General features: G+C 46.6%; 3 protein-coding genes across 3 annotated transcripts; 2 read left to right on the top strand and 1 right to left on the bottom strand.

Annotated features, from left to right (window-relative positions):
- Positions 1–26,939: 26,939 nt before the first annotated feature.
- LOC125535560 (uncharacterized) lies at positions 26,940–31,710 on the top strand. Its single transcript, XM_048698625.2, has 2 exons — positions 26,940–27,452; positions 30,836–31,710. Exons 1-2 carry the CDS (start codon positions 27,027–27,029, stop codon positions 31,439–31,441), a joined length of 1,032 nt encoding a protein of 343 aa, XP_048554582.1. The 5' UTR covers positions 26,940–27,026; the 3' UTR covers positions 31,442–31,710.
- A 5,696-nt stretch (positions 31,711–37,406) lies between these two features.
- On the top strand, positions 37,407–43,141 carry LOC125535559 (nuclear poly(A) polymerase 3). Its single transcript, XM_048698624.2, has 10 exons — positions 37,407–37,754; positions 37,850–37,927; positions 38,031–38,129; positions 38,608–38,670; positions 38,748–38,909; positions 40,299–40,412; positions 40,727–40,789; positions 40,874–41,170; positions 41,852–42,016; positions 42,127–43,141. The coding sequence occupies exons 1-10, from the start codon at positions 37,530–37,532 to the stop codon at positions 42,454–42,456; spliced, it is 1,596 nt and encodes a 531-aa protein (XP_048554581.1). The 5' UTR covers positions 37,407–37,529; the 3' UTR covers positions 42,457–43,141.
- A 19,976-nt stretch (positions 43,142–63,117) lies between these two features.
- Positions 63,118–64,323, bottom strand: LOC125540944 (transcription factor bHLH149). Its single transcript, XM_048704462.2, has one exon. The coding sequence runs from the start codon at positions 64,128–64,130 to the stop codon at positions 63,546–63,548; it is 585 nt and encodes a 194-aa protein (XP_048560419.2). The 5' UTR covers positions 64,131–64,323; the 3' UTR covers positions 63,118–63,545.
- Positions 64,324–72,089: the final 7,766 nt, after the last annotated feature.

Raw genomic sequence — 72,089 nt, 5'->3', positions numbered from 1 at the left:
GTGATACCGGCACAGGAGATAATAATACTCCGGACAGTGCCGAAGACAACAACAATCCCCTCCAAGAGTTAGAGCAGGAGGATGAAGGAGCCAGCTCTCCTGAGAGAGCGGCAGATGGAGAGGAGGAGGATGACAATTACATCCCCCCCTCCGAAGACGAGGCAAGCCTCGGCGACGATGAATTCGCCGTCCCAGAGGATCCCGTCGAACAAGAGCGCTTCAAGCGCCGGCTTATGGCCACGGCAAATAGCCTGAAGAAAAAGCAGCATCAGCTTCAAGCTGATCAAGATCTGCTAGCTGACAAATGGACTGAAGTCCTCGCGGCTGAGGAATATAAACTCGAGCGCCCCTCCAAGAGTTACCCAAGGCGCAGGTTACTACCCCGACTGGAGGAAGAAGCGTATGCCACGGCTGATCGGCCACCTCGTGGCCGCGATAGAGAGGCATTCTAGCCAAAAGCTCAGCCTCCACCCCAATGCCATTCAAATAAAAAGGCATGTGGAGATACGCTAGACCTGCGAGACATGTTGGAGGACAAGGCAAAACATTCAAGATCGATCTACGGATCACGAGGGCGCACCACCCTGCGAGATGACAAACGTCACGCCGGATACATTAAAAGCAAACCCGGTCGGGCCAAACACAGCGGGCAAGACCCATTCGAGCTGCGTCGAGATATAGCCCAATACAGAGGCGCCGCACACCCCTTATGCTTCACAGACGAAGTAATGAAACATCAATTCCCAGAAGGTTTCAAACCTGTAAACATTGAATCATACGACGGCACAACAGATCCCACAGTATGGATTGAGGACTTCCTCCTCCACATCCACATGGCCCGTGGTGATGACTTACACGCCATCAAATACCTCCCACTAAAGCTTAAAGGACCAACGCGGCATTGGCTTAACAGCTTGCCAGCGGACTCCATTAGCTGTTGGGAAGATCTGGAAGCCGCATTCCTCGACAACTTTCAAGGCACTTATGTGCGACCACCAGACGCCGATGATTTGAGCCACATAATTCAGCAGCCAGAAGAGTCGGCCAGGCAGTTCTGGACTCGGTTCCTTACAAAGAAAAATCAAATCGTCGACTGTCCGGATGCGGAGGCCTTAGCGGCTTTCAAGCACAACATCCAAGATGAGTGGCTAGCCCGGCACCTTGGTCAGGAAAAGCCGAAATCTATGGAAGCTCTCACGACACTCATGACCCGCTTTTGTGCGGGAGAAGACAGCTGGTTGGCTCGCAGTAATAACATATCAAAAAAACATGGTACCTTAGATACCAAGGACGGCAATAGTAGGCCGCATCGCAACAAGCATAAGCGCCGCATTAACAGCGAAAATACTGAGGATACGGCAGTCAATGCCGGATTCAAAGGCTCTAAACCCGGTCAGCGGAAAAAGCCATTCAAACAAAGTACGCCGGGTCCGTCCAGCTTGGACCATATACTCGATCGCTCGTGTCAAATACACGGCACCCCAGGCAAGCCAGCCAATCACACCAACAGGGATTGTTGGGTGTTCAAGCAGGCTGGCAAGTTAATTGCCGAAAACAAGGACAAGGGGCCGCATAGCGATGACGAGGAGGAACCCCGGCAGCCGCACACTGGAGGACAGAAAAGGTTTCCCCCGCAAGTGCGGACGGTGAACATGATATACACAACCCACATCCCCAAGAGGGAGCGGAAGCGTGCGCTCAGGGACGTATATGCGTTGGAGCCAGTCGCCCCAAAGTTCAACCCTTGGTCCTCCTGCCCGATCACCTTCAATCGCAGGGACCACCCCACTAGTATCCGTCATGGTGGATTTGCCGCACTAGTCCTAGACCCAATCATCGACGAATTTCACCTCACTCGAGTCCTTATGGACGGCGGCAGCAGCCTGAACCTGCTTTATCAGGACACAGTGCACAAAATGGGTATAGACCCCTCAAGGATCAAACCCACAAAAACGACCTTTAAGGGCGTTATCCAGGCGTAGAGGCCCATTGCACAGGCTCAATTACACTGGAAGTGGTCTTCGGATCCCCGGATAACTTCAGAAGCGAAGAGTTAATCTTCGATATAGTCCCGTTCCGCAGTGGTTATCATGCGCTGCTCGGGCGAACCGCATTTGCTAGATTCAATGCGGTACCGCATTATGATTACCTCAAGCTCAAGATGCCAGGACCCCGCGGGGTTATTACAGTTAATGGAAACACAGAGCGCTCCCTCCGAACAGAGGAGCACACCGCGGCCCTCGCAGCAGAAGCGCAAAGCAGCCTCTCAAGGCAATCAGCCAGTTCGGCGTTTCAAAGCCCGGACACCTTCAAGCGCGCTCGAGGCAATCGGCAAATAGACCGCCTGGCGCGATCTGAGCTCGCGTAGCAATACGGCGGCCACCCCAATCCCATCCCAACGGCGATATTCGTGCCGCGCGTACATAATTACGCATTAAAAATACCATGGGCATAGGGGGGAGGGGGGCACAACTGCGGCACGCCCCAAAACGCGGCCTAAACTGCACTAGGGGCTTCCCATTTGGTTATTTTTTCTTTTTTCAGGACCTTAATCTCTAGAAACACTGTCCGACAGCACTATTGCCGAACACATGATGCAGCAACCAAGAAGGCAGACAACTACGTTATACAACGGAATTCCCAGGTTGATCTCACATTTCATATCATCCCTCAGCTCGCCCTTGGAAGGGACTTAGTCCTACTTTTTGCTTATCGCACTATCTGTATCACTGCTTTAACGCAGCTTTTTAATAAACAATGCATTACATTACGACCATTATTGCATTATATATATATATGTGTGTGTGTGTGTGTTCATTAACGACGCCTTGCAACCGTACACTTTGGTACGGCCAATACACCAGGGGCTCACGTACCCCATAATGCGGTGTGAAAAGTCTGAACACTTTCACAAGTGTGGCACCCCAAACTTATAGCATTATATGCATCAGCTCCGAATCATGTCTTTGGTCAAATGTTGGGTTTGCCCGGCTCCTCTGTTTTGGTACCTTACGTTCCGCTCTATCGGCTAAGGTAGCGCTAGGAGAACTACTGCGATTGTGCCCCGGTTCTTCCGGGCTGAGCACCTCGGTAGAGAAAGCTAAAACTGACTGTCATGATAAGGTGAGAGACTGGTCGCTGTTCGGCGAGGTTTTTCGAGTCCCTAAAGACTTATGCCGCTTAGGGCGAGGGGCCGGTCCTGTCCGGCTTAAAGGCGTGTATCGCGCCCCGAATTCGGCCTTCCGAATACCAGGGGCTTCGCTGAAATTTAAAATTATAGAATTATATGGCTAAGTGAGAGTGATAAAGCAATATTAGTCCGGTTGCCTTGTTCATTGTGCTGAGCACCTCCCTCGAAGTACCCAAATATGGGAACAAGAGTGCTCAGGTTTATCCCGAACACCCCAGCACTAGCGGCATGGGGGCAGAAGCCGAGGACTAGCCATCTCTCAGATTCGATAAACAGCCAAACAGAAGGTAATATTTTAAATTCAAACAAGCGTTGCATAGCGCATATGAAACAAGTTTTCATAAATACAGGATAAAACGAGCAAGTTTACTCAAATATTACATCTTTCGAACACTCATCCGCGATAAGACGGGCACCCGACAGAACACCCTCGTAATACATCTCGGGGTGGCGGTGCTCCTTGCCCTCCGGCGGCCCCTCCTTGATCAGCTTCACGGCGTCTAGCTTGACCCACTGCATTTTTACACGGGCGAAAGCCCGGCGTGCACCTTCAATGCAGACGGATCGCTTGACAACCTCCAGCTGTGGGCAGGCATCCACAAGCCGCCTCACCAGGCCGAAGAAGCTGTTCGGAAGGGCGACGCCAGGCCACAGCCGGACTATAAAGCCCTTCATGGCCTGATCGGCCACCTTATGTAGCTCGACCATCTGCTTCAGCTGGTCGCTCATCGGCACCGGATGTTCAGCCTCAGCATACTAAGACCAGAACAGCTTCTCCGTCGAGCTTCCGTCCTCGGCCTGATAAAATTATGCGGCATCGGACACACTGCGGGGCAAATCTGCGAATGCTCCTGAAGAGCTCCGGATCCGGGTAAGTAATCGGTAATTTACTTTTACATGCTTGCTTTGCATATAGAAAGCCTTACCCGCCGCTATCTTCTTCATCGTCGATCTCCTGGAGGGCCTTCTGGGCCTCGGCCTTGGCACTCTTTGCACTCTCAAGGGCCGCGGCAAGGTCAGACTCCCGCGTCTTCGAGTCAAGCTCCAACGCCTCGTGCTTTGTCACGAGAGCCTGGAGCTCTTGCTGCACCTCGCCCACCCGAGCCTCGTGCTTCTCTCGCTCGGTGCGCTCCTTGGCCGCTGTATCTTCAGCCTTGGTTAGCGCTTGCTTCAGGGTCGCCACCTCGGTCGAGGCCCCTGGCAAACATACAACGATCCTGTCATTTTGCAATCGCGTACTTTTTATACATACATATCTATAGACGGAGTATTACTTACCCTTGTTCTCCTCGAGCTGCCTCTTGGCAAGGCCGAGCTCTTTCTTGGACCCCTCGAGATCCTGCTTCAGTACGGCGACCTCTGCAGTTAGTGCGGCGGACGCCAGCAACGAAGCCTGCATATGCATATTGACATACTTATATTAGACTCATGCGATATTATTTGATCCTTTGTCCGGCTTTTCTTTGTGAACACCAAACAAAGCATCAGGGGCTACTGTCTATGCCGTAATATTTCTACTACATTTTAAACACACTTACCTCAAAGCCTATTAGAAGGCTGGCACAGGCTTCAGTCAATCCGCTCTTGGTGGACTGAACCTTCTGGATCACCGCACTCATGATAGTGCAGTGCTCCTCGTCGATGGAAGCGCTGTGAAGCGCTTCCAGCAGATTATCCGGTGCCTCTGGATGGACAGAGGTCACTGGCACAGGCGTTTTGCCCCTCTTAGAAGGAGGCCGCCTGCTCGAGTCCGGAACCGCTGGAGGGTCCAGCACGGTGTTCGGCTGAGGGCCGAACTCGGAGCTCTCGGGGGCCCCGTCCCCGCGGCTCCCGGAGTCCGGAAGGTCGCCTTGAGGCGCCTCCGGGACTGTCTCCCCTTGATCTGGTGCCTCTTGAGACAACACCTCGGCGTCGTTGGCAGGATGAGGGGAGGTGGCGGTCGGGACTGGATCGCTATCCATGTCCGACGAGCCCAGGGAGCCGTCCGATGATACCTCGATATTGGCTCGGGGCGGCCTGCATAATTGTGTTCGGCGTTAGGGAAAGTAGTGCGACAAAGGAATCCTATGGGTAACTTTGGTATCCGAATACTTACGATCTCCCCGGGGGCTTGGCCCTGGGCAACCACTCGTCTTCACTTTCGTCGGCGGTGGTGGAGCTGTCTGGAAGGAGAGTCCTTCCCTTCTTGGACCCTCCGGCCTCCCCAGTTGGGGTGGCCTTCCTTTTCTTGTCTCCCCCAGTCGGTGGGGGAGCATCTTCTTCCTCTTCCTCGTCTTCAGGGGAAGAGTGCGCCGCAGAGTCATCGGACGGTAAGTCCGACAATGCCTGGCGTCGAGAACTCTTTCGAGTTTCCTCGGCCTTCTTGGTCTTCTCCGGCACCTTATAAGGGGCCGGAGTCAGCATCTTCGCCAGAAGAGCGTCTGTGGGGCCTTCGGGCAAAGGAGCTGGATAGTCGATCTGTCCGGCCATCTTCTGCTAGTCCTGTCAATGGTCCGGGAGTTTAGATCCCGCATAGAGCCAATCTATATAAAAAATAAGTATCCTGTGAAAGGTAAAGCAGCTTACCGCACTAGCTTGGCGCTTCGCGCTGAATCCGCGATCCTCAGTGATAGGGGAGGGACCTCGGCACTTTTAAACAGCACCCTCCAGGCGTCTTCATGAGTTGTGTCGAAGAGCCTGTTCAGAGTCCGGTGCTGCGCCGGATTGAAGTCCCACAAGGTGAACTCCCGTTGTTGGCACGGGAGTATCCGGCGGATGAGCATAACCTGGACTATGTTGACAAGCTTGAGCTTCTTGTCCACCATGTTTTGAATACATGTTTGGAGTCCGGTCAGCTCTTTCGAACTACCCCAGGACATGCCCTTCTCTTTCCAGGAGGTAAGCCGCATGGGGATGCCAGATCGGAACTCGGGGGTCGCTACCCATGCGGGGTCGCGCGGCTCGGTGATATAGAACCACCCCGATTGCCACCCATTTATGGTTTCCACAAAGGAGCCCTCGAGCCATGTTATGTTGGGCATCTTGCCCACCATGGCGCCTCCGCACTCCGCCTGGCGGCCGCCCACCACCTTCGGCTTGACGTTGAAGGTCTTCAGCCATAAGCCAAAGTGGGGCTTGATGCGGAGGAAGGCCTCGCACACGACGATAAACGCCGAGATGTTGAGGATGAAGTTCGGGGCCAGATCCTGGAAATCCAGGCCGTAATAAAACATGAGCCCCCGAACGAAGGGATGGAGAGGGAATCCCAGTCCATGGAGGAAATGGGTGAGGAATACCACCACCTCATGGGGCCTGGGGGTGGGGATGAGCTGCCCCTCATCTGGGAGCCGGTGCGCGATGTCGTTGGACAGGTATCCGGCTCTCCTCAGTTTCTTGATGTCTCCCTCCATGATGGAGGAGACCATCTGTTGGGGAACGTAGCAGAAATTCAAAATTTTCCTACGTGTCACCAAGATCAATCTATGGAGTCATCTAGCAACGAGGGAGGAGTGGATCTACATACCCTTGTAGATCGCACGCGGAAGCGTTCAAGAGAACGGGGTTGATGGAGTCATACTCGTCGTGATCCAAATCACCGATGATCCTAGCGCCGAACGGACGGCACCTCCGCGTTCAACACACGTACGGAGCAGCGACATCTCCTCCTTCTTGATCCAGCAAGGGGGAGGAGAGGTTGATGGAGATCCAGCAGCACGACGGCGTGGTGGTGGAAGTAGCGGGATTCCAACAGGGCTTCGCCAAGCGCTGCAGGAGGAGGGACATGTGTCACGGGAGGGAGAGGGAGGCGTTAGGGCTTAGATGTTGCTGCCCTCCCTTCCCCCACTATATATAGGGCCAAGGGAGAGGGGGGGCGCAGCCTTGGCCCTTCCTCCAAGGAAGGGTGCGGCCAAGGGAGGAGTCCCTCCTCCCCAAGGCACCTAGGAGGTGCCTTCCCCCTTTAGACCTCTTCCTTTCCCTCGACTCTTGGCGCATGGGCCTCTTGGGGCTGGTGCCTGTTGGGTTTCGTAGTAATTTCAAAAAATTTCCTACGCACACGCAAGATCATGTGATGCATAGCAACGAGGGGGAGAGTGTTGTCTACGTACCCAACGCAGACCGACTGCGGAAGCGATGACACGACGTAGAGGAAGTAGTCGTACGTCTTCACGATCCAACCGATCAAGCACCGAATCTATGGCACCTCCGAGTTCGAGCACACGTTCAGCTCGATGACGATCCCCGGACTCCGATCCAGCAAAGTGTCGGGGAAGAGTTCCGTCAGCACGACGGCGTGGTGACGATCTTGATGTACTACAGCAGCAGGGCTTCGCCTAAACTCCGCTACAGTATTATCGAGGTATATGGTGGCAGGGGGCACCGCACACGGCTAAGGAATAGATCACGTGGATCAACTTGTGTGTCTAGAGGTGTCCCCTGCCTCCGTATATAAAGGAGTAGAGGGGGGAGGCTGGCCGGCCAAGGAGGGAGGCGCAGGAGGAGTCCTACTCCTTCCGGGAGTAGGACTCCCCCCCCCCCAATCCTATTCCAAGTAGGATTCCCAAGGGGGGAAAGAGAGAGAGGGGGGCCGGCCACCTTCTCCTAGTCCTAATAGGACTAGGGGAGGGGGAAGTGGCGCAGCCACCTTGGGCTGCCCCTTTCTCCTTTCCACTAAGGCCCATGTAGGCCCATATGGCTCCCGGGGGGTTCCAGTAACCTCCCAGTAACTCGGTAAAATCCCGATTTCACCCGGAACACTTCCGATGTCCAAACATAGGCTTCCAATATATCAATCTTTACGTCTCGACCATTTAGAGACTCCTCGTCATGTCCGTGATCACATCCGGGACTCCGAACAACCTTCGGTACATCAAAATGCATAAACTCATAATGTAACTGTCATCGTAACCTTAAGCGTGCGGACCCTACGGGTTCGAGAACAATGTAGACATGACCGAGACACGTCTCTGGTCAATAACCAATAGCGGGACCTGGATGCCCATATTGGCTCCTACATATTCTACGAAGATCTTTATCGGTCAGACCGCATAACAACATACGTTGTTCCCTTTGTCATCGGTATGTTACTTGCCCGAGATTCGATCGTCGGTATCCAATACCTAGTTCAATCTCGTTATCGGCAAGTCTCTTTACTCGTTCCGTAATACATCATCTCACAACTAACATATTAGTTGTAATGCTTGCAAGGCTTATGTGATGTGTATTACCGAGAGGGCCCAGAGATACCTCTCCGACAATCGGAGTGACAAATCCTAATCTCGATATACGCCAACCCAACATCTACCTTCGGAGACACCTGTAATGCTCCTTTATAATCACCCAGTTACGTTGTGACGTTTGGTAGCACCCAAAGTGTTCCTCCGGCAAACGGGAGTTGCATAATCTCATAGTCATAGGAACATGTATAAGTCATGAAGAAAGCAATAGCAACATACTAAACGATCGTGTGCTAAGCTAATGGAATGGGTCATGTCAATCAGATCATTCAACTAATGATGTGACCTCGTTAATCAAATAACAACTCATTGTTCATGGTTAGGAAACATAACCATCTTTGATTAACGAGCTAGTCAAGTAGAGGCATACTAGTGACACTTTGTTTGTCTATGTATTCACACATGTATTATGTTTTCGGTCAATACAATTCTAGCATGAATAATAAACATTTATCATGATTATAAGGAAATAAATAATAACTTTATTATTGCCTCTAGGGCATATTTCCTTCAGTCTCCCACTTGCACTAGAGTCAATAATCTAGATTACACTGTAATGATTCTAACACCCATGGAGCTTTGGTGCTGATCATGTTTTGCTCGTGGAAGAGGCTTAGTCAACGGGTCTGCAACATTCAGATCCGTATGTATCTTGCAAATCTCTATGTCTCCCACCTGGACTAGATCCCGGATGGAGTTGAAGCATCTCTTGATGTGTTTGGTCCTTTTGTGAAATCTGGATTCCTTTGCCAAGGCAATTGCACCAGTATTGTCACAAAAGATTTTCATTGGACCCAATGCATTAGGTATGACACCTAGATCGGATATGAACTCCTTCATCCAGACTCCTTCGTTTGCTGCTTCCGAAGCAGCTATGTACTCCGCTTCACATGTAGATCCCGCTACGACGCTTTGTTTAGAACTGCACCAACTGACAGCTCCACCGTTTAATGTAAACACGTATCCGGTTTGCGATTTAGAATCGTCCGGATCAGTGTCAAAGCTTGCATCAACGTAACCTTTTACGGTGAGCTCTTTGTCACCTCCATATACGAGAAACATATCCTTAGTCCTTTTCAGGTATTTCAGGATGTTCTTGATCGCTGTCCAGTGATCCATTCCTGGATTACTTTGGTACCTCCCTGCTAAACTTATAGCAAGGCACACATCAGGTCTGGTACACAGCATTGCATACATGATAGATCCTATGGCTGATGCATAGGGAACATCTTTCATATTCTCTCTACCTTCTGCAGTGGTCGGGCATTGAGTCTTACTCAATTTCACACCTTGTAACACAGGCAAGAACCCTTTCTTTGCTTGATCCATTTTGAACTTCTTCAAAATTTTGTCAAGGTTGTGCTTTGTGAAAGTCCAATTAAGCGTCTTGATCTATCCCTATAGATCTTAATGCCTAATATGTAAGCAGCTTCACCGAGGTCTTTCATTGAAAAACTTTTATTCAAGTATCCCTTTATGCTATCCAGAAATTCTATATCATTTCCAATTAGCAATATGTCATCCACATATAATATCAGAAATGCTACAGAGCTCCCACTCACTTTCTTGTAAATACAGGCTTCTCCGAAAGTCTGTATAAAACCAAATGCTTTGATCACACTATCAAAACGTTTATTCCAACTCCGAGAGGCTTGCACCAGTCCATAAATGGATCGCTGGAGCTTGCACACTTTGTTAGCTCCCTTTGGATCGAAAAAACCTTCCGGTTGCATCATATACAACTCTTCTTCCAGAAATCCATTCAGGAATGCAGTTTTGACATCCATCTGTCAAATTTCATAATCATAAAATGCGGCAATCGCTAACATGATTTGGACGGACTTAAGCATCGCTACGGGTGAGAAGGTCTCATCGTAGTCAATCCCTTGAACTTGTCGAAAACCTTTCGCGACAAGTCGAGCTTTGTAGACAGTAACATTACCATCAGCGTCAGTCTTCTTCTTGAAGATCCATTTATTCTCAATTGCTTGCCGATCATTGGGCAAGTCAACCAAAGTCCATACTTTGTTCTCATACATGGATCCCATCTCAGATTTCATGGCTTCAAGCCATTTTGCGGAATCTGGGCTCACCATTGCTTCTTCATAGTTCGTAGGTTCATCATGATCTAGTAGCATGACTTCCAGAACTGGATTACCGTACCACTCTGGTGCGGATCTTACTCTGGTTGATCTACGAGGTTCAGTAGTATCTTGTTCTGAAGTTTCATGATCATTATCATTAACTTTCTCACTTATTGGTGTAGGTGTCACAGAAACAATTTTCTGTGATGTACTACTTTCCAACAAGGGAGCAGGTACAGTTACCTCGTCAAGTTCTACTTTCCTCCCACTCACTTCTTTCGAGAGAAACTCCTTCTCAAGAAAGTTTCCGAATTTAGCAACAAAAGTCTTGCCTTCGGATCTGTGATAGAAGGTGTATCCAATAGTTTCCTTTGGATATCCTATGAAGACACATTTCTCCGATTTGGGTTCGAGCTTATCAGGTTGAAGCTTTTTCACATAAGCATTGCAACCCCAAACTTTAAGAAACAACAACTTTGGTTTCTTGCCAAACCACAGTTCATAAGGCGTCGTCTCAACGGATTTTGATGGTGCCCTATTTAACGTGAATGCGGCCGTCTCTAGAGCATAACCCCAAAATGATAGCGGTAAATCAGTAAGAGACATCATAGATCGCACCATATCTAGTAAAGTACGATTAGGACGTTCGGACACACCATTACGTTGTGGTGTTCCGGGTGGCGTGAGTTGCGAAACTATTCCACAGTTTTTCAAATGTACACCAAACTCGTAGCTCAAATATTCTCCTCCACAATCAGATCGCAGAAACTTTATTTTCTTGTTACGATGATTTTCAACTTCACTCTGAAATTCTTTGAACTTTTCAAATGTTTTAGACTTATGTTTCATTAAGTAGATATACCCATATCTGCTTAAATCATCTATGAAGGTGAGAAAATAACGATATCCGCCACGAGCCTCAATATTCATCGGACCACATACATCGGTATGTATGATTTCCAACAAATCTGTTGCTCTCTCCATAGTACCGGAGAACGGTGTTTTAGTCATCTTGCCCATGAGGCACGGTTCGCAAGTACCAAGTGATTCATAATCAAGTGGTTCCAAAAGTCCATCAGTATGGAGTTTCTTCATGCGCTTTATACCGATATGACCTAAACGACAGTGCCACAAATAAGTTGCACTTTCATTATCAACTCTGCATCTTTTGGCTTCAACATTATGAATATGTGTATTACTACTATCGAGATTCAATAAGAATAGACCACTCTTCAAGGGTGCATGACCATAAAAGATATTACTCATATAAATAGAACAACCATTATTCTCTGATTTAAATGAATAACCGTCTCGCATTAAACAAGATCCAGATATAATGTTCATGCTCAACGCTGGCACCAAATAACAATTATTTAGGTCTAATATTAATCCCGAAGGTAGATGTAGAGGTAGCGTGCCGACTGCGATCACATCGACTTTGGAACCATTTCCCACGCGCATCGTCACCTCGTCCTTAGCCAATCTTCGCTTAATCCGTAGCCCCTGTTTCGAGTTGCAAATATTAGCAACAGAACCAGTATCAAATACCCAGGTGCTACTGCGAGCATTAGTAAGGTACACATCAATAACATGTATATCACATATACCTTTGTTCACTTTGCCATCCTTCTTATCCGCCAAATACTTGGGGCAGTTCCGCTTCCAGTGACCAGTCTGCTTGCAGTAGAAGCACTCAGTTTCAGGCTTAGGTCCAGACTTGGGTTTCTTCTCTTGAGCAGCAACTTGTTTGCTGTTCTTCTTGAAGTTCCCCTTCTTCTTTCCTTTGCCCTTTTTCTTGAAACTAGTGGTCTTGTTGACCATCAACACTTGATGCTCTTTCTTGATTTCTACCTCAGCTTTCAGCATCGCGAAGAGCTCGGGAATAGTCTTGTTCATCCCTTGCATATTATAGTTCATCACGAAGCTCTTGTAGCTTGGTGGCAGTGATTGGAGAATTCTGTCAATGACGCAATCATCTGGAAGATTAACTCCCAATTGAATCAAGTGATTATTATACCCAGACATTTTGAGTATATGCTCACTGACAGAACTGTTCTCCTCCATCTTGCAGCTATAGAATTTATTGGAGACTTCATATCTCTCAATCCGGGCATTTGCTTGAAATATTAACTTCAACTCCTGGAACATCTCATATGCTCCATGACGTTCAAAACGTCGTTGAAGTCCCGATTCTAAGCCGTAAAGCATGGCACACTGAACTATCGAGTAGTCATCAGCTTTGCTCTGCCAGACGTTCATAACATCTGGCGTTGCTCCAGCAGCAGGCCTGGCACCCAGCGGTGCTTCCAGGACATAATTCTTCTGTGCAGCAATGAGGATAATCCTCAAGTTACGGACCCAGTCCGTGTAATTGCTACCATCATCTTTCAACTTTTCTTTCTCAAGGAACGCATTAAAATTCAACGGAACAACAGCACGAGCCATCTATCTACAATCAACATAAACAAGCAAGATACTATCAGGTACTAAGTTCATGATAAATTTAAGTTCAATTAATCATATTACTTAAGAACTCCCACTTAGATAGACATCCCTCTAATCCTCTAAGTGATCACGTGATCCAAATCAACTAAACCATGTCCGATCATCACGTGAGATGGAGTAGTTTCATCGGTGAACATCATTATGTTGATCATATCTACTATATGATTCACGCTCGACCTTTCGGTCTCCGTGTTCCGAGGCCATATCTGTATATGCTTGGCTCGTCAAGTATAACCTGAGTATTCTGCGTGCGCAACTGTTTTGCACCCGTTGTATTTGAACGTAGAGCCTATCACACCCGATCATCACGTGGTGTCTCAGCACGAAGAACTTTCGCAACGGTGCATACTCAGGGAGAACACTTCTTGATAATTAAGTGAGAGATCATCTTATAATGCTACTGTCAATCAAAGCAAGATAAGATGCATAAAAGATAAACATCACATGCAATCAATATAAGTGATATGATATGGCCATCATCATCTTGTGCCTGTGATCTCCATCTCCGAAGCACCATCATGATCACCATCATCACCGGCGCGACACCTTGATCTCCATCGTAGCATCGTTGTCGTCTCGCCAATCTTATGCTTCCACGACTATCACTACCGTTTAGTAATAAGGTAAAGCATTACATCGCGATTGCATTGCATACAATAAAGCGACAACCATATGGCTCCTGCCAGTTGCCGATAACTCGGTTACAAAACATGATCATCTCATACAATAAAATTCAGCATCATGTCTTGACCATATCACATCATAACATGCCCTGCAAAAACAAGTTAGACGTCCTCTACTTTGTTGTTGCATGTTTTACGTGGCTACTACGGGCTTAAGTAAGAACCAATCTCGCCTACGCATCAAAACCACAACGATAGTTTGTCAAATAGACTCCGTTTTAACCTTCGCAAGGACCGGGCGTAGCCACACTCGGTTCAACTAAAGTTGGAGAGACAGTCGCCCGCAAGCCATCTATGTGCAAAGCACGTCGAGGGAACCGGTCTCGCGTAAGCGTACGCGTAAGGTTGGTCCGGGTCGTCTCGTCCAACAATACCGCCGAACCAAAGTATGACATGCTGGTAGGCAGTATGACTTGTATCGTCCACAACTCACTTGTGTTCTACTCGTGCATAACATCAACATCAATAACCTAGGCTCTGATACCACTGTTGGGTTTCGTAGTAATTTCAAAAAAATTCCTACGCACACGCAAGATCATGTGATGCATAGGAACGAGGGGGAGAGTGTTGTCTACGTACCCAACGCAGACCGACTGCGGAAGCGATGACACGACGTAGAGGAAGTAGTCGTACGTCTTCACGATCCAACCGATCAAGCACCGAATCTACGGCACCTCCGAGTTCGAGCACACGTTCAGCTCGATGACGATCCCCGGACTCCGATCCAGCAAAGTGTCGGGGAAGAGTTCCGTCAGCACGACGGCGTGGTGACGATCTTGATGTACTACAGCAGCAGGGCTTCGCCTAAACTCCGCTACAGTATTATCGAGGTATATGGTGGCAGGGGGCACCGCACACGGCTAAGGAATAGATCACGTGGATCAACTTGTGTGTCTAGAGGTGTCCCCTGCCTCCGTATATAAAGGAGTAGAGGGGGGAGGCTGGCCGGCCAAGGAGGGAGGCGCAGGAGGAGTCCTACTCCTTCCGGGAGTAGGACTCCCCCCCCCCAATCCTATTCGAAGTAGGATTCCCAAGGGGGGAAAGAGAGAGAGGGGGGCTGGCCACCTTCTCCTAGTCCTAATAGGACTAGGGGAGGGGGAAGTGGCGCAGCCACCTTGGGCTGCCCCTTTCTCCTTTCCACTAAGGCCCATGTAGGCCCATATGGCTCCCGGGGGGTTCCAGTAACCTCCCAGTAACTCGGTAAAATCCCGATTTCACCCGGAACACTTCCGATGTCCAAACATAGGCTTCCAATATATCAATCTTTATGTCTCGACCATTTCGAGACTCCTCGTCATGTCCGTGATCACATCCGGGACTCCGAACAACCTTCGGTACATCAAAATGCATAAACTCATAATGTAACTGTCATCGTAACCTTAAGCGTGCGGACCCTACGGGTTCGAGAACAATGTAGACATGACCGAGACACGTCTCTGGTCAATAACCAATAGCGGGACCTGGATGCCCATATTGGCTCCTACATATTCTACGAAGATCTTTATCGGTCAGACCGCATAACAACATACGTTGTTCCCTTTGTCATCGGTATGTTACTTGCCCGAGATTCGATCGTCGGTATCCAATACCTAGTTCAATCTCGTTATCGGCAAGTCTCTTTACTCGTCCCGTAATACATCATCTCACAACTAACATATTAGTTGTAATGCTTGCAAGGCTTATGTGATGTGTATTACCGAGAGGGCCCAGAGATACCTCTCCGACAATCGGAGTGACAAATCCTAATCTCGATATACGCCAACCCAACATCTACCTTCGGAGACACCTGTAATGCTCCTTTATAATCACCCAGTTACGTTGTGACGTTTGGTAGCACCCAAAGTGTTCCTCCGGCAAACGGGAGTTGCATAATCTCATAGTCATAGGAACATGTATAAGTCATGAAGAAAGCAATAGCAACATACTAAACGATCGTGTGCTAAGCTAATGGAATGGGTCATGTCAATCAGATCATTCAACTAATGATGTGACCTCGTTAATCAAATAACAACTCATTGTTCATGGTTAGGAAACATAACCATCTTTGATTAACGAGCTAGTCAAGTAGAGGCATACTAGTGACACTTTGTTTGTCTATGTATTCACACATGTATTATGTTTCCGGTCAATACAATTCTAGCATGAATAATAAACATTTATCATGATTATAAGGAAATAAATAATAACTTTATTATTGCCTCTAGGGCATATTTCCTTCAGTGCCCTTGGCCCATATAGGCCAAGGCGCACCCCCTACAGCCCATGTGGCCCCCCGGGGCAGGTGGCCCCACCCGGTGGACCTCCGGGACCCTTCCGGTGGTCCCGGTACAATACCGGTGATCCCGAAACTTGTCCCAATGGCCGAAATAGCACTTCCTATATATAATTCTTTACCTCCGGACCATTCCGGAACTCCTCGTGACGTCTGGGATCTCATCCGGGACTCCGAACAACTTTCGGGTTACCGCATACTAATATCTCTATAACCCTAGCATCACCGAACCTTAAGTGTGTAGACCCTACGGGTTCGGGAGACATGCAGACATGACCGAGATGACTCTCCGGTCAATAACCAACAGCGGGATCTGGATACCCATGTTGGCTCCCACATGTTCCACGATGATCTCATCGGATGAACCACGATGTCAAGGACTTAATCAATCCCGTATACAATTCCCTTTGTCTATCGGTACGATACTTGCACGAGATTCGATCGTCGGTATCCCGATACCTTGTTCAATCTCGTTACCGGCAAGTCTCTTTACTCGTTCCGTAACACATCATCCCGTGATCAACTCCTTGGTCACATTGTGCACATTATGATGTTGTCCTACCGAGTGGGCCCAGAGATACCTCTCCGTTTACACGGAGTGACAAATCCCAGTCTCGATTCGTGCCAACCCAACAGACACTTTCGGAGATACCTGTAATGTACCTTTATAGCCACCCAGTTACGTTGTGACGTTTGGCACACCCAAAGCACTCCTACGGTATCCGGGAGTTGCACAATCTCATGGTCTAAGGAAATGATACTTGACATTAGAAAAGCTTTAGCGAACGAACTACACAATCTTTGTGCTAGGCATCCCTAATGATGTGATCCCGTTATCAACGACATCCAATGTCCATGGTCAGGAAACCGTAACCATCTATTGATCAACGAGCTAGTCAACTAGAGGCTTACTAGGGACATGGTGTTGTTTATGTATCCACACATGTATCTGAGTTTCCTATCAATACAATTCTAGCATGGATAATAAACGATTATCATGAACAAGGAAATATAATAATAATCAATTTATTATTGCCTCTAGGGCATATTTCCAACAGTCTCCCACTTGCACTAGAGTCAATAATCCAATTCACATCGATATGTGATTAACACTCAAGGTCACATCCCCATGTGACTAACACCCAAAGAGTTCTGGGTTTGATCATGTTATGCTTGTGAGAGAGGTTATAGTCAACGGGTCTGAACCTTTCAGATCCGTGTGTGCTTTACAAATCTCTATGTCATCTCCTAGATGCAGCTACCACGTTCTATTTGGAGCTATTCCAAATAACTGTTCTACTTGGAGCTATTCTAAATTGTTGCTCCATTATACATATCCGGTATCTCTACTCAGAGCTATCCGGATAGGTGTTAAGCTTGCATCGATGTAACCCTTTACGACGAACTCTTTTACCACCTCCATAATCGAGAAAATTCCTTAGTCCACTAGTTACTAAGGATAACTTTGACCGTTGTCCTGTGATCCATTCTTGGATCACTCTTGTACCCCTTGACTGACTCATGGCAAGGCACACTTGAGGTGCGGTACACAGCATAGCATACTGTAGAGCCTATGTCTAAGCATAGGGGACGACCTTCGTCCTTTCTCTCTATTCTGTCGTGGTCGAGCTTTAAGTCTTAACTTCATACCTTACAACTCAGGCAAGAACTCCTTCTTTGACTGATCCATCTTGAACACCTTCAAGATCATGTCAAGGTATGTGCTCATTTGAAAGTACCATTAAGCGTTTTGATCTATCCTCATAGATCTTGATGCTCAATGTTCAAGTAGCTTAATCCAGGCTTTCCATTGAAAAATACTTTCCAAATAACCCTATATGCTTTCTAGAAATTCTACGTCATTTCTGATCAACAATATGTCAACAACATATATTCATCAGAAATTCTATAGTGCTCCCACTCACTTCTTTGGAAATACAAGTTTCTCATAAACTTTGTATACACCCAAAATCCTTGATCAACTCATCAAAGCATACATTCCAACTCCGAGATGCTTACTCCAGTCCTTAGAAGGATTGCTGGAGCTTTGCATACTTGTTAGCATCTTTCAGGATTGACAAAACCTTTCGGTTGTATCACATACAACCTTTCCTCAAGAAAATCGTCGAGGAAACAATGGTTTTTTTTTGACATCCTATCTGCAAGATTTCATAAATAATGCAGTAATCGCTAACATAATTCCAACAGACTCTTAGCATCGCTACGAGTGAGAAAGTCTCATCGCAGTCAACTCCTTGAACTTGTCGGAAAACATCTTAACGACAAGTCGAGCTTTCTTAATGGTGATACTTACCATCATTGTCCGTCTTCCTTTTAAAATCCATCTGTACCTAACAGCCTTATGACCATCAAGTAGTTCTTCCAAAGTCTATACTTTGTTTTCATATATGGATCCTCTCTCGGATTATATGGCCCTGAGCCATTTTGGAATACAGGCCCACCATCGCTTCTCCATAGCTCGTAGGTTCATTGTTGTCTAGCAACATGACTTCCAAGACAGGATTACATACCATTCTGAAGTAGTACGCATCCTTGTCATCCCACGAGGTTTGGTAGTGACTTGATCTGAAGTTTCATGATCACTATCATAAGCTTCCACTTCAATTGGTGTAGGTGCCACAGGAACAACTTCCTGTGCCCTGCCACACACTAGTTGAAGAGACGGTTCAATAACCTCATCAAGTCTCCACCATCCTCCCACTCAATTCTTTCGAGAGAAACTTTTCCTCAATAAAGGACCCGATTCTAGAAACAATCCCTTATTGCTTTCGGATCTGAGACAGGAGGTATACCCAACTGTTTTGGGTGTCCTATGAAGATGCATTTATCCACTTTGCGTTCGAGCTTATCAGCCTAAAACTTTTTCACATAAGCGTCGCAGCCCCAAACTTTTAAGAAATGACAGCTTAGGTTTCTCTAAACCATAGTTCATACGGTGTCATCTCATCGGAATTACGTGGTGCCCTATTTAAAGTGAATGTGGTTGTCTCTAATGCCTAACCCATAAACTATCATGGTAATTCGATAAGAGACATCATGATATGCATCATATCCAATAGGGTGCAGTTATGATGTTCGGACACACCATCACACTATGGCGTTCCAGGCTGTATCGGTTGTGAAACAATTTCCACAATGTCTTAATTCTGTGCCAAACTCGTAATTTAGATATTCATCTCTATGATCATATCATAGATATTTTATCCTCTTGTCACGACGATCTTTCAACTTCACCCTGAAATTACTTGAACCTTTCAATAATTCAGACTCGTGATTCATCAAGTAAATATACTCAACATCTACTCAAATCATCTGTGAAGTAAGAACATAACGATATCCACTACACGCCTCAGCACTCATTGGACTGCACACATCAAAAAATGTATTACTTCCAACAAGTTGCTTTCTAGTTCCATTTTACTGAAAACGAGGCTTTCAGTCATCTTGCCCATGTGGTATGATTTGCATGTCTCAAGTGATTCAAAATCAAGTGAGTCCAAACGATCCATCTATATAGAGTTTCTTCATGCATATCTACCAACAAACATGGTTCACATGTCTCAATCCTTTCAAAAATGAGTGAGTCCAAAGATCCATCAACATGGAGCTTCTTCATGCGTTTTATACCGATATGACTTAAGTGGTAGTGCCACAAGTAGGTGGTACTATCATTACTATCTTATATCTTTTTGGCATGAACATGTGTATCACTATGATCGAGATTCAATGAACCATTCATTTTAGGTGCAAGACCATTGAAGGTATTATTCAAATAAACAGTGTAACTATTATTCTCCTTAAATGAATAACCGTATTGCGATAGACATAATCCAGTCATGTCTATGCTCAACGCAAACACCAAATAACAATTATTTAGGTTTTAATACCAATCTCGATGGTAGAGGGAGCGTACGATGCTTGATCATATCAACATTGGAAACACTTCCAACACATATCGTCAGCTCACCTTTAGCTAGTCTCCGTTTATTCCATAGCTTTTATTTCGAGTTACTAAACTTAGCAACCGAACCGGTATCTAATACCCTGGTGCTACTAGGAGTACTAGTAAAGTACACATCAACACAATGTATATCCAATATACTTCTATCGACCTTGCCAGCCTTCTCATCTACCAAGTATCTAGGGTAATTCTGCTCCAGTGGCTGTTCCCCTTATTACAGAAGCACTTAGTCTCGGGTTTGGGTTCAACCTTGGGTTTCTTCACTAGAGCAGCAGCTGAATTGCCGTTTCATGAAGTATCCCTTCGTGCCCTTGCCCTTCTTGAAACTAGTGGTTTCACCAACCATCAACAATTGATGCTCCTTCTTGATTTCTACTTTCGCGGTGTCGCGAATAGCTCAAGGATCATCATATATGTCCCTGATACATTATAGTTCATCATGAAGCTCTAGCAGCTTGGTGGTAATGACTTCGGAGAAACATCACTATCTCATCTGGAAGATCAACTCCCACTTGATTCAAATGATTGTTGTACTCAGACAATCTGAGCACAAGCTCAACAATTGAGCTTTTCTCCCTTAGTTTGCAGGTTAAGAAAATCGTCGGAGGTCTTATACCTCTTGACGTGGGCACAAGCCTAAAATCCCAATTTCAGCCCTCGAAACATCTCATATGTTTCGCGACGTTTCAAAACCGTCTTCGGTGCCTCAACTCTAAACCGTTTAACTGAACTATCACGTAGTTATCAAAATGTGTATGTCAGATGTTCGCAACATCCACAGACAACGTTCGAGGTTCAGCACACTGAGCGGTGCATTAAGGACATAAGCCTTCTATGAAGCAATGAGGATAATCCTCAGTTTACGGACCTAGTCCGCATAATTGCTACTATCAGCTTTCAACTAAATTTTCTCTAGGAACATATCTAAACAGTAGAACTGAAGCACGAGCTACGACATAATTTGCAAAGACCTTTTGACTATGTTCAGGATAATTAAGTTCATCTTTATGAACTCCCACTCAGACAGACATCCCTCTAGTCATCTAATTGATTACATGATCCGAGTCAACTAGGCCGTGTCCGATCATCACGTGAGACGGACTAGTCAACATCGGTGAACATCTTCATGTTGATCGTATCTTCTATACGACTCATGCTCGACCTTTCGGTCTTCTGTGTTCCGAGGCCATGTCTGTACATGCTAGGCTCGTCAAGTCAACCTAAGTGTTTGCATGTGTAAATCTGTCTTACACCCGTTGTATGTGAACGTTGGAATCTATCACACCCGATCATCACGTGGTGCTTAGAAACGAACGAACTGTCGCAACGGTGCACAGTTAGGGGGAACACTTTCTTGAAATTATTATGAGGTATCATCTTATTTACTACCGTCGTTCTAAGTAAACAAGATGCAAAAACATGATAAACATCACATGCAATCAAATAATAGTGACATGATATGGCCAATATCATATAGCTCCTTTGATCTCCATCTTGGAGCTCCATGATCATCTTGTCACCGGCATGACACCATGATCTCCATCATCATGATCTCTATCATCGTGTCTTCATGAAGTTGTCTCGTCAACTATTACTTCTACTACTACAGCTAACAGTTAGCAATAAAGTAAAGTAATTACATGACGTTTATGTTGACACGCAGGTCATAAATAAATTAAGACAACTCCTATGGCTCCTGCCAGTTGTCATACTCATCGACATGCAAGTCATGATTCCTATTACAAGAACATGATCATCTCATACATCACATATATCATTCATCACATCCTTTGGCCATATCACATCACATAGCATACCCTGCAAAAACAAGTTAGACGTCCTCTAATTGTTGTTTGCATGTTTTACGTGGCTGCTATGGGTTTCTAGCAAGAACGTTTCTTACCTACGCAAAGAACACAACGTGATATGCCAATTGCTATTTACCCTTCATAAGGACCCTTTTCATCGAATCCGATCCGACTAAAGTGGGAGAGACAGACACCCGCCAGCCACCTTATGCAACTAGTGCATGTTTGTCGGTGGAACCGGTCTCACGTAAGCGTACGTGTAAGGTTGGTCTGGGCCGCTTCATCCCACAATGCCGCCGAATCAAGATTGGACTAGTAACGGTAAGCAAATTGAACAAAATCAACGCCCACAACTACTTTGTGTTCTACTCATGCATAGAATCTACGCAATAGACCTAGCTCATGATGCCACTGTAGGGGAACGTAGCAGAAATTCAAAATTTTCCTACGTGTCACCAAGATCAATCTATGGAGTCATCTAGCAACGAGGGAGGAGTGGATCTACATACCCTTGTAGATCGCGCGCGGAAGCGTTCAAGAGAACGGGGTTGATGGAGTCGTACTCGTCGTGATCCAAATCACCGATGATCCTAGCGCCGAACGGACGGCACCTCCGCGTTCAACACACGTACGGAGCAGCGACATCTCCTCCTTCTTGATCCAGCAAGGGGAAGGAGAGGTTGATGGAGATCCAGCAGCATGACGGCGTGGTGGTGGAAGTAGCGGGATTCCAACAGGGCTTCGCCAAGCGCTGCGGGAGGAGGGAGATGTGTCACGGGAGGGAGAGGGAGGCGTTAGGGCTTAGATGTTGCTGCCCTCCCTTCCCCCACTATATATAGGGCCAAGGGAGAGGGGGGCAGCCTTGGCCCTTCCTCCAAGGAAGGGTGCGGCCAAGGGAGGAGTCCCTCCTCCCCAAGGCACCTAGGAGGTGCCTTCCCCCTTTAGGACTCTTCCTTTCCCTCGACTCTTGGCGCATGGGCCTCTTGGGGCTGGTGCCCTTGGCCCATATAGGCCAAGGCGCACCCCCTACAGCCCATGTGGCCCCCCGGGGCAGGTGGCCCCACCCGATGGACCTCCGGGACCCTTCCGGTGGTCCCGGTACAATACCGGTGATCCCGAAACTTGTCCCGATGGCCGAAATAGCACTTCCTATATATAATTCTTTACCTCCGGACCATTCCGGAACTCCTCGTGACGTCCGGGATCTCATCCGGGACTCCGAACAACTTTCGGGTTACCGCATACTAATATCTCTATAACCCTAGCATCACCGAACCTTAAGTGTGTAGACCCTACGGGTTCGGGAGACATGCAGACATGACCGAGATGACTCTCCGGTCAATAACCAACAGCGGGATCTGGATACCCATGTTGGCTCCCACATGTTCCACGATGATCTCATCGGATGAACCACGATGTCAAGGACTTAATCAATCCCGTATACAATTCCCTTTGTCTATCGGTACGATACTTGCACGAGATTCGATCGTCGGTATCCCGATACCTTGTTCAATCTCGTTACCGTCAAGTCTCTTTACTCGTTCTGTAACACATCATCCCGTGATCAACTCCTTGGTCACATTGTGCACATTATGATGATGTCCTAGCGAGTGGGCCCAGAGATACCTCTCCGTTTACACGGAGTGACAAATCCCAGTCTCGATTCGTGCCAACCCAACAGACACTTTCGGAGATACCTGTAATGTACCTTTATAGCCACCCAGTTACGTTGTGACGTTTGGCACACCCAAAGCACTCCTACGGTATCCGGGAGTTGCACAATCTCATGGTCTAAGGAAATGATACTTGACATTAGAAAAGCTTTAGCGAACGAACTACACGATCTTTGTGCTAGGCTTAGGATTGGGTCTTGTCCATCACATCATTCCCCTAATGATGTGATCCCGTTATCAACGACATCCAATGTCCATGGTCAGGAAACCGTAACCATCTATTGATCAACGAGCTAGTCAACTAGAGGCTTACTAGGGACATGGTGTTGTTTATGTATCCACACATGTACCTGAGTTTCCTATCAATATAATTCTAGCATGGATAATAAACGATTATCATGAACAAGGAAATATAATAGTAATCAATTTATTATTGCCTCTAGGGCATATTTCCAACACCATCCACTTGCCTCCCGCTCCGGACATGGTTGGAGAAGGTTGAGATGGAAGTGAGGACTTGGGCGCTAGAGCTCGAGTGTGCGGGAGCGGATGAGCAAAGGAGGAAGAAGGCATGGATAGAAAGGTGAATCCTTATCCCTTTATATGGGCGGACGAAACTAAGCGTCCCCACTTGCCTGGTAAAACTCGCTTGTCCCCCAAGCGCCGCAATTGATGGCGCGGTTGGGTTACCCACGCCCGTATTGATGAGAATCCCGTAATAAGGGGACACGATCTCTGCTTTGACAAGACGTGTCAAAAAACTGCCTCGCGTTATGTGCGGGGCTGGTTAAAAGAAACGGTTCGAATAATCACCGGGCCATGACGTAACGTCATGTTGCCGAAACAAGCCAGCGAATTAGATCTGCGAAAATATTATTCTCTCTACGATGGAATGTGGAACTTATTTTGCAGGGTCGGACACTATCCTCGTATTCAAATTCTTCTGTGATGTATTCGGAGAAGGAACCCGCCTTGCAATGTCGAAGACAATATTCGGACAGCCGGACTATCTCCATTGGCCAGACTGATAGACCATGAAGATACAAGATTGAAGACTTCGTCTCATGTCCGGATAGGACTCTACTTGGCGTGGAAGGCAAGCTAGGCGATACGTATATGGATATCTCCTCCTTTGTAACCGACCTTGTGTAACCCTAACCCTCTCCTGTGTCTATATAAACCGAAGGGTTTTAGTCCGTAGGACAACAATCACAACATACAATCATACCATAGGCTAGCTTCTAGGGTTTAGCCTCTCTGATCTCGTGGTAGATCTACTCTTGTACTACTCATATCATCAATATTAATCAAGCAGGACGTAGGGTTTTACCTCCATCAAGAGGACCCGAACCTGGGTAAAACTTCGTGTCCCCTGCCTCCTGTTACCATCCGGCCTAGACGCACAGTTCGGGACCCCCTACTCGAGATCCGCCGGTTTTGACACCGACAGCTTCCCTTCTCTTTCCTTTTCTCTCTCCTCCAATTAAGCAAAACATACTAATTTTTAAACTCTTATAGCTTGTTTAAGTCACCTTATTGTACTTGCTCTAAGAGACTAGAATTAGCAACGTCCTTAGGTGTTATTTCTAAGTATGTTGCATTCAATTGGTTTAGGAATCATATGTGCATCTCAATATCGTGGCCTAGTTGTAGAGAGAAGGGAATGAGAGAAACATTAGAAAGAAACCACATCAGATCAAAACATTAATTGTATTGTGTAGTGAAATGTGCTAAGAGCCACAACTCCCTTCTTTTCTTCTTTTATTGATGTGCCACATCGGTATTGTTTTGAAGAAAAACTTCCCATAAATTCATCAATTATCAAGGTAGTATAAATAACATCAGAAGTAAAAAAATTACATCCAGATTTTTGAAACACCTAGCGACAACTACAAGCACTAGAGTGAGCCGTAGGTGCATTGATGGGGATACCCACAATAGGTAGGCCCGTGAAGGGTCAAAGTATCATAAAGCATGAGATCCGTATGACAGATGGGCCCAAATCAATCTCAACCACCCAAAAAGTTACTCGGGTGACATTTGGATCACCACTACTTGAACGATCTAATGTGTCAGGTACTTGGAAGACACAAATTACTTGGCCAGCCAGTATATTCGGATACAAGAAGCACAATAGTCGTGCATGACATTTGAAGCATCGCCATCGTTGAGTAGGGCGGATAACTACTTGTAACATAGTAGGTGAGAGGGTGGCGCAATCTTTATAAGCGACCCCTCACACTTAGATTTAGGGGATTCTCATTCTCATTCTCTCTCTCTCTTGCAAACTCTTTCACATACACACTAAATTCATACACGGAACAAAGAAAAGCCTCTTCAAAGAACGAGACGTAGGGTTGTTATCTCCACCGTGAGAGGCCCGAACTCGTAAAAATACTTGTGTCACCCGTCTGCTCTAGATAGATCATGCTCCATCTTCCTACCCCTTTCTACTGTCGGAAACATCCCCATGACACGCACCACCGTCATCGCCTGTCTCTCACTAGAGCCGAGCAAACCTTATTTAGTAGACAGTCGGGAAGTCATCGTCATAAGGCCACATGGGACCAACGCACCAGAATCGCAAACATCGCCGACAAAGAAATGTCTAGATCAAAAGGATCCAAACTCTAGACACACGAACGTAGAAAAACGAAGACCGAATCCAACCGGATTTACCGAAGACAAACACCGAATGTATCCCGCTAGATCTGCCAGAGACAAGCCTCCACACGCCCTCTAGCGATGCTAGAAGTACCGTCGGGGCTGGGGTTAGACGAGGAGTCGTGTTCCATATTTACCCAAAAAGGCTTTCGGCCCGCTTTATATACTAAAAAGTATATCTAAAAACGAAGTCATCCCGCAGTAAGGACCATGATCCACCGCGCCTCCATGACTCTAAGGTCACATGAGACGAGGCAGACCACGCCGGCATCGGCAGGGTGCAGGGGAAACCCTATTGCCTTGGTGCCCTTTGCGTCACGAGCGTATTGACCGGGAAACTCCTGTCTCGTGTCGTCGCGTCAGCATTTTACCTATGAACTCCTGCTAAGAGACCAAGAAAAAAAATGCTTTATGCATGTAGCACTAATATATTTTCTACTTCATCCGCCCTATAATATAAGATCATTTTGCATTGGGACGGAGGAGTACTCCTTAATTCAGTCCTCCTTGGTTGTTTTGATTTTGGGGAAGGGGGACACCTCACTAGACAATTTTCTACTATCTCGGTCCTGGGACGAAGGAGTACTCCATAATTGGTCCCTTTTGTATTTCATATGCCAAATTTTGATCATAGATCTGACTAGCAAAATGTTAATGTATGTCAAAAAAATTGTCAATGAATTCGTATTTAAATGTATTTTTCTAATGATATTATTTTTGTTATTATGTAGTATATTTTATTAGTTAAAATTATGTTTAAAATATAACACGAAATACGATGGGAACTAGTAGTAAATCAGTAAAACAGGAGGCCGTACTCCGTAAACTCTTTGGCTAGGCCGAGAGAACCCGATACGGTTCGGTCCCTCGTGCACCCGAACGCCACGGTGATCGCACACACGGTCGCACCCTCACCGCACCCCATCGACCGCATCGCGCCCTCACCGCCACCATGGACTACGCCGCTCACGCCGCCGCCGCGGCGCCGCAGGCCGCCGATCCCCGTGGGGCCTACCCTCCTGGCTACCCCTACGCCTACGCCTACCCGGCGTACCACTACCCCGATCCCGCCGCCGCCGCCGCCCCCTCCGCCCCCGCCCCCGCCCCCGCCTCCGCCGCCTCGTCCTCCTACTACTACTCCAACCCTGCCGCCCAGGCTATCACGGGGGCGCAGTACAACCCGTACACCAGCCAATACCACTACTACGGCGCCCCGGCGACGGACGGGGGGAGTGGCCTCGCGGATTACTACTTCACCGCCAGCGAGGCCTCTCAGGCCCCGTCGGCGGCCCAGACAGCTCCGGCGGCGTCGGCGGCCGCGGCGGCTGGAAGAGAGGCGGTGAAGCACTTCGGGTTCGATCCCCAACGCTACGCCCAGGTCAGTGCGCTCACTGTCTCCGATTTGGTACATCTTTCTCTGTATGCGTTCCGAGTGTGGTGGATTTAGGTGGATTTTTTAGGGGTTCGTCAGATAAGGGAGCATGGTTACAAATCGGGCCTCACTGATTTTCTATTGAATCGATTGTTCTTGGCATATATATATATAGTTGGTGAAGGTAGCCCATAATCCTAGATAACTCGATTGCTGCCTTCTGGCTTTATGGGTTCTAGGTTTTGGAATCCTCGCACTGTAAAAATCACAAAACATTCCAGACTAGCTGGAAAATTGGAATGGTTTGGAAATTGCTCACCCGCATCTTAAACTCGCAGACTGGTTGACATACAAGCAAAAAGGATATCACTCCGGTAGATTTGTTAAATCTTGACCATGAGAAGTTCTTTAGTCAAATCCTTTTGTGCCTGCAAGGAGCCATGCCTAGGCTTTGGTGCTGTCAGATATCAAAGTTGATCAGTTACTAGGGGCTTCATTGAAATGTAAGTCATGATTGGTAATTGCGACCGAAAGATAACATGTCATCTTTTTATGTCTAAACTGACGAAATAATAGAATAAGCGCGAGTTGGAATGAAACCTTGCTTGTTTTAATAGGGACTTCTAATCAAAATATTAGTGAAGTGCAACTGAAAGTTAACCTCAGCAGATGTGAACTTTGGACATTTTTAACCTAGTTGGAACTGTTGTATTTTCAGCTTAGTTGGAACTGTTGTAGATTTAAGTAATTATGATGTGCGGCAGACCAATGAGTGTGATTAGAAAGCAGGTGACTGCCTGCTTTGTTGAAGACCTGGGCTAGTAGTACAGCATATGTGATTTCACCATTTTGACATAGCTTAGAGAATGAAAATCATTTGTGTATGTTTACCATGTATGCCTTAGTTTGAGGGCAACGTCCTAACCTGTGCTCCTTCCTATTTGGGTGAAAAGAGCACATATGATTTCATCACTTTGGCATGGCTTTTGGAAAGAAAATCATGATGAGGATGCATTTGTGTATCCATGTGGAAAAAAGAATTGGAGTGACCCTTCTCTCCCATACTTGGTTAAAATTCCTCCGATAATAAAGTTATTGATTATGGAATAGGTCACACCATCTTAAGTAGTGATGGAACATCATAATATTTTTGTAGAGCTAACATTGCCGTGATGGAAAATTGCCTTCAAAGGGCTGTCTGTCTCATGGCAAGCTGGGGATGGAGATGAAAGCAAGTAGGAGTATTTGGGGGTTGGGGCACAGAGTCTTCTAACTATAAGCTGAGAGAATATTGGATGATGATAACTTGCACATTTAGTGTTCTTAGGCCTTAGGACCTGAATCGGTCCCATCCATTCATTTATTGATGCACGGGAACTATTATCCTAAATGCCCAAACTCAATTGTAGTGCTAGTGTATGTATCTTGTTTCAATGTGAGCATCTGTATATTGAAAATTCGCTTTTATTGAAATAAAGTGGTCACCTGCATGGTTGCATCCTCGAGTTTTCCTCACCCCCGGCCACTTTGTTTCGTTCTTCCTCTGTGGAAACCAAGTGGGCATTTGCATGTTCACACCTATTTTTGCCTACTCAATTCAGTAAAATTCATTACTTGTTTCTGCTGAGAACATTGTAGCCTGCAATTATCAGGTCTATTGAGTACTAATATCCAATTCTTTGCCCACTTCCATTCTTGGGTATGTTCAATCTGTAACTTGGCAGCATTCATTTGTTTGCATGTTGGTTTTGCCATAGACATAATTTCACATTAATCTGTTTTGTTACTTTTTGATCTACATGTCTATGTTGCTTGATAGTTGGTCTTTGTCCTTGTCATGTCAAAACTGGAAAAAAAAATCGAAGCTGAAATTCCGCATCCTGGAGGATGTGAAAGCCTGGTACAGATTAACATATTTTCCCATTTTGGCTCAATTCCATTATTAATAAAGGTTCTCATGCTCTGAGTCCTATATTTGGATCAAGCAAAGGTCCTCTAATTTGAATATCCTTGTTTGGAGCCTTGGTGGTTGTTATTTTCTGAGAGTTTAATGACTGTTAATTCTTGAAAGACACCCAAATAGATTGAGTGTATTTCAAATTTGCAATAACCCCAAAGGACTATATAGGAGAACTAGAACTACCAGGACTCAACCCTATTTAAGCATACAATGCACATCTAGCCACAAGACAAACACTATTTGTTGACTAGCCATGTACACTTGAGTGCTACCCTTACAGTGACAACAAACTTTTGTTGTTCCTCGTGTTTCGTCAAGGAATCTGATCCCAGTTTTAACATTGACTTCAACATGCATCTCATCTACAACCGAGGTGCCATACACAGCTCCACAAGGACAAGTTAGAGTGCGAGTGCGCCATAATACTTCACAAGAGTATACATTGTGGGCAGTGGTTTCTATCCCACAGTCACCAAGCCAGATATCGCCCATGTAGTCCAAATCCTCAGTCGGTCTGTCAGTGCTCGTCTCAGGTTTTTGAGGGAGAGTTGCTTCCCTTTATCTGTTCTATTTACGTTCAGTTAACTCCAGCCCGCACGTTTTCTGATCGAGTTTAGCCAGGTGATCATATTGGCTGTTGCTTCATTGTTGTTAGCAGAAACATCAGTTTTCAGTACATGCTATCTGAACTTCATTTTACATACTTTCTTGCCAAGTTCAAATTCGAGAACAGCAATGGTTCATATCAAACTCTGTGCCTCAGATCCACCGTACCAAAAGGTGGACAATTTCCACAGACGCATCTTGTGCTTGGAGTGTAAATTTGCAGGTCTCGACTAAGAGGTCCTACTCCAACTTTACCTCTGATCTGAATGGGCGGCATGGTCTGCCTTAGTCTTTCTGTACTGTCATGGTGCTCCCAGTGCTGCATTGCTTTTCTTGTGCTGAGGCACAGCTGTTAGTATAGGAGGTGGTTGTTGCCAAGTCTTTACCTTCTTGATACATAGCTGAGGGCATCATATGTGTATGCGCAGGTGTTATTGGTATGTGGGTATAATATGTTGTCATCCGCATCATCATATTTAAATAGTAGTATTGGATAGAGCTTGTTCAGTGTAAGATATACATGGAAAATGGATCCAATACCGTCACCATCCATTCATCAGACTGGGTGGCTATATATCAAATTTGGTGCTGCCCCTAAAATATGCTGGCCTCCATTTAATGTGTGCTTTTGTGTATAGCCATGCTTGACACGGTGACATGGATTTCACATGTGCACTAACTAATTGTATGAAGATCTTTTTTTCTTACCTTCACTGTATGGCACATTTTCTGTTCAGTTCACCTTAATTGTATCTGCTGATTAGCTTTCATACTATATTTCTCATCTCTCCATATTAACTTGGTGTCAACATTGTCTCCATAGGTAGCAGCTGCGAAAGCTCCAAACGGAGTGGCACCAACAGCTGCAGCCACGGTCATGCATCATGCTCAGTGGAATGCCCATTTTGGACATCCTCTGCCGACAAACGTTCGGAGGAGTTTCAGGAAGAAAACTCCAAAAGTTGTGCAGCCATTACTCTGTGAAGTCTGCAAGATCCAGTGCGACACCATGGAGGTTCTCTTGATCCATAAAACAGGTCAGAAGCACAAGAAGAATCTGCAGAAGTTACAAGACGCGATCACGCCTCAACCAGCAAAGCCTCCGAACAGCGGTGTTGCAGCAAACACAGCACCTCCTGCCGCCGCCGCCGCCACTGCTGATGGTGTTGTGCCGGCTGTACAGCCAAAGAAGAACAAGAGCTCCAACGCGTCCCCAGCAGACTTGGAGGTGAAGAAGAGGCGGGTGATCGAGGCTGGAGCGGCTCATGGCGAAATGAAGATCTGCACAGCGTGCAACGTCGTCGTCAACAGCCAGAAGGTCTACGAGTTCCACCTGGCCGGGCAGAAGCACAAGGCCAATGTACAGAAGCAGCAGAAGCGGCAGCAGCAGCAGCAGCAGCAGCAAGTGCAGCTTCAGCATGTCGCCTGAGACGGCGAGCCGCTCTCGGAGTTCTCCCTGTCTTTATTTCCTGTCCTTCCAGAGGATCAACAGAAACCAGCATTCAAAAACCCATGTTTTTTTCCGTTGTTTGGTAGGCTAGCTTAGTCTCTGTTGCAGTTACAGTGTCCCCCTTGTTGTGCTGTAGAAACGCCGGAAAATTGCTTCAGACTTCTGCCTGCTGCGAATTAGCAGCGGATGCTGGTGGCGAATATTGTTATGTATTTTGTGTCTGTTGATGAATGTTGTGGTGATCTTGATATCTGAGTTCTTCTGTAATGTCATGGCTTGGGTTCGCGCCGCATAAATGGAATATGTTAGTTATACCGTGTTTGTAGTTAAGGTGCTCAGGCAGAAGTCGGAGGAATCGGTGATCATGGGCGGCAGTACTGTTGTTATCCTTGTTTTTTAGGGATTGTAGTCATCCTTGGTGTCGCATGAAGACTAGGGGTGGAAATTGGTAGCGGATAATCCGAAATATCCGATATTCGTATTCGAGAAAATGCCTATTCGTATCCGAAACATCCGCATCCGAACTAAAATGGAAATGAAAATTATCCGTATCTGAATTTATTAAACAAATAAAAAATAAAATATGGTACGAGATTTTGAGACAAATATGGATATGGAAGTGGATATATCCGTATCCGAATAAGATTATGGGAGGTAATTTTCAAAATTCTAGACCCAATATTCCAATTATCCAACTAAAAGCCAAATAAGTGGTCAAATTTTACTCTTTATATGATTAAATTTATAAATTATTATGCATTACAATAGTATTTATTCATAAACCTATTTATCATTGACTTATTGTATGTCACAAGTTGATTATTTCAGGTCACATAGCTATCGACTAATTTACTTAAGCAATATGTTGATATTATTCGTATCCGTTCCCAATCAAGAAAATATCCGATACGTATCCGTATTCGAATAATATCCGAGCCGCATCCGTATTCGATAACATCCGTATTTGGATTCGTATTCGTTTTGAAAATATGAAAATGGAAGTGGCAAGAGCACTATCCGATTCGCATCCGATCCATTTCCACCCTTAATGAAGACCCGCTGGAACGAGTGGACCTAGCAACTTAGGGTTAGACAGCTTTAGAAAAAGCCGCCATCTCGCTAGTTTTTTTTATCCGGAACACCTTACATTCCATTTACGAGGGACCGATTAAATCGGTGGTTACAGCACGGTTTACATCAAGCAGGAGATCTGCATGCCATACATGTTGACCTTGATTTTTCTATAAGCCGCCTCTTTTATTCATTTGGGTTTCTCAACTAATTATAACATAATTAATTTAAAAGTCTCAACAAATTTAAGAAGCAAGTTATTTTTTTACCTGAGGAGAAACAACTTATTTTTTTAGGCAAACGCTCAGTGTCAACCGACAGTTTTTCTCTCGCTTATCCGCCACCTCCCACGAGTGACGCATGCCCCAATGGGCCCGTGCACCGCTTCGTGTGTTGCCTTATCTTCTCGTCCGATCACTCCCGGCCACATTTTTATCCTTGTCTTCTTTCTTTCTTCCCCAACCATCCAGCCTCCTCCATCACGCATACAAGAAGAACATCGCTAGCCCATGTCCACCGGCCTGCGAGCAGAATGGCCACGCAAGCCTTCGGTGGACACCACAACCCGGCCGTGTCCTTCCCCAACCCGACTGTGGGCGTACATGGAGGTAGCATGCAAGCAGCGGCTAGCATGCGAGCTTGCTGGCCCACGCGACCGGCGACGGGGATTGGCGGTGCTCGAGACGGGAGCTTGGAGGTTGATGGCCTCGTGGTTGACGGCGAACGGCGGCGGTGTTGTCGGCGGCGACGTCGATGTTTCTGTAACTTCATTTTCATTGGTTTTTTCTACAATGTCATGTGTGTTGCAAAGGTTTATTCCGTGACAATACCATGCTGCAGAAAAGTGAAGATGAAAAAAAAAACTCTGCAACACATGTATGTTGCACAAGTTCATTCTGCAACAACATCCATGTCGCAGAAAAGTGAAGACAAAAAATTTCTGCAGCATCATCTATGTGTGCATAAGTTCATTCCGCAACAACACCCATGTTGCAGAAAAGTGAAGACGAAAGAAAGTTCTGCAACAACACCAATGTTACAAAAGGGTTTGTGCAATATGCGCTCTGTTGCAATGATGATGACGAGGTTGGACCGTTGATGGTGCCAGATCTAACGATTCTTGAGGCGGTCGATCTTTTTAGATTATGCATCGGGGGACGTGTAGCACTGCCCTATTTTTTTAAGTCACTCAAAAGAACTGTCCCGTAATTCACCGGTGCACCGATGAAGTGTTGACACTCCGCGTCAGCTTACTCTGCAGAAGCATGCAGCCCTGCAAGCATGTCCATCTCCTTCTCGTGCAACTGCGACGGGCCTATGCGTGAGGATGGCATGAAAGAAAAGGAAAGGAAAAATGAGAATCTTATCGGACTACTCAGCATCAGTGGGTACTGGGTAGGTGTGCATGAGTATTGTGTCAGGGACATTATTCAGTTGGATGATAACACAAGCCCTAGATAAGGGATGTCAGTTATGTGGTAGCCAGGGCGACCGGGTGCCTTGTCTTGTGGGCATGATTTGATGGTTTTCGTCCGGTGTTTCACTAATTAACCGGACATTTTTTTTAAGGATTTGAGACCCTTTTGGAGTGACTTAAAAAAAAAGATAAGAGACAATTTCATCACCTCTTTCATTAATTATGTGTCATATAAACAAACAAACAAAATCTGAGTTGATGAGCTACGAGACGGCGTCACAGAGCATCAACGGGAATGACAAGAAAACGCTACAGCTAGGCATGCAAATGAGATCCTTGTGTGGTGACTATTTTGATGATGTGCATTGTATGTTCAGAATGTTAATGTGATGGTTATCTTTTTCCAGGTCTTAAATAAATCATTGCTATATAATACTCCATCAACCCTGAAAAACTTAAAATCTCCATTTTATATGTATACATGCATAGTGTTTGTGTTTCTGGACACCAAAACAAACACCATGAACTACTTGTCGGATAATGCAGGCGACGCACAACCCTGCCCTCCATCTGATCCCGTTGTCACTAGACCGCAGTGCTTGGGAAGACCGGAGGGTACCCCCAGTACCGGGTGAAGAACAGTTCACCTGCGGACAGATCAAGGTGAAGTTGGCGTGCAAGGGGTTCAACTCCATCAATGGCGATCCAGCTGGCATAATCATGCCGGAGGACGAAGACAACGCGCTCTGCACCCTCAATGGCGGCCAAACGGTGCATCTTGGTGAAACGGCCACGTTCAACTACGTGTGGAGCACAAAAATCAGCTTTGAGCCCGTCAGTTCGACCATAGAATGTTCTGAAGCATCTGCGCCTACTCCATCGGCAGTATGATGTTGAAAGGCTACAAAGCTTGGGAAAATATACAATAGGTAGGTGAAAGAATAAGTCATATAGGAAGATTTAGCATGTGTTTCGTTTATTGCCACATTTATGATTTGCCACACTTTTCTAGCTACATGGTCTACATGTCATAGGCTCAATTTTTTGCCAAGTCTTGCCACATTTGTGATGGCCATTTTGTTAGCCACATTTTTTATGGTAGTCACACTTTGCCTACGCTTAGTTGTGGCAAAGTTAGTGATGAACCAAACATGCCCTTATTTGACATTGTGTCTCCAACTTTCAGTTGTCTTGATCCAAATAAAAAAACACTCTCGGTTGTCAAGCTGTTGAAACTATCAATGAGAAGTTATAACTTAGTCTCATGTGTGTTGATATGACATTCCAATTTTCTAAATACTGCCACGATCAAACACTAACAATCACAAACATTAATTGATGATCAACAAAGTGAACAAACAAAACAAAGGTTGTTGTGCATGGACCATGGACCTGCTAAGAAAATTATTTCTTATCATTCTCAAAAAACTTAACGCTTGGGCGGTAACCAAAAAATTCGAGTTCACACCAAAAATGCATATCCACTTCATGTCGAATACATTTGTTTTAGGATACTTGCTCCATTACACAAAACAGACCTACGACTGTGTGCAATTCTCGTCTACCATCTAGTTGTGATATTCAGATACTATTACGTATTAAATAACATTGTCATACTTTACCATCTAGTTAGGACCTTGTGATATGGTGTATCCTACTTTAATATTCCCTTGAGCTGATTAGGCTGGTTGTAATGGGGAGTATGCATATGATACTACCTTCGTAATGCATAGTATCATAAGTTAGTATCTTAGGTTGCCTTATTAATTGTCATGCATGACACAAAGTAGTACAACATTTAATATGATACAGTATCATGATATGATACCACACCTTCTTTTTTTTTCTTATTTAATTGTGTGCCACATCATTCAAAAAGTCTAGTTGGCATGTATGATACCGCTTATGATACTCCCACTACGATCAGCCTTAGCTAGGCCTACTCGTTAAGATAGACTTATGGCTAATTGGTCCGACAACTCAGATGTATATTCAATAGGATGTATCAAATTATGAAAAATACCCTCACACTCATCAGAAATTGTTAAATTTCTATAAATCTATGTCACATTTGGTCGAACTACAATGCTCATGTGCCATGCTGGATACACTCTTTTGCGGGTCCTGTTGTATGTCCATTCAGCCAGTGCAGGCATATCATTTTGATATGTGGATCATGCTCTATAAGGCCCCGAAATTGTTTTAGCTCTTCATTTCTCAGGGGAACTCAAGGATACACATTTCATTTCGGCATGTAAGAGCATCTACAGCCGGACTTATCAAATTCGGCCCCTCAAACATCCGCAGACGCGCCCACGGGCATTGACCGGACACTCCTCAATTTGTGCCCTTCACATCCGCACTCCTAATATCCAATACTCTATATCCATACTAACCATGTAACATGAAGATAAATTATGTAGATCATCGCGCGGACTATAAAACAGAGCTACATATGCACATTCCGATCACCAAAAGATCACAAACGGATCTCCAAAAGCTACTCAAAGTTCACATAATCTACATAGGATGGACATGTTCTATCTAGAGACATAAATAACTAGAAATTAACTACAGAGACAGCGAAGAATCACCACTTCCTCACCGGGCCTTTTGCCCTTTCGGTTGCCGGCGTAGCTGTAGGCGTGGACTACAGGTGGCGGATCATCGGTGTCGGAGGAGGAGGAGGAGATGTGGTCGTCGCCGTCGCCGGAGAGGACGATGAGCCCCTTCATCCACCTGACGGCCCTACCCTGCTGCCATTTTAGCTTGCCATACCGATCCGCCTCCCGCCCCGATTGCTCAGTGGCAAGCCGAGGCGTCCTCACGTTCTTCCGCCGTAGACGGCGAGCCTTCGTCTCTGCCCATCGTCATCGTAAGCAATTGGCGGTGGACCCAAGCGAGGGGCCGCTCGTCCTCGTCGAGCTCCACCGGCATCATGTGGTGGCGATGCATGGACTGCTCCGCCGTGTCTCCCTCCCTTGCCCGCCGCCTCTCGTGGTGGGCGGCGCGGGCACTAGCACCCGTCGTTGCCCGCGCAGAGCACCTGCCGACGAGGGAAGGGGGCGGAGCGGACTACGCTGCCCTGGTGTTTTGGGAACGTGTCGGCGCGTTGGGCCATTACTTTCGCGGTGACCCAAACGGACGGGCGGCGGACGAAATGGGTCGCCGCGTTGGAGTTGCTCCTAGGGTTTTCGAGCGAGGAGCCGGATTGGGTTTTTTTTATGTGCCGGCCCAAGTGTCATAAATTTATAAATATCTCCTAATTTCTAGAAATCGAAATTTTTGCCATAGCCGACTCTTGACGCGTGGCAAAAAAAACCACGCCCTAGTTTCTTGACCACAAATCGTTGGACACAGGACCGAACCTTCTGGAACGGCCGCTGTCTCTGACACGGCCCCGCATCGGCTGGCGGCCCAAAACACAGCAACAAAACCGCCAGCGCCGCCCTCTTCCCCACCCCTCCATCCCGTCCTCCCCACAGCGCAGAACCCCAGAACCCCCAGCCGACCTCACGCGGCACGCGTCGGAAGGAAAAAGAGGAGAATTTCGCCCCCCTCCCACTCCCCGTCCCCGCCATGGCCGCCTACTGCCCGCTGCCGGCGATGGCGCCGGAGCTCCCGGTCTGGACCCACGCCGCCCCGGCGCCCCCCGAGCCCGAACCCCTGCCCCTCTTCATGTACCCGCCCCCACCGCCCCCGCTCCCCGCGGGCCGCCGCCTCCTCCCCTGGCCGGTCCCCCACCGGCCGCCTCCCGACTTCTTCTTCGAGATGGACTACCGCCGGACCCACTCCCTCGTGCAGGTGAGCCCCCCGCCAGCCCCCGATTCCTCTGGTTTCCCTGGTGTCCCCGGTTATCTCCGAGTAATCTCGTGCTTCCTTTCTTGGGGGTGATGCAGTTCTTGGCGGACGAGGGGGCCATCCCGACGCCCGAGGAGGAGGAGACGAGGGAGCAGGTCATCCGCGAGCTCAAGAAGGTACCCGGGCATGGGGATTCCGGCTTAAAAAAATGGGTATTGAAGGCATTTGCGTCCGGCTGGAGTTCCTGACTTGTTCTGTTTTCGCTGCTTGCTCTTGCAGATTGTGACGGATTGGGCCAAGGCGGTGGCCTGTGAGGAGAGGGTTCCCCCGAGGCGGGTGACGGCTACGGTCCTCACCTATGGTTCTTACACGTTAGGGGTAAGCAAGAACGCAAGATATTTACCAAAATGATGTGGTCATGATTTCTCTGAATGTTTGCGGGGTTGACCAAATTGGTTGGATTATCCCCAGTTTCAGGATTCTATAGAATTCCATGTTTGTGGTAGTAATTTTGTTGGATCATCCCCAAATTCAAGATTCTATAGAATTGCATGCTTGTACTAGTAATTTGGTTGGATTATCCCCAATTCACCCTATGGAATTTCATGTTTGTAGTAATGCCTAGATTTAGTGCTTCACACCTTTTGCCCAATTAAGCCGACCCATATCGCAAGGAAGGTAGATTGCAAACCTATTATTAGCACAGACAATACAGGAGCAGAAAATGGTCTGTTATTTATAGTGCCCTGCCCTTATGCCTTGTCACATATTTGTGCACCTTCTGTTTGTTCTAGTTGCCGCTTATGATGCAATAAATCAAGTGCATTGTCTGATCAAGTATTTTTGTTTCTTCAAGGCTCACGGACCTGAATCTGACATCGATGCGCTATGTGTTGGTCCCTGTATCGCAAACTTGCCGGTAACTATCATGGTTTGTGTTCCCTCTTTCTCCACCTTTGCTTCAGGATACTAACGCATGTCATGTCAATCTTGCAGCACCACTTTTTTGCTGTTCTGCGACAAATTCTCAAGTGCAGGCCGGAAGTATCAGGACTGCAGACTGTGGAAAATGCCAAGGTTCCATTGATGCGATTTAGATTCAGTGGGATTTCTGTTGATCTGACATACGCCCAGCTCCCAGTCCTTGATGCAGTTCAGGCAAGTTTGTTGCGCTGGCACCCCTTCTAGAAAACTATACCTGTATTTACGAATCCTGTCTGATTATGTGCAATTACCTTAACTCATGGAGTGAACCTGTTAGTGAGCAGCTTACCATTAGGACGATATTGTTCTAGATAGTTGAAGTGCCTCTGATCTGAGGAGCTAAGGGTATAACTCTGTAGTATATAATCTCTTTAAATCTGGCACATCAAAATCATCAAACATGGCCCTGAACCTCGGATACGTTTTTCCGGTGTCAAACCTGACTGATTCAGAACCGAATGAAGTTCTAGAAGTGCACAAAGACGATCCTGACTTTCCTTGCACTCTCCGTCCTCAGGACACATGATAGAACATTCTCTTTGGTGGCCTTTGCCGCACTGTGGAAAAAGACTCCGTTAGTGACTTGGGGTTACCAGCTAACAACTATTGTGCACCCCTCTACCTCTCTTTAGATGTTCAAAATAATCATACCAGATATCTGACACCACATCCAGAAGATTATTGGATAACCCATGTTGCTCATCCTGAGCATCAAACTTTTTGATCTGTGTGACAAGATCTCACTACTTTTCCTTGACATCACCCCCACAATTTAACCCCAGCCTTGCAAAAAAAACTATGGGACGTCTAATGTCATTTGACCATTAGTCAGGAGAAGTCCACTGTACGTCATCGCCTCACCCATTTCGTACCAGCTGTTTCTCGAAACTAGCCTGAAAAACGTTGATGCTCGAAAAAGAAATGCCCTGTACTTGGTTCTTTTGCTCACAGCAATATGTGCATGATGAAGCCAATTCTTGTCAGGCTTATCACAGCAAAAGGTGTGAAATCTGGCTTCAAGCCATGCTAACTAGCACCCTGTCAAAATTAACTATGGCTGGTGAATTTGCTTGTTGGTCCACGTGTAACAAGCCCTTCCCCTTTGAATCTTATGGATTTATTGGAGAGTTGGATCAGATACTGACCAATATTATTGTTATGTTCTATCACATGCCTACCGAATGTGGTTTGCTAATCCCTAGGAATAGGGGCACAATATATAATTCTATTTTCCTGCTTGCCGAACAGCCAGTCAAGGAGTCGGGCTGAGCAGGCCTAAAAGCCACCACATATTCCCATGTACGCACCAACTTTTTGTTTGATCAACACATATGCAAAGAATTTACCTTGATCAAAAGAACTCACATCTAAAACATCTAATTTTGCTTGTAGTAATGCTTCTCCAGTTTTTCTGAGTTAAGCGCCCTAAATGATACTTACAAGATAAATCCATATATGTGGAGTATGATCCCTCCAAATTATCTTTATCATGACTGTCCCACAGACGTCGTACTATGTAAAAATGGAAGGTCTATATTCTGACGGGTTTACTTGCTCATGCAGGCTATAAATACATCTAGTCCTCAGTATCTTCGGAAACTTGATTCACGGAGTTGGAAGAGTTTGTCTGGAGTTCGTGTTAATGAGCAGATTGTGCAGCTAGTGCCGGATCAAGAGGTTACAGACTATTCTAATTTAATTCACCAGCACTCGGTCACATTTTTGTCCCCTGCGTAATTGTACATGAGGACCCAAGTAGTCATGTTTGAATCTACACTTCTCAATCCATTTACTTACTCTTGTATTTATCTATTTCTGCACTTCCTGCTTAACATGCTCTTGTTTCCTTCGATTTATTTACTTCTATCCATGCTCTTGTTTCCATTGATTTACTGTGACTGTGGTATTGCTCATTATTATTTTTACACAAGAGTACTTGAAATTATTGTTACTTTTTCACTTCAAATTCTGTTTGTTAACAATTCATGCAGAAGTTCCAAGTTCTGTTGCGATGCATAAAACTATGGGCTAGGAGGCGGGGACTTCATTGCCATGTATGTTGTTTTAATATGTGCTGGCTGTTCAGCTATATTCTGGTCTGACCGTGTCATGTTGACATGTCCTATGCCATTTTGCAGTTGCTTGGTTTCTTTGCTGGGATTCATTTGGCGATTCTTGCAGCATATGTTTGTCAGAGATTTCCAAATGCCACTGCCAATGGTCTGTTCACCATGTTCTTTGAGATATTTGCTCACTGGCCTTGGCATATTCCAGTAGATCTGCATGGTCAGCAAACTAACTGCACGCGCTCAGATGGGTGTTTAATGCCCATAGTGATGCCTTGTTCTCCGCCGGAGCTCTGTGCGTCTAATATGACGGAAGGTACCTTCAGGAAGATCAGAGAGGAGCTTATGCGTGGTTATGTTTTGACCAAGGTCAGTAACTTAGGTAGTTTCACTTATAGTTGTGTTTGTCCTGCTTTTTGAAGTCTGGTGAAGTTTGTGAAATGCACAGATTTTGTTATTCTGAGGTTTTGTCTAAAACTCTATATGGTATAGATATTTAGTCATTTATTGAAACATTATTACTCCCTCCGATCCATATTACTTGTCACAGCTTTAGTACACTTGGTTATGCTTACATAAACAAACACATTCTGAAATTCCTACGCCACAAATTCAGATCTTCCATGCATGCATGTATTCGGCACTCTTTCCTGTTCTAGGTTTCTTTCGCAGGGACAACTAATCCACTGTTTCATACGACTATGGTTTCTGCATCCCAACCATTCAACATGATCTAGCTTGACAAATATGTAGACACCTATCTCGTGTTCCTTGTTCACTTCAAGTACTTGACTATATTTTCTTTTTGCATTTTGCTATACGCCTAGTTCATTGATACTCATCTGAAGTTTTAGTTCAGAATATCATTTCAGTGAGTATACATTTTACCCTTGTCTGTCCTTTTAACAAAACTGTACATGATGCAACTTATCTTGGAATATTTTTGCGGTTCAGTTTTCTCCAGTACTAGACAATTGCGCATATGTTTGCTTGAACACTTCGAGTTTATTTTTGCATCAACTCTTAACAGTTCTTTATTGTTTGGCACAGGACCTAGGGAGCCATGATTTTGAGTGGGCATGGATTTTTGAACCCTTCCCATATTCGACAACATATGAACAATTTCTTCGCATTGCTCTATGTGCTCCAACTTCTGAAGAACTGCATGATTGGACTGGATGGGTTAAATCCCGCTTCCCTTACCTTATTCTCAAGGTTTGTTTGCTGCAGTGCAGTCGTCTTGTTTTTCCTTCATACTCATGCAGCTCGACTATTCATTTAGTGCAAGGATGTAAATCTAAATGGTTTTAACTTGTGCTCTGCAGCTGGAAGATAACGGCATTGAGTGTGACCCCAATTCATCACAGGAAGTTGATCATACAGTCATCAAACCCAACATTGTATATCACTGGGGCCTCATCCCTCAATCAGATACTCTTCTTGATTCTAGCTCTCTGAAGGAAGATTTCATGAAATATGTCATCAATGATGTCTATGGAAAGGTGAAATGTACAAACTCAGAGCTGACGTTGTCCATCGTTGGCGCATCAGAGCTGCCAAAAAGCATGTACAATGACTCATTTTACTCTCGGCACCTGCACCAGTATGGGGTGGGCTACCAGGCAGCAGATGACTGTTGGAGTACAATTGGCTAGGATATTGCTGGATCATCTGGCACATACTCTTTTGCATCTTTTATTCTGATCATCGGGCGGATACTCATCATGTCTGTGGGTTTCTTCTCATCTCCTTATTGCCCCTAGCAAAGGGAATCTGAAGATCAGGGTATTCTTTTATTAGCTCCCAGGTGTACTAAGATGATGAAACTGACTTGGTTCTGCTCTGATGGTTATTCAAGCGCATGTGTAGTACTGGTCAGTATATTTGGCATAGCGTCTGACAAAAAGAAAGAAAAAAAATGGCATAGTGGCTTATAGCAGTAGAATGTAAAATGTAGGCTATTATTCCAAAAAAAAATATGTAGGTTACATGGCTCACACCTGCCAAGCGGAAGCCCCGGTGGAAGGGTTACTGGAAACCTATTGAAGATGGGGAGGCAAACCAAAAAAAGAAGGTAAAATGTCTGCATGAACGCTGTCCAAGTGCGGGTTTCTGCTGTGAATTTTGATGCCTGCTGGGTGCAAATCACCCAAGGTGCCTGCAATGTATAGTTGATCTTGTCAGTAGTATGTGCTGTTACATTTTGCAAGCAGAACAGCCCTTGCCACTGAACAATTCTTTTTGTGTAACTGATAACTACCCGACTCCGAAGTGCCTGATCTGATGGGGTGTTACTGAATAATAATAAACTGTAAAGTGAAAAACCAGTTGAAACCTGTATGTGGTCTTGTTTCTGGTGCAGAGGTGGATGATGTTTTGTACGTATTTGGTATTGATGATGATGGTGATGGTGATACTGTTTAGCATGATGGTATTTTGTTGCTGCGTACATGGTCCAGGGCCGGCGTTCAGGTGAGAGGAGATGCATTTGGTCCAGGCCATCATGGCCTTGGCTCGTAGGTGTATGTGTGCCGTCATAGTATTTGCGTCACGCCTGATGACCCAGCGTAGCTCTTGGGATCATTCTATTTTTGAGATCCGAAGTTTGCGCATCATAGACAAGAGACCCACCCTGCAAACTCCAGAAAATTCGGCTGCACGTTCTCTGACTTTACTGAATCAGCTGCCAAGTTTGTGCATATGTTCTTAAATTCAGTTACTGCCAAGTCTGTGGATATGCCGTTAAATCGAAGGGGGAAAAAGCGTGTAGATATGTTTGCCATGGAAAGGGGAACGGCGAGAGCGATACGGCAGAGGTGAAAGCGGGAATTCACTCACGTTGTGTGCGTACATGGTCGTTGTCGCATGGTGGTGATGGCACAGGGCCACGCAGCCGCGCCTCCAGGCCACGGCGAGCGGCGTCGCGGTCACCTACGGCGGAACAGAATCATCGGCAGCTTTTGGCGTGGCGAGTAACATGCACGGCCAGCCACTAGCCATTCCATCCATCGGTGGCCTGGCCCGGAGCCATCTCACTCAGCTGCGCACATGCGCTGAGCAGCCCACCACGTCCGGCTGATCCCGACGCGCCCCCTCGCCCGCGCCACACGAGCTCACGAACGCAGCTAGGGCAGCACATCACTGCACAGGGGAAGCCGGTCGACGAACCGCGGCGCGCACGCTCCCTCAATCAGCCTGGCAGGGCGCGCCCGGTTACACACCGCACGTACCGGCCAGCGCGCGCCGAGGCCATGCCCACGCATGCTGTGCTCGGGATGCGTGAGTGACGCGTACGTGGGCGCGTGCATGCAGCCAAAGCATACGTGATGGCAACCCGGGCGAGAGCGCGCACGCGGCCGGCACCCGGCAGGTCTCGCTCGCACTTGCACGCACCGAGCAACAGGACAGAGCTCGACGACGACGCGGGCGGGCCGGTGCATATGCGTCCGAGGGAGCATGCACGGAGTGGAGCGGAGAAACCCGGTACTGCTGCACATGCGTCCCTTGCGCGCACCAGCCGGCAGTGCCCGCCGGTGGCGCGGCGCGTGCAGCCGAAGCATGCGTGATGGCAACCGGCGCGCGAACACGCACGCGCGCGGCCGGCAGGCCTCGCGCTCGCACGGACAAGCAGGACACGACTCGCGCGCGTACGTCCGCCGCCCGGCCGTGCCCTGCCATGCCATGCCGTACGTGGCGCGGCCGCCCACCCGCTGGACGCGACGGCCCGACAAGCACACGGGCGCGTGCCGCGCCGAACAAACACCTACGTGCAGCACCGTAAATGCACGCTCGTACGTACTCCATTGGCGAGTTACGTGCTCGCGTACTGATCCGGTCGGGCGACGAGCGACGGCGCATTAACTGGACGCGCGTGACAAGTCGACCGTGGTGGATCCATGGTCACGGACGGACGCGTGCGTGCGTGCACGGAGCGAGCGTACCGTTGCTGGTACGCTGCCGCGCCTGCCTGCACGTACAGATTTATATGCCTCCCTCGTTAGCGGAGCGGCATCTGCATGCTCCGGTAGCCCAAGTACCGGCCGCTGCATGCATGTGCAGTTTGTCTCAATGCCGATCCACCTGCCCACGGCCGCTAGCCGCTACTATAGGTGGCTACCATGCATGGACGGCCCCAAAGCAGCTCGTGCGGTGCATAACTCACTGCATGTACGTATAGTATACTAGATAGATAAAAATGTATACCGGATTCATGCCCTGAACCCGAAAGCATACGTCGCCTCTTCTTTCGACATGCTGCGTTGTTTCTCCCAGCAGTGCACATGAAGAGGACGGTGCAATGCCAACACAAGAAGGCCGGTGAAAATTGCCGTCGACCTGAAAAAAGACGAGACTTAACCAAGTCTAGGTCAAGTGACATAGCATGTAAGGAAAAAAATTAAAAAATTACACGGATCTTCACGTAAGAGCATCTATAGCCGGACTTTGCAAATCCGGCACCGCAAAAGTCTGCGGACGCGACCGGCAAATTAGCCACTTTGCATCCGAGTCTCTTTTATTTCAATCCCAAAGCATGCAAAAGAAATCCTACGTACTACCCTAGCTAATTTTCGTCATCGGAGTTGTACACGACGTCGGTGCCAGGTGCCCGCTGGACGGGCGCGTAGGAAGGCTCCGGTTCATCCTCCTCCTACTCGACCTCATCCATGTAGGCGAGCATCACCGCCTCCTCCGCGGCCTCCACCTCCTGCCGGTGACGGCGTCTGGTTTCAGCAACCGACTCCAAGCGAAGGGAATTAAGGGTGGCCTGCTGCTCCGCCTGCAGATCGACGTCGCCAGCATCCACCGCATCCTCCTCAACCTCCCCCTCCTCCGCCAGAGGTAGCCCCACGGCGATTCGGGTTTCGCGCCTTGCCAGGATCTGCTCAAGGAGCTCAAGTTGGCGCTGAGCCGTTAGAAATCGGTGGCTCCTCACCCGGGGGCGTGGGGGCATGGCTACTTTTTTTTTGAATGAAAGCCCCCCCCCCCCCGCCCCACTTTTATTAACGAGGCGAAACCACAGCCCAAGTCATCCAAGTTGAAACAGGAAAGGGGCATGACTACTAGGCGGATGAGGAGTGCAAAGTGGCGGCGGCAGCGGACTGACGGAGGAAAATGTGGATGGTAGGGTTTCGGTGCGGCGGTCGACTTAAATAACCGGGCTAGTCACTACGTAGCCTGCCAGAGCGGCGCCACACGGCGACATTGCTCTGACGAAGGAGACGAATTTCGGACCGCCGAGTTTCCAGACGTTTCTGCGTGAGACCCCGCCATCAGTCCGACGTGGCGGGTACGCCCTGGCGCCCCATATCCGCCTCCAATTTGAGCTGGATATGAGGGATGCCGGTCAGCCCGAGACGTGTGATGCCCGTTTGAGGCGTCCATTCGGATCAGATTTTCGTGACCGGTCAGCGACCGAGCGGGCCGCTAGGACGTTTTAGGCCGGTTGAGACGCCCTGCTTAGATGCTCTAAGATCCTAAGAATAGAAAGACTTGGCTAACTGAGATTTGGTAATCCCGGGAAAAAATGGCTGATCAAAGCTGGCTCTGGAAAATAAATGCACGGAAAAAGATTCATTCTGGTTTTGAATGGTGCTCTTCGTCTGTTAATGATCGGGACCGCGTGCTCCGCGAGCGTCTGCACCGGCCGGGCGATGTGATATGCAAGAAAAGATGCGTGCACCGTAGTCGCACAAAACCATCACGATTATTGGTCCTGATCGATCAGCCCCACGATCAAGTCTCACGCCTCGATCGAGATTGCGATCGCGATGAATCCGGGCATATGCGCGAAAGATGAAGCACGAGGCCATAGCTATGGTAGGCCGGTCCTCAACGTTAACACCATCATAGTCACGTACTGCTGGCTGCTGCTACAACTTGGCCAGTACGTGCAGGACGTGCGTGCATGCGTGCGTGGTAACAGGAGTGATCGTATTCTTCTAGTATTCTTCTTACTACTAACGTTTTGTTTTGCTCCGTACAACTGATGGCTACGGCTAGTAAACATTGCCGGTGACCTGCATGCTGCAAAATACATGGAGTGCGGATAGAATAGGTTCTTTCTCCCAGTGTAGATGAAGAGGGCGGAGCCGGTGCAAACTGCAATGCAAGAAGGCTAGTGAAAATTGCCGATGACCTACATGCTGCCAAATACATGGAGTGTGGATAGAACAGGTTCTTTCTCCCGGTGCAGATGAAGAGGGCGATGCTGATGCAATTGCAATGCAAGAAGGCTGGTGAAAATTGCCGGTGACATCCATGCTGCAAAATACATGGAGTGCAGATAGAACAGGTTCTTTCTCCCTGTGCGGATCAAGAGGGCGGTGCAACTACAATGGCAATGCAAGAAGGCTGCTGAAAATTGCCGGTGACCTGCAGATAGAAAAAGAAAAAGAAGCTGCTTCTCGCAAAATAAACGCGCGGAAAAGATCCCTTTTCGTTTTGGACGCTGTTCTTCGTCTATCATGATCGGGGCCGCGCGCTCCGCGAGCGCCTGCGCCGGCCGGGAGTCTGGCCGGGCGATCCGGCGATGTGGCATGCAAGAAAGATGCGTGCACCCTAGTCGCGCAAGAACACGATGATTATTGGTCCTGATCATCCTTCCCACGTACGTACGTACGCCTCCATGGTGATTGCGATCGCGTTGAACCCGGGCACATGCACGAAAGATGAAACACGAGGCCATAGCTTAGGCTAGGCCGGTCCTCGACGTTAACACCATCATACTCACGTACTGCTGGAGTGCTGGTGCTGCCACAACTTGGCCAGTAGGCGCGTGTCGCCTCTCGATCGATCGGCCGCACCCACCAGCCGTACCAAGCAAACAAAACATTAGTACTACACAAGTATATGTGCCGTGCACACTAGTGCAGAACCGGGCAATAGCACCGGTTCGTAAGGCCCTTTAGTGCCGGTTCAGGAACCGGCACTAATGTTTCGGCACTAAAAGCCCCCCTCTTTAGTACCGGTTCAGCACGAACCGGTGCTAAAGGGGAACCACGTGGCACGAGCCAGCTCCGGGGGCCGGGAGCCCTTTAGTACCGGTTGGTAACACCAACCGGTACTAAATGGTTGTGGGTTTTTGTTTTATTTTGTATTTTTTAATTAAATTTGTGTTATCAATTTAATTTAGGATTGTTTTACGTTATAATGAGTTGTAGTCGTCATCATCATCCCATATTAATAAATAAATAAACTCTAGCTAGCTAAAAATCATCGTAGTCGTCTAATTACCACTATTTAATCATCATAGTCATTACCGCTAGCTATCTAATCATCATCAACGCTGACTAGCTTAAAGGGGAAACATTCACTTTGTAATAGAAGCAAAGATATCATCAAGTTCAACATAATCATCACCAACATCGAAGTTCAGGACACGGACATGAGACAAGTACTAATTAAGAGCATGAACTAGTAGCTACTGATCCTGCTGCTCCCTCTCAGGTAGAATAGCATAGAACATGTATAGCTCTCCTGATTCATCATACTGGAGCATGCAGATGAATCTGTCTCCTAATCTTGGGTTGCACTTCTCCTTACTGCCCCCTAGTACTTCTCTGCGATCGTTAACAATTTTGCTCCAATCTTTCACTATTAAGCATTCTCCGCTTTCAGAAATCCTGAATGCACTCATGTGCAATGTAGGAAATCTTGGTCGTAAGCTAACCATTGACATGCGACCTTTTGTCTCGATCCACTGAGGCACAACTGTCATCGGAAGTCCCTTTTGAACAACATCGTATAGTAAGTAATATACTAAGCAATGAAAGTTTAGCTTCAAAAATAATGTATGCAAAAGATGCACTAATTAAGGACAAATATTTAAAATCTTACCATCTTTTGATTATAGATGTGACCGTAGTTCAATACAATCACCATTGGTCGCACGTTTTGAGTACTAACATTTCTAAGTTTAGGAAAAAAATTTGTCTTGACAGTATTAAGATCCTCAAGCCATGAAACATAATGACTTATCTCCTTGCAGTTTAGTTGAGCCCCGGGGCAGTAGTAGGTCATGTCTACCAAGCGCCGGACATGTTTGCTTGAACCGAAATAAGCTGACAATACAAATTAGTTGTCAACTATTTTTGAATAAACTGTATCAAAGACATAAACATATGCATGCATGGTTGAGAAAAACTCAGCAAATGGTAGAACTGGAGGCGTTTGCACATCGACCCAGATGTCTATATTACCTTCAATATCATCTTTCGGACGAATATCAAAGGTGATAACCATATCAGGCTCAAATGCATAAGCCTTGCATAGTGCTTGCCAAGTTTTGCATTCAAAATGGGTGTATGTGTCTCCATTATATAATTTGACGTTGAAAGTATACCCATGCTCCGTCTTCAAGTAAACTCTTTTTACCTCCATATCATCTATAGCACTAAAACCTATCTTATCCAAGACAAAAATTCTTGCATGGCAGGGGATGCGCTAGTAGAATAGTGAAAATTTAAAATTATAAGTTGAAGAAAATGAAGCATAAGTTTTGCATTCAAATAATAATTGACAAAGTGACTTACTATATCAACTTCGAATGTCTCATCCAGCTTGATGCTGAAGCGCCTACCATCAACAAGGAAATTTTGGTCGCACAGGCCGCGCTGGTCTTCACAGTGTTCACACATAATAAAATCTTTTTCGTCGTCAGATGACATTTCCTATGTTCATATAGGTGAAACATTAAACACCTATATCTAGCCAAATATATATTCGTCTAACATTTTACATTAATATATCTAATTATATATTCAATTGACATTACTATATATTTAACTTTTATATCTAATTCATCTAACATTCGACATTAATCTAACATTTATATAAACTCAAAATATATAAAAATTAAATAAACAGAAAAACTCATTAACAAATAATATTTTAATTAGATCATCAAATCTCATATACCTAAATTTTCTTACTAAAAATAAACTAGTTATATTAATTATTCAACTAGTTCTAATCTCATATACCTAAATTTTCTTACTAAAAATAAACTAGTTATATTAATTATTCAACTAGTTCTAATCTCATATACCTAAATTTTCTTACTAAAAATAAACTAGTTATATTAATTATTTAACTAGTTCTAATCTCATATACCTAAATTTTCTTACTAAAAATAAACTAGTTATATTAATTATTCAACTAGTTCTAATCTCTAGTTCGACAATTTTTCTATCTAGCTAGCTAATTCATCTAACATTAGACATTAATCTAACATTCGATCATCTAATTAACTTTTCTAAAAAACAGAAAATAAGTAAAAAAAAATGTGTGTGTATGTGTGTGTGTATGCATGTGTGTGTATATATACGTATATGTGTACGTATGTGTGTATGTGTGTGTGTATGCGTGTGTGTGTGGTATATGTGTGTGTGTGTGCGGCCCCGTACGCCGCCGCCCCGTACGTACGAGCGGGGGCGCCGGCGTACGGGGCGGGGGCGCCGGTGTGTGTGTGTATGTGTGTGTATGTATGTGTGTGTATGTGTGTGCGGGAGTGAGAGAGACGTACGGCCGCGGCGATGACGACGGACGGCGGCGGCGTTCGGGGCGGCAGCGCGAGACGACGACGACGACGGGCGGCGGCGGGGACAGCGACGATGACGACGGACGACGGTACGGGCGACGGGCGGCGACGACGGGATCGAGCGGCGCGCGCGGCGGAGGTTGGAGACGAAGTGGGGAGATGAAACTGAAATTTTCGCAAGTGCTATATATATAGGATGGGCCTTTAGTACCGGTTCGTGGCTCCAACCGGTACTAAAGGCCTATTTTTGCCGGGCCAAGCGGCGGGAAACGAAGGCCTTTAGTACCGGTTGGAGCCACCAACCGGTACTAAAGGCCTTGCGCTGCCACCCCAAAGTTTAGTCCCACCTCGCCCGGCGCAGGGCAGCCGCACTGGTTTATAAATCCAGCCGCGGCTACCTCTTCGAACTCCTCTATATAGCAGGCTTCTCGGCCTAATTAATTAGGGCACGCTGCCCTGTGAGCCTGCTGGCCCGTCTGGGCCTGCATTTGCACACCCTAGGTCTGGCAGGCCCACTGGGCAGCGTGCCAACAAATTTTTTATATAGTTTTTTCTTTTCTGCATTACTTATTTTCTTCTATTTATTTTTGAGTAGTTTTTTATATAGTTTTTTCTTTTCTGCATTATTTATTTTCTTCTATTTATCTTCTTCTGAAAATTAAATGCTGCATACTGAACAATTAGGTAAATGACCGAAAAACAACAAATGATGTCAGAACATGTTGGAAATTGATGACGTCGCATTAAATGCTGTATACTGAACACAAAAAAAGTTCGGAGTTTAAATAAGTTATTAAAAATAAAAAAGAGGTGCAATGCTGGTTAATTTGCTTCAAGCCTTTCGGAATAGTGTAAACTGCACTGCACATAGCTCAGTGCAATCTATGCTATTCCGCAAGGCTTGAAGCTAATCAACATGGATCACAAGATAGTTTGGTTAAATTGCATTACTTGTAAGTCCAGTTAATATGGATGCTTATGATGCAAGAGCAATAGCAAAAGTGAAAATTTGGCACAAATAGATAGTTGTGTAACTAAAATAGGTAGGAGGAGAGATCGATAGCTCTTATGTCACAAAAAAGAAGTTGTATCAAACCTTTTATGTCGGATCTAGAACAAACCAATCGGTATCGCCATCATACAGCCTAACCGTTGCTCATGATGCATATATATGCATATCAAATGCACGGTTGGACGTATGATGGCGAATCTGAATGATTTGTATTCAGTCGATGAACTGGTAGATGTATGTAGTCGATGAACTGGTAGATGTATGTAGTCGATGAACTGAAAGACTTATGCAGGGAAGGCGAGAGGTGGGCTATATATAGGGTCGTCTGGCTCACAAAGTGATTGTGGTAGTTTCGATCCAACGACTCACATGAGCTAGGAATAAACACACCCTTGATCCAACGACTCACAAGAGCTAGAAAGAAACACACGATCCGTGTGATTCTTCCTGATTGGTGGGATGCACATTAGTACCCACTCCGTATTCCGAAACCCTGATACTCGGAAAGAGTTTGTCCAGTTTGTACACGAAGTGCGTCCAGTTTTTGCTGTGACCCTCTCTACTCTTTCGCGCATGCTATGCGGGTGATATGATGATACCATGCCAAGTTTCAACATTTTCAGGATTCATTTTGTAGTGATTTTCAATTTCACGGTCATTTAGCTCTCTAAACAATTAGGTAAATGACCGAAAAACAACAAATGATGTCAGAACATGTTGGAAATTGATGACGTCGCTTTAAATGTTGCATACTGAACACAAAAGAAGTCCGGAGTTCAAATAAGTTTAAAAAACATTGAAGTGGCCATGTAACAGATGAGTTCTCGTCCGAAACCCTGATACTCGGAAAGAGTATGTCCAGTTTGTACACGAAGTGCGTCTAGTTTTTGCCGTGACCCTCTCTACTCTTTCGCGCATGCTATGCGGGTGATATGATGATACCATGCCAAGTTTCAACATTTTCAGGATTCATTTTGTAGTGATTTTCAATTTCACGGTCATTTAGCTCTCTAAACAATTAGGTAAATGACCGAAAAACAACAAATGATGTCAGAACATGTTGGAAATTGATGACGTCGCTTTAAATGCTGCATACTGAACACAAAAGAAGTCCGGAGTTTAAATAAGTTATTAAAAATAAAAAAGAGGTGCAATGCTGGTTAATTTGCTTCAAGCCTTTCGGAATAGTGTAGACTGCACTGCACATATCTCAGTGCAATCTATGCTATTCCGCAAGGCTTGAATCTAATCAACATGTAGATGAGAATTGCAACTCTTCGTCATTGTCTGTGCACTCACGGCTTATAAACCGCTCATACTGCCTCTCTCTTGGCGAGGTGGGACTAAAAACAGCTTGCCATAACCTCATTAGTACCGGTTTGTGGTACGAACCGGCACTAAATGGTGATGATGGGGCCATAGCCTGACCGCAGGCTGACACAACCTCTTTAGTACCGGTTCGTGGCATGAACCGGTACTAAAGGTTCGCCACGAACCGGTACTATTGATCGCCGCCACGAACCGGCACTAATGTACACATTTGTGCCGGCTCTAATTCAAACCGGCACTAATGTGCTTCACGTTTGACCCTTTTTCTACTAGTGGCAAGAAGGCTGGTGAGAATTGCCGGTGACATCCATGATGCGAAATACATGGAGTAAGAGATAAGAGAAGAGTACGGTCGCTCCTGTTACCACGCACGCACGTCCAGCGGTCCAACTTCCAAGTATATGTGCCGTGCACGCAGTTGGCCAGTCGCACCTGTTGAGTTGTGTAAATGTGTGAATATGTAACAGTTGGGGGGCTAAGATGTAAAAGCGCATATCTATATAGAATACAGAGAAAGAGGAGGCTGGATAAGGCGCTCCAGATTTTTCCCCATTCTAGTTCTTCCTTCTTCCATCTTCTAATCCAGATTTGTTGAATATTTCTCTGATTTATAACATGGCATCGGAGCAAGACGATCCTAGTGCGTCTCTCGCTCTACCGTAACGCCGCATTGTTGAGGTGTTGCTGTCGTGTGGCGGCTGGAGCTCGTCTTCGCTCAGATCCTTTGCGATTTGGTGGAGCCAAGCAAGATCGAGGGTTCGGCAGAGAAGAACGACGAATACGGTGCGGTGTTGTTCTCACTTTAAGTTGCTGAGATTCCGGTCAGTTTGAGTCCTTTGTGATTCAGTTCTCTTTTCTGTGGCTGGGGCAACTTCGTTTGCTGGGCTGATTTGGTAGTGGTGAGTTTGGCTGATACAAACTTGTGACCTGTGAGTCTTATTTGTGGTCTGTTGCCGTAGAGTTCTCTTGCTAGTTAGTGACCATGGGAGACAAAGACAAGGACAAGGGTGCAGATTCAAGTGTTGAGAAATTATGTGAAAGTATGCAGCGAATGCTTGCTCAGCTGATGGAGCAAGCACAGGTTAAGTCTAGTAGCTCGGCTGAAATTCAGAAGTCTGTCCTCGAACCAAATCCAGTAAAATTAACTGGTCCAGATGACTATTTTAGTTGGGCTCGCAATGCGTCGTTAATTCTGGAAGCGCATGGTCTGCATAAGTACCTAAATGAAGATGAGAAAAAGCCAGGAGAGGTAATGCAGGAACAATGGGAGCAGAATCAGAAGCGAGTCATGGTTTGGCTGTTGGGCTCAATGGAAAAAACTGTTCGGGAACAAGTTGAAAGTTTTCAAACTGCTGCTGAAGTCTGGACAAGTATTGAAAAACAGTTTTCTGGTAAATCAAACAAAATGCAGGTTAGTAGAATACTACATGAGATGTGGCACTTTAGACAAGACCAGAAATCAGTTACAGAGTATGCAGGGGAATTGAAGAAACTTTACAGGGATCTAGAGTTTTTTAGACCATTCAAGCCACATGATCCTAGAGATTTGACTCTCCTCAGAGAATGGTTTGAACCATTGTTGGTGCAGGTTTTCCTGGAAGGTTTGAATCCTGAGTTCAAACTTCGCTCTCAGATGATACAAGCATCTCCTGACTGGCCTACCTTGGATGAAACTATTGCCAGTATTCTTGAAGAAGAGACTCGTTTGGCCAATCAGGAAGCAATGCCACAGATGCATGGTGATAATCGTGCTGCACTTACTCACACACAATCCTCTATGAGTTTTAGAAGTGGTCAAGCAAATACTACTAAGTTTGACCACAAACAGAGAAACAAAGTTGTGTGTGATCATTGTAAGAGACCTGGCCATGTGAAAAAGGATTGTTTTGAGTTGATTGGTTATCCTCTAGGATGGCAGCAGAGAAAAATAAACAGGTTCAATGGCAGCGGTAACAGCTTCGAGAAGAAACAGGACCGAGTTCATCTTGCATCATCCACAGGAGAGTTACCTGCAATTGCTGCTCAGGCTCTAGAAGAGTTCAAGGCAAAATTGATGGCTGTTACTGCTGAAGGATCTAGTGAAGCTGCCAGCTCTCAGAGTGCAGAAGGTGAGAACCATTTACTTATGCCCTGGATAATTGATTCGGGTGCCACAAATCATATGACAGGTTCACAAAAATATTTTTCATTATACATACCTCGTTCAGGAAAGGATAAGGTTCGTATAGCTGATGGATCTTCGTCTTCCATAATGGGATGTGGAACCATTAGTTGTACACGTTCCTTACCTTTAAGTCTTGTCTTACATGTTCCCGATTTTCCTATGAACCTTCTATCTGTCAGTTCAATCACAAAGTCACTTAATTGCAGAGCTATGTTTGAGCCCTGGTTCTGTGTATTTCAGGACCTGAAGTCAGGAAAAATACTTGGGACTGGAACTGAGCGTGATGGCCTGTACTATCTTGACAATGTTGCAGCTCCACTTGCATTTGCTATAGCATGTACCGCATCCACCTCATCCACAGATGAGTTGTTGTTGCTCCATTGTAGACTAGGGCATTTATCTTTCCAAGTCCTAAGTCGTATGTTTCCATCACTTTTTGCTTCCTGCTGCAAGGATAAGCTTGTATGTGATGTATGTGAACTAGCTAAGCATACACGGGCTACTTATCCTAGTAGTAGTGAGAGAAGTCAAACCCCTTTTGAAATTGTGCACTCAGATGTTTGGGGTCCCTCAGTTGTAACCTCTCTATTAGGAGAGCGTTGGTTTGTGACTTTTATCGATGGCTTTAGCCGATATACTTGGCTTTATTTGCTCAAACAAAAGTGTGATGTGTTATCTGCATTTAAAGACTTTTATGCCTTGATTTGCAATCAATATAATGCAAGAGTGAAAATATTTCGCTCAGACAATGGAACCGAGTATGTTAATCAGGAGTTTGACTATTTTCTAGCTTCAAATGGCATTATACACCAGACTACATGTGTGAACACTGCTGCTCAAAATGGAGTCGCTGAACGTAAAAATAGACATTTATTGGAGGTTGCTCGGTCCCTCATGTTCACAATGAATGTACCTAAATTTCTTTGGGGCGAGGCCATTAAAACAGCAGCATACTTAATAAACCGCATGCCATCACGGGTTTTGAATTATAAAACACCAATGGAATGCTTAAGTGGTACTAATTCGTTTACTGTACCACCAAAGGTGTTTGGTTGTGTTTGTTTTGTTCATGATTACAGGAACTCGGTGGGAAAGCTTGATCCCCGTGTTGTTCGATGCATCTTTGTTGGGTATTCTTCTACCCAGAAAGGCTATCGTTGCTGGTGCCCTACTGAGAAACGGTTTTTTGTGAGTATGGACGTCACTTTTCGGGAGAAAGAACCTTATTACACGTCATCCATCAGTACTATTGATAGTATTGGTCGTGAGGGGGGGAATTATGATAAGGTGGATGTTCGTATTGGTTCAATTTTGACTCCTTTGCTAGATATATCTCAACCAGATCAAGGAACAGAGGGGGAGGAAAATGCGAGTACTAATGAGGGTAGGAGCAGCTCAACTGTTCATGAGGTATGTGACACTCCTACTTCTCAACAAGTTATACAACATGACAACCCTCTGTCTACAAGTTACAGGTCATTGCCTCTTGATTCAGTGCCGCGTGAAGAAACAGAGGAAGGTAGCGGACATGCTATGGACCCTACTGATTCTCCATTAGTTGATGGTTATACTGATGACACGACTGAGGAAGGTACTGAAATTCCTATTGCAGCTCCTAAATCTCCACCAGATGATTCCCCTATCGCCTTACGAAAACCTGTGAGACATCGAGACGTACCAGCACGTCTTAAGGATTGTGTGGGTTATAAACATGATATTGCTAAATTTATCTCTTATGAAAATTGCAGCCCCTCATTTAAGACTTTCATTGCTTCTTTGGACTCTACCTCTATACCCACAGATTGGAGAGATGCTATTAAACATCCTAAGTGGAAGGAAGCAATGCTGGAGGAAATGAAGGCTTTGGAGAAAAATAACACATGGGAACTCGTAAAACTACCACATGGCAAGGAGCCAGTGGGTTGCAAGTGGGTGTATACGATCAAGCAGAATCCTGATGGCAAGGTGGAGCGATATAAGGCACGTCTAGTGGCAAAGGGATACACACAAACATATGGGATTGATTACGAAGAAACCTTTGCACCTGTTGCTAAGATGAGTTCAGTACGAACTTTAATCTCATGTGCATCTAATCTTAGTTGGGATCTTCATCAACTAGATGTGAAAAATGCCTTTCTCCATGGGGACCTTCAAGAAGAAATTTATATGCATATACCACCGGGCTTTGACACTGCTCAGACTAAGGATAAAGTTTTGCGGCTGCATCGATCCTTATATGGATTAAAGCAATCGCCTCGTGCTTGGTTTGATCGTTTTAGGAGATCTTTACTTAAAATGGGCTATCATCAAAGTAATGCTGATCACACCTTGTTCTATAAGCGTAATATGAGCAAGTTAGCAATACTGATAGTATATGTTGATGATATCATCATTACAGGAGATGATACTAAGGAAATAGAATACTTGAAGATGCGGCTAGCGAAGGAGTTTGAGGTTAAAGATCTTGGACAATTACGATATTTCCTTGGAATTGAGGTCTCTCGGAGCAAAAAAGGTATTTATCTCTGTCAAAGAAAGTATGTTTTAGATTTATTACTAGAAACTGGGCTATCCAAATGTCGTCCAGCTCCCACTCCCATTGAGCAAAATCATCGCCTAGTTAGTGAAGCAGGATCTCCTGTGGATCGAGAGCGCTATCAAAGGCTTGTTGGACGACTGATTTATCTCTCACACACTCGTCCTGATATTGCTTTTGCTGTAAGTGTTGTTAGCCAGTTTATGCATGATCCACGGACTCGCCACATGGATGATGTGATCCGAATTATTCGCTATCTTAAGGGATGTCCTGGTCGAGGTCTACTATATACATCACATGGCAATCTGCAGGTGGAATGTTATACAGATGCAGATTGGGCAGGCTCTTTGGATGATAGAAGGTCAACATCAGGCTACTGTACATTTGTTGGAGGTAATCTTGTCACATGGCGCAGCAAAAAGCAAAGTGTTGTAGCGCGGTCCACGGCTGGAGCAGAATTTAGATCCATGGCACATAGAGTGTGTGAAGTGTTATGGGTACGAATCCTTTTGATGGAGCTGGGTTTATTTCAGACTAAACCATTGATGCTATATTGTGATAATAAGGCAGCCCTTAGTATTGCACAAAATTCTGTGCAACATGATCGAACAAAGCATGTTGAAATTGATCGACATTTTATTAAAGAGAAGTTGGATCAAGGAATTATTTGTATGACATATGCGAGCTCCTCAAACCAGCTTGCAGACATCTTGACTAAGGGCTTACCAGATAGAATGTTTTCTATCCTTTGTAGCAAGATGGGGTTATATGATGCATTTACCCCATCTTGAGGGGGAGTGTTGAGTTGTGTAAATGTGTGAATATGTAACAGTTGGGGGGCTAAGATGTAAAAGCGCATATCTATATAGAATACAGAGAAAGAGGAGGCTGGATAAGGCGCTCCAGATTTTTTCCCCATTCTAGTTCTTCCTTCTTCCATCTTCTAATCTAGATTTGTTGAATATTTCTCTGATTTACAACAGCACCCATCAATGGCTCTCGCATAGGATATGCGTTTCATCCACCTATTTTCTCTCGAATACACCATGAAAAGAAGGGCCAAGCTGCGAGAAGCACGCTAAAAAGCAGTTACAACGCCAAAAGGCAAACAACTTCATGCTAATCTCTAGGATTAGAACCACACCTGCTACAATGGATCATGCGCTGTGCGTGTGTGATGCGAAGCGAGTGAGCGAGGGGTGATGGTATGTCAAAGTAAAATCCACCGGAGGTTCTACGTATTTCTAGTAATTCACATTTGTCAGGTCAATTAAAAAGCTTCGCAAATGATAGTCAGGACTATGGAGCCCTAACTACCGCGACGGATTAATTAAATAACGCCGCATCAGTAGTGTAGAAGAGTTAGCCGCACAAAAACATGATGATTACGGTCGTGATCATCGGCCCATGATCACTCTTCCGCTCCCCATGCACGTACGTACGGCCTCGAGATTGCAAACTGCGAAACACGAGCCGCTGGTCCACGCCAGTAGTGTTTTTCAAGCTCCACGACAAAATAAAATGTGATGATTTCGCTTCCTGGAGACTGGAGTACGTAATGAACAGCATCATAATTTGGGGTGCAGTACACTGTACACGTACTGGTACTCCAACCACAGCCGATCGACTGGTGTCGCTTCCCGGCAGCATCCATCAGCGGTAACCCCGTCAGTACCATGTACAGTAGCAAACTGGTACGGTACGATAACTCGTATTACCACTCATGTCCAAGTCTCCGTGCAAACCTTGTCACGTCGCCCTCGCACACGTAATAAATACTACTTCCTTCCTTCCGTCTATGTCATGTCGATTATCGTTGATTTACTAGTATATGTTTCAAAGGGAGGAGTGAGATAACATGTGATAATTCAACCCAGAGCCCGGGCTCAGATTAGCCCGCCGAACAGCACCACGACCATAATACAGGAGCATCTTGCACCACAAAGAAAAAACAATTTGAACTTCTTTTCCTTTCAAAACGCCGTACTGTTCATGTCCGGGCACATCTCGTCCCATAATATAAAAGCGTTTTTTACGCTAGTGTAGTCTGTCAAAAACGTTTTTGTATTATGAGACGGAGGGAGTACTTCCTTACGTGTCGCTGATTTAGTAGTACTCCTATATGGATCAAAGGAGTACAAGATAGCATGCACCTATCACCTGTCTATAAATAGTAGTAAAAAGCAAGAAAAAAAAGTCAGAAGCCGAAGCCATGCATCCTCACACGACACTTTCTTTTGTTGCGAAAGGGTCTAATAATAAATCAAGCAACCATAATGAGCTACCTAATCAAGGAGAAACTAACTAAGATGTGGATATACATGGCCAGATCCTCACCGGCTCGACCATACGTAGCTTAACACCTAAGACTTGCACTTTCCTGCTAGTGCGAGCTACACGAACGAGCAGCGGAGGGCACAGGGCGAGGGAGCGTGCGTGCACCGGCTGGCTAGTCCGTTTTTCCGGTGGTGCGGCGGGAGGCCACGTACGTCGGCCGGCGGCAAAGCACGGCGCGTTTCCAGCCCGGGGGTCGTTTTCGGCGCACGTTGTGGGCTCTGCTGCCGCTGCATGCATGCATGCATGCCTCTTGACTTTCCTTCCCGCCCGTCCTCTTCCGCCTTCTGTTTTGTCATGGAGACGAACGAACGAACATCCTCAGGCCCGGCCCCGCACGGCAGCGAGAGAACGAGCGGCAAGGAGTAAAGGCGAGAGACAATGCCACGCCGACAGACCTGGGCAGGGAAGGTAGTAACGGAAAGAGAGGAGCGACACGACATGCCCTGCCCTGCCCTGGACCCCATGCATGCATGGGGTACGTACCACCACCTTGGCCGAATTTCTAAATTTTTTGGAGGCATGCGGCAAAGGCGGCATGGTCCATGGGCCATTCTTTCACTCATGCTGCGTTGGATGTTGCATGGCTTGAGGCTCTGAGGCCAGGCACGTCGACAGTGGAAACCTTGCAAAGATACATCACGCGGTGGGGCGTCCGAGCATGTGGAGTGGAGCATATGTATGCACAACTGCCCTTGCAGGAGCAGTTTGCGTGGAGGAACGAAATCTTGGGCTCTTGGCGGTGAGAAAACAGTTTCCTTTTGTGAGCGGAAATACTGCTGGGCGGCAGCCTCTTGCTTGCTGTTCAAACTTTCCACCACCTCAACGATGTTGTCTGAGATAAACTATGCCTTCTTCTACGGGTAAAAACCTTTCCCCCCCGTGAAAACGCATAAACCTTACGTCTCGGGCCTTTACATTGACAATGTTTGTTTTATCAAAGAAAAAAAAATTCGGCTCTCTTAATGTCGAGTGAAGTGCATTGTAGGGCCCTGAACTGTTTAAGAGGGTGTCACGTAGGTCCCCGACCTATGAAAATCATCATCCAGGTCCTCAGTGGTGTGTTTGGTTGAAGGGATATATAGATATCACTGGGTTGGGACCATCCAGATTTTATGAATGGGATGGATCAGTTTTCGTGTTTGGTTAAGATCAGTGGGATCAACCCATTTCCTGTTTTGTTGAGGGGATAAAGGTTGTTTGGATGTGGTCCTCACATAAAATAATCACAAGACACAGAGACATCATGACATATAAAATAATCATGTGAGGAGCCAAACAGGGACTGGGCCGCGCGGTTCAACTGATTTCTAGGGTGGGATGGTTCAATATCTTCAAAGCATATTCCTATTTTTTTTGGTTGGAACCATTCGAGTGCATTATAACCAAACAACTGTTTTCTTTGGGTACCGTCTCAACCCATCCTGGATGACCCCTACAACCAAACCAGGACTGACCAGTTCAACGCTAGAATAACTCCAGGGCATGTATTTTGCCTAGCAGGACACACTTGTTACAGTTCAAGCACCTATGTGACACCACTAAAATAGTTCAGGGACCAACTATGCTTCACTCCTCAATGTCGAAGATGATCGTGTTATGGTGCCTTTGATCCACCATGCCACCAACACGATCACCGGTATGGTGCCCTTCTCATCACTGGAAGAGGATGGCATGGTGTCACCACTCGACGAACTCTTCTTCGACAACCAAAGGCCGTGTGGTGGACCGGTTCCACGAGAGCACCTCATGCCATTAAGCGCGTGAGAAAGAGCAACCTGGCATGATCGGCGTGTGGACCATGTACCTCCTCATATATTTTTTGAAGAACACATAAGAGAATCGTGTATGCCTTGTATATCAAGAATGGAAGAGAATACTTTTTTTTTGCGAGGGAGGAATGGAAGAGAATACAGCACGACTTACAAGCAGCTCTGCCAGCATGTCGCTTACCTCCTCACGGCATGTGTTCGGTGTTCCTAATGGCTGCACTATTTGCTTCGGCATGAGAAGATGCATAGGATAGTTTGCCTGAATTGTTATGTTGCCATGTTGGCACTGTGGAAGGGAGATTAAGACGGAAAGCTAGCTACTATAGCTAGGCAGCAAAAACGGTCTGGACGGTTGTTTGCTGGTCGCTGTCACTCGTCACACACGCTTTTGAATTGCGCGTACGTGTGCTCTCTACAAGAAGCTTGCGCTGATCGAGGCATCGAGCTTCAAGAAATACGGACATGACGACTGCTCACCCCGCTACCGGAGACCGGTGACGACTGCTCACTCCGGCGACCGAAGACCGGAATCTCCGTCGAAATAACTCGGGAGGGAGCCAGGCAGCTGCACGAACCGTACGTATGTGTTGAACGAGTCGCGACACATATCCATCATCTCTCACACGTACCGCACCACACCGACCGACGCCAGAGCTAGTAGTAGAAGCTAGCGGTACTACACTTGATATTTTTTCTTCCAGGGATCTACTGTACTAACGTTGTCAGATAACCTAATAGTAAGAGTAACTGGTAAAAACTAGTGATAATTACCTTGCCTGAACAAACCGTGCACTAGGCGCGGATCCCAACGGCGAGCAGGTTTCAAAAACATGCATCAACATCCATCACCCATGTGTGGTACGTACGTTACGTACGACTAGTTGACAAACGCGCGATGGGCGATCGATCTACATCTGTGCGTCTCTCTTGTCACGCAAGTACGCGGTGAGCATGCCAGACGTACGCGCGCGCACTGTGCCGCGCACACGGCCTGTCGCGCATGGCACGCACGCGGCCCGCTCTCGGCGGGAAGCCAGCCATGTATGCCGTCGTATGCGCGCGACCAATCGCACGGCGAGGGCCGTCCATCCCTACCACGCGTACGGGCCACGTGAGGCGCAGCCGGCCGTAGCACTGGCCGGCGGGCCGTAGAGAGGGCCCCGGGGGACCCGCGCGACAGCGAAGCCACCACGCCGCATGTGCGGCTGCCCCGGCGGGCCCGCCCGGCGCACGTTGTGGGCCCCCTGCGAGCTGCCCTTGTCGCGTAGCCCGGCGGTATGCCTCAACGTATCTCTACATCGAACGTCTGTATTTCTACGGAAATGTACGTACAGGTTTACTGGAGCCTGGGGAGAAAAGCGCGCGCGACACCTGACAGGCGGCCTCGGCCCCGCGCCATGTGTGCCTGCCGCCGGGCCCGGCCGCGCAGAGGGGTCACGTGTTATTTAATCCTCCCACATGGGGAATTATCATCGCGTGGCCCGTTCGTCGTTACGGGCGGCCGGCCGGCCACCGCACCGTACAAAGCTCGATCCCGTTTGTCTCGATTAGGATAAGGGAAAAGATTTGAAAAATCTTGCGAACTTGTCAGAGATTATTAACATTGCACTTGTCCTTCTGACAAACAAAAATAAATTAATTAATTAAATTAACATTGCACTTTGCTTGTCAAAGCAAGGCACTGGCACCAACATTTGTCAAAGAAAACGGCGATCTTTTGTGCTTGCTGATGAGAAGGCAACACTCCGGAAAGATGGTACGGAAAAATCTCATGCATTTACGGATTTAGCTTAGCGGACACACCCACAAACCAAGACGCTAACAAGAATCTAAGTACAAATGAACGGCTACTGTTTCTTCTTCTTCTTCTTCCTAGCATGCACGCGGCCGGCCGGGTTGACAATCGCCGGCGTGGCGTGGCGTGGCGTCGGTTCGTCGTCACACACTGGAGCGGCACGGCACGGGGAGGGAAATGTACATGCGCCGACGCGCGTCGCTGAGGCGGGGAACTTCGCGGGGGGTGTTGGGGTTGGGGCGGCCGGATGGATGGATGGATGGATCACGGCGGCGGGGAGACGGCGGAGAGGGCCTGCGCGAGCGCGGCCATGGCGCGCACCTGCATCTCCAGCGCGGCGATGTAGTCGGACGCCTCGGAGAGGAGCGCTGGGAACGGCAGCTTCCTGCACCCCGGCACCAGCCGCCCCAGCGCCTTCGCCTTCCTCGCCAGCGCTGGTGCCTGTGCCGAGGTCGAGCCGGAGGAGGACGCGCCCGGCGAAGCGCGATGTGGCAGGGCAGGTGCAGGGGACGGTGCCGGGGCGTGGAGGCGCACGCGGTGGACGCGGTGTGCGCGGCGGGAGGCGAGGATGGCGCGGCTCCAGCGGGAGCGGCCGCGGGCGGCGATGGCGAGCGCGCGGTCGGCCGCGTCGCGCACCTGGCGCGCCGGCGACGGGGCTACGCCGCCCCCGGCGCGCACGAGGCGCAGCGCGTCGAGCAGCCTGGTGGAGTAGATCTCGTGCTCCCGCCGCGACCGCCACTTGGGCGCCCTCTCCGCCTCCGCCTCGCCGCCGGCCCCGCGCTTGCGCTTGCGGTCCCTCTCGTCCGCCGCCGCCGCAGCCGTGGTGGAGGTGGAGGAGGAGGGCGCCATCGCGGCCGGGAGAGAGAGCGAGCTGGGGCGGCCGGCCGGCTGTGTTGTTGCGCGCGCGCTGTGCGGTGCGCTAGCCGATGGACGACGGCTTTGCGAGTCAGATGCAGAGGAGGATGAGTGGGAGGGAGCTGCGCTGCCGCTGCCGGGATATATATAAAGCGGAGCGAGGGACGGAGTTAACTTGCGAGCGAGCAAGATTCCGGGCCGCTGGTTTTTATCGCTGGATGGACGGATGTACTCTGCTCCCATTTGTTTTGTTGTTTTCTTGTCCTCGCATGGGCGATAGAAATCAACGGCCTACGTGGCCTCGTCTCCGCCAGACCAATCCACGCTCAGCCACCGGCCACCACCCCACGTACGTAAACGACCGTAGGCGCTGCATGTAGACCTAGATCACCAGCCCTTGGACGCCCGCAGGCGACGTGTACACGTCCGTAGCCCGTAGGTTTTGCCGTGGAGCTCGTCGCCGGTGGGGTGGGGGTGACGGCGGAGGGCCGGCCGTACGTGAGCGAGGGAGGGAGTGAGCCGGGCCAGCCGGGCGGTGGGCATGATTAGGCGGCATGAGGAGGCATGAGGGATAGCTTTCCTACATGCCATGTTCGGCCCCTCATGGGCGCTGCTAACATGGTGCCAGGGGTGCTCACATGCGCATGCGCCACCGTGTAGGCACGCACGCGCATTCTGCCCCTGCTGTGCTGTGCTATGCTATGCCACCTACTACCTCCGTTGTACGTATCGTCCCATCATGCAGCACCTACGGCCGTATATACGTACACCAGTGAACGCTCCACCGTAGGGAGAGGGGAAAAGGTCACACTTTCTGCCAAAAGGTAATAATAATCTGGCTAGTGTAAGGAGGTCAAAAGGAAGGAAAAGCTCATGTCTTCCCCGCAACAACGAACAAAAAAACTCATGTTTGGCGATAGTGTAATGTAGGTAAATCAAATGGTGGCTCAGCCAGTTCGCAAACAAAAAAAAATGCTGGTTCAGTCACGGCAAAGCAGTACAGCTTTGACAAAATTACTGTTTTCTTTTCTTCCGCTTTGAGCCCTGATTCACCCTTTGGGGCTTCCACTCTTTGCATAAAGTAACGATGTTGCTTTGACAATTCAAAATTGGGTAAAGTTCTTTTTTTACCAAAATGAATTATATTCAAAATCATTACTTTCAGCATTCTGTTTTCTTTAAGGCAGATTTCTTTTCTTTCTTACCACGACGGGCTACTAATTTCATGTAAGGTCCTCCAAGAATTTTTCTACAGCTTGATGAATTATTTTGATAGTCTCCCTCATTTCACCAACTCAGTACTAAATAACAACCTAACGAAACGGGTGCAGATTTTTCGGGACATGGTTCTAGGCGCTTCCGCCGAACATAAAGTTTGGTGAAGAAACCACTTCCGTGTTCCTCTAGGTGAAAAAATAAAATTGCAAATTCGAAAAACCTTGAATGGAAATTGTCGCTCAATATAACGAAGATAATCTACTTCTTGTTGGTATCTATCTAGCACTGAAGTACGGCTAGATACATCCATTTGAGCGACAATTAATCTGGGACGGAGGAAGTACATAATCACCTTTTGTGTTTTTTTTGGCACAGAAGATCGCGGAAGCCATTTCTTCTTGAAACTTTAGACCTGAGTATAATACCATACCATGTCCATTACAAAAATGTTTTTGACCTATTATTATTATTATTATTTTTAAATTATTTTGTCATTGTGGGTGCGCCTAGACCCATGTTTCATAGGGCATATTATGGCTAAAGAATCCCCTTCTTTTTGCCATTGGACTTTTCAATCAAATTGTCAATGGTTCCTTTTTCCTTTGCGGAAAATTTCCCGCTTTTTGACAAAAAGTAGTACTTATGCACCGGTAATAATAATAATAAGGATAAGGCCTTTCAAAAAATACTACTGTTTGGATAGTGTCAAAAGGGGAGAAGAGCTCCTTAGTCGCAAAAAAAAAAGGAGCTCCTGTTAGGGGGACAGTGTGAAGTATGTGAACCATATCATGGTTCGGCCGCATGTACCAATCCTGAAACGCTTCTTCTTCTAATTTTGACACGTCCGAGTGGATAGGATTGGATAAAAAAAACCTGATTAATTAGCTCAAAAGTTGCTTGCTTGGACTGGCTTACCATTTGACGCAGCAACTAACCTGACGGACTCACGGATAGAAAGTTACGCGCGCATCAGTGCCGACGCATGTAGCCGCAGCAGGAGCAACACGTTCCATGTCGCATGGCTCGCCAGTGGCCACGCACGAGCACCCTCGCTGCATACGGCCACATGCGCATGCTCAAAAACTAAGCAGCAGCAACGGCGTCGTCCATAACATGCGGTCGACAGTGAGTTCAGAAACGTTCACGGTCCATGAATGAAGCATGCTGATTTCGACCACGTAAACATACATGTGGGCGCTGGCTTTGTGAATTGCGATGCATAATGGCAGCTGAGGAGTGAGGAATGTAACGCTCGCATGTAGGCTGGGCGCATGGGCCAAATCCAGATAGAACTAACTGTATGCATGTCATGGCAATGGCTCCTCTGCTCTGACGCTGGCTCGACTGTTTCGGCCGCTGCAGGGTTTTGAGGCCGTTCAGGCTCAGAATGTGGCAGCCTGAACCCCTGCATGCATGCTCTCGTGTCTCGTGTGCGTTTCAAGGTGGATAGGCGCTAATTTTATGGATGCCAGCGATGCCGCGCCAGGTGAATGAATGAATGAATACTGTGTGTACGGGCATTTACGCGTATGCCTCACAAAGTCCAGAGCCAAACCTCCAGGCTCACCTCTGACTTCTGAGTTGTGACCGATGGCCTCAGCGGCTTAAATTGGCGGAGAATCTAGCCTGCCACCTCCAAAAATTGCCGTTATCTTATCCATGGATCTTTTCCCCTTTTATGCGTCCCCAGTCGATAATCGATCGTTTCCACGACGCCTGGCTCGTGCCATGTGGACGCACAGGCCCGGCCTCCGGCGAGCGTGCAGACGCAACAGTTCTCGGCTAACGATTTCGTTGTGCGGCCACTGGGACCTCCAGGCTCCGGCTCCGGCGCCGACTCCGTCTGCTGCCGGTGGACGGTGGTGGAGCCTGGCTGGCATGCACGGCGGCACATGATGGATGCTCCGGCGCATGGGCGGCCGGCCGGCCGGGCTCACAGCGCGCGCACGTTGCCCGGCAGACGGACGCGTGGTGGGCGCGCGGGCACGGGCGGAAAGCCTGAAATGCTGGGCATTTTTCTACCACGGATCAGGTGGCCGGCTGGCCGTTTGGATCCAGGCCCTGATTCAGCATGAGCATATGAATCCTCCTGTTCCAGCCTTCCAGGCATGTCACGGTCGACATCGCCATCGACCCCACAGTGCCACGATAGCCGCCAATCGAAGGAGCAAACTGTCGCTGGATCGGGCAGCTGTTTGGGTTTGTGTAATAAAGCAACAGGGCACCCGCGTAATGTCTGGTGAGAGTGAGCACATGTCAGCCGCCAGTAATCGGCTGATTAATTTAGCTTGGTTGCTCCAGATTGGATTCTCGGTGCAGGCATGTGCGTGCGCGGCAATCACATGGGGAGATGGGGCGGAAAATAATGCTACTTTTTTCATGGTTATTATATATAAGCTGGGCGTGACATTTGGCGCGGCAAAAGTCAAGAGCAGAGCAGATAGGCGCGCGTCGTTCGTTCGTTCGTACGTACACATGCAGATGCAGGCCACTACACTGCATCTGCGACGCTGCTGGGATTATACTAGTGGCTGAATCAATCAGGCGGTCAGTGGGTCGGTCAGGTATCTTACTACGATTTGGACCGGGGGATTTGGTTGCATGCATGTCAACTGTGATGTGTATGTATGGATCCATATCCAGTGCATCGTCCAACAACCAACGGTGTTGCAAGGAATATGATACTGTCGGGACGGATGCTGGGTCGACGATACGGGGATGTGGCGCCGGTGTCTCTTGTTGAGAAATACATAATTTATGAAGAATTCAATCTATATTGGCCTTCTTTAGCTTTTCGCCTATTTTGGCAATCGTTGCCAATGAGGGAGAAATTTCAGAGAGTTTTGTGGAGAAGTCGTTAGAGTTTTCTCCTTGCTTTAGTTTTGTTCCTAAGCATTTGCATCTCTTACGCATGCATTATTGGTTGTTGCGTTGCATGGTGATGCATAATTCCTTGTATAAACTCTCTTGAAACTGATTGTCATCAATTATCAAAATGGGGGAGATTGCAAGAACATGCGGTGTCCCCATGTTTGGTTTTGGTAATTCATGACAATTTTGATGGACTAATGGTTGCCTTGAGTTGTATTTGAAGGTTTGTCCATAGGCTTTTCTTGGAGTACATGTGTTGGTTTCAAGGAGAGTTTGTGTCGACCAATGTGCTATTCAATGAATTACCTAAAAATTGGTCTTGTTAAACAGTATTCGTTACAAAGATCACTCCCATCTTTTCAGGTTGCGACAAGTGACCTGTGAGTTTTTTTTGTAGATCTGTTTATTCAAAATGTTTTATCTCTTAAATCGTGCATCCAAATCTCGAACCGTTTTCACTGTTGGATTCCTCGCGTCGAGATCTTTCAAACTAGATCCTTTGTTGATAGATTTTAACGAACTTTTTTTCATGAAAAAAACCGATTGAAAAAATCGAACTGGGAGTACGGATTTTTCCCTTTCCAAAAGAGGCACGCCCATGCATATCGTGAAATCACAAGCGTGCTTTGGCGGAAGCAAAACCGTGCCTCGTGCGAAAGGAAAAAAAACAAAAAATGCATTTTTTTCATTTCCGAGAGGCACGGCCGTGCCTCTCGCTTAAGAAAAAAACAGAAAACATATTTTTTTCGTTTTCGAGAGACACGGCCATGACTCTCGCGAAAGTACAACCATACCTCTTGCCGAATCAAAACCGTGCCCCTCGCTTAAGGAAAAAAACTAAAAACATGTTTTTTCATTTCCGAGAGGCACTGCCGTGACTATCGCAAAAGCACAACCGTGTCTCTCGTGGAAGAAAAAAAATAGAAAACGTATTTTTTTCGTTTCCGAGAGGCACGGCCGTGCCTCTCGCGAAAGCACGACCGTGTCTCTCGCGGAAGAAAAAATGTGCCTCTCGTAGAAGGAAAATAAACAGAAAGCACCCTTGTTTTGTTTCGCAGAGGCACGACCGCGACTCTCCCAAAAGCACAACCATCCCTCTCACGGTAGAAAAAAAAACAGAGAACACGTTCCATTTCGTTTCCAAGAGGCAAGACCGTGCCTCTCGCGAAAACACACCCATGCCTCTCACGGAAGCAAAACCGTACCTCTAGCGGAAGAAAAAACCAGAAAACATGTTTTTTCGTTTCCGAGAGGCACGGCCGTGACTCTCGCGAAAGCACAACTGTGCCTCTCACGAAAGGAAAAAAACTGAAAACTCGGTTTTTTCCATTTCCGAGAGGCATGACCGTGCCTCTCGCGGAAGAAAAAAAACAAAAAACGTGTTTTCTTTTTCCGTTTCCGAGAGGCACAACCGTGACTCTGCCAAAAGCAAAATCTTGCCTCTCGCGGAAGCAAAAATGTGAATCTCGTGAAAGAAAGAAAAAAGAAAACAAGATTATTCGCGTAAAAAAAATACATTTTTTCTTAACCAAAAGCTAAGAAAGACCGGTGGAAAACCGAAACGTCGAAAACAACCGGAAAAAATTGTTTAAAAAGCCCAAAACGTGTGCCAAAAAAAATAAGAAAAAATCCAGAGGAAGCGCCAAGAGCGCGACACGTGATGGCCGACTAAGAGCGCACCAAATGACGCTGATCATTGTGAGGCTCTCGAAAGAGCGCTCCTCAACTAGTTGCTCCCAAGAAAGATAACCTTTTATATTTCTTTCCCGGAGCTGAGGCCAGGCGGACACGTTAGCTAGATCATCTGTTGATTGGGCCGAGTCGGGCCTGATCTACACCTTTTTTCCTTTAATATTAGGTAGACATGCGGGTCCCTAGGAAAACAAATGAATGGAAATCCTACAAATGAAAGAAATAAAGAACAAAAAAGAAAGGAAGGGAGAGGCTAATTTGGCCCCTGAAAAGGAGGCTAATTGCATGAGAAATTATAAGAAGAAAAGAGAAAGGAAATAGAGGCCAATTCTATATGAGGAAAGAGAGGCTAATTGCAACGGAAATAAAAAGAAGAAATGAGAAAGAAAGGAAAGAGAAGCTAATTACACGAGAAATAAGGAAAGGAAATAGAGGCTAATTAAATGAAGGAAAGAGTGGCCGATACGTCTCCAACGTATTTATAATTTTTGATTATTCCATAGTATTATATTATCCATTTTGAATGCTTTTATGCATTTATATACTATTTTATATAATTTTTGGGACTAATCTATTAACCTAGAGCCCAGTGTCAGTTTATCTTTTTTTCTTGTTTTTGAGTTTTACAGAAAAAGAATATCAAATGGAGTTCAAACGAGCTGAAAATTTATGGTGATTTTTTATGGACCAGAAGAAGCCCCCGAAGCAAAAGAGTTGGCCCAGAAGAGTCCCGAGCCAACCACAAGGGTGGAGGGCGCGCCTTACCCCCCCCGGGTGGGTGCTCCATCCTTGTCGTTGACTCGTGGACCCCCTGACGTGAAACCAATGCAAAAAAAAATCCTATAAATACAGGAACTCCCGAAAAGAAATCTAGATCGAGAGTTCCGCCACCGCAAGCCTCTATAGCCATGAAATAACAATCGGGAGTCCGTTCCGGCACCCGTGCCTCATTCTTTCAAGACTTTATTGATGCTTAATGCTCATCCATTCATTAGTCTTCTCAAGTGCATTGCCTTGACTCACACACATCATTTTGGTTGAGCCCATTCTTAAGTTGCCTCTTTCACTTGTTGTTCAACCATGTGTTTGTTACATGTACTAGGCTTTGTTTCCTATATGCTCACTTACACTTGTTGTAAATTTCTATTGATTTTGGGGAAGCTATGATCCTATTTTGTGCACTTTGTATCCAAATACAAATATTCTTATGTGTGCACAAATCATGGGGAGCTTCTCTAGTTTCTTTAGAACACTACTTTGCTCATTTCATAATATCATTTATTCATGTGGCTCGTAGGATCTTTGCTCTAGTTGGTTCAATTGATATCCTTTGATTGCTTGCTTCAATTGGTATCTTTTGATTGCTTGATTGCTTGTGTCTCTCTTTACTATGTCCTTGTGGCATATCTTTCTTTTGCAATATTTGGGCCTCAACATAGTTTGTCTTCCTCCAAGTATTTACCGTTGGTTATGTGTATTGCATTCTACTCTCTTGTTGAGAAATACACAACTTATGGAGGGACTCAATCTATATCGGCCTTCTTTAGCTTTTCGCCCATTTTGGCAATCGATGCCAATGGGGGAGAAGTTTCCGAGAGTTTTGTGGAGAATTCTTTAGAGTTTTCTCCTTACTTTGGTTTTGTTCCTAAGCATTTGCATCTCTTACGCATGCATTATTGGTTGTTGCATTGCATGATGATGCATAATTCCTTGTATAAACTCTCTTGAAAGTGATTTTCATCAATTATCAAAATGGGGAGATTGAAAAAACGTGCGGTGCCCCCATGTTTGGTTTTGGTAATTGATGACAATCTCTATGGACTAATGGTTGCCTTGAGTTATATTTGAAGGTTTTGTCCATAGGCTTTTCTTGGAGTACATGTGTTGGTTTCAAGGAGAGTTTGTCTCGACCAAGGTGCTATTCAAGGAATTACCTAAATATTGGTCTTGTTAGAGAGTATTCGTTACAAAGATCACTCCCACCTTTTCAGGTTGCGACAAGTGACCTGTGAGTATTTCCGTTTATTCAAAATGTTTTATCTCTTAAATCGTGCGTCCAAATCTCGAACCGTTTTCATTGTTGGATTCCTCGCGTCCAGATCTTTCAAACTAGATCCTTTGTCGATAGGTTTTAACGAACCTTATTGTCATGAAAAAAACGGTTGAAAAAAT

The sequence above is a fragment of the Triticum urartu genome, chromosome 2A (genome assembly GCF_056163025.1).
Source record: "Triticum urartu cultivar PI428250 chromosome 2A, HENAU_Tu73, whole genome shotgun sequence".
NCBI classification, from domain to species: domain Eukaryota; kingdom Viridiplantae; phylum Streptophyta; class Magnoliopsida; order Poales; family Poaceae; genus Triticum; species Triticum urartu.
The sequence above is the reverse complement of the archived record's forward strand: the minus strand, read 5'-3'. Positions and strand labels throughout refer to the sequence as shown.

Bases quoted from the DNA above. Each gene is read 5' to 3' on its own strand.
- LOC125535560 (XM_048698625.2), top strand. From the start codon at position 27,027: ATGGACTACGCCGCTCACGCCGCCGCCGCGGCGCCGCAGGCCGCCGAT. The intron at 27,453-30,835 runs GTCAGTGCGCTC...TTGTCTCCATAG, and splicing joins ATCCCCAACGCTACGCCCAG to GTAGCAGCTGCGAAAGCTCC.
- LOC125535559 (XM_048698624.2), top strand. From the start codon at position 37,530: ATGGCCGCCTACTGCCCGCTGCCGGCGATGGCGCCGGAGCTCCCGGTC. The intron at 37,755-37,849 runs GTGAGCCCCCCG...GGGGTGATGCAG, and splicing joins GGACCCACTCCCTCGTGCAG to TTCTTGGCGGACGAGGGGGC. The intron at 41,171-41,851 runs GTCAGTAACTTA...TGTTTGGCACAG, and splicing joins GTGGTTATGTTTTGACCAAG to GACCTAGGGAGCCATGATTT.
- LOC125540944 (XM_048704462.2), bottom strand. From the start codon at position 64,130: ATGGCGCCCTCCTCCTCCACCTCCACCACGGCTGCGGCGGCGGCGGAC.